The sequence below is a fragment of the Symphalangus syndactylus genome, chromosome 12, assembly GCF_028878055.3.
Source record: "Symphalangus syndactylus isolate Jambi chromosome 12, NHGRI_mSymSyn1-v2.1_pri, whole genome shotgun sequence".
In the NCBI taxonomy this organism is placed as follows: domain Eukaryota; kingdom Metazoa; phylum Chordata; class Mammalia; order Primates; family Hylobatidae; genus Symphalangus; species Symphalangus syndactylus.
The window spans coordinates 49109524-49181612 of record NC_072441.2 but is presented as its reverse complement, the minus strand read 5'-3'; the positions used below and the strand labels follow the sequence as shown (position 1 = coordinate 49181612).

Below are 72089 nucleotides of genomic sequence, written 5' to 3'. Positions count from 1 at the left end.
AAAAAAAATTGCCCTTCAAGAGATACCATTAAGAAAGTGAAAATTTATGCCATACACTGGGGGAATATATTTTCAAAATATATATCAGATAAAGGACTTTTTGAACTGCTACAACAAGAAGACACACAACCTGACTTTTTTTATTAAGCAAAAGAATTGAAAGGACATTTCCACAAAGTAGATGTTCAATGGTAAATAAGCACATTAAAAAATGGTCAACCCCATCAGTCAGCAGGACAGTGAAGATTACAGCAACAGTGAGATACCAAGGCACATCCACTGAATGTGACACTATCGGGTGATGGCAGTAGTAGGGAGCAACTGGAATTCTCATACATTGTTGGTGAAAAGACAAAGTAGTATTGCCACTTTAGAAAACAGTTGGGAAGTTTCTTATAAAGTTAAACACTTATTCTAATTTCCAGAAATCATTACATCTAGGTATTTACCCACGAGAAATAAAACATAGGTTCACACAAAACCCATATGTGAATGTTTATAGTAGCTTTATTCGTAATAGCCAAAAACTGGAAACAACCCTAATGTCCATCAACTGATGAATAGATCAACAAACGTTAGCACAACCAATTTAAGTAATACTTCTCTTCAATAAATGAAAAAAATTATTCACACTTGCAATAAAACTGATGCATCTCAAAAACAAGCTAAGTGCAAAAAACCAAACACAGAGACTATACACTACATGATTCCATTTATATGAAATCCCAGAAAAAAAAAAAAAAAAAAAACTCTTGTGACAACAAGTTGAACAGTGATTCCCATGGTCATAGAGTGGATGGGAGAGGATCAACTGAAAAAAGGAACTGGGGATCTTCTGGGGCTACAGAAATGTAGCTGTATCATGATTGTAGTAACAGTTACTGATGTAGTTTGGATATGTGCACCCACCCAAATCTCAGGTTGTATTGTAATCCCCAGTGCTGGAGGTGAGGCCTGGTGGGAGATGGTTGGATCATGGAGGAGATTTCTCATGAATGGTTTAGCACCGCCCACTTGGTGCTGTTCTCATGATAATGAGTGAGTTTTTGCAAGATCCTATGTTTAAAGGCGTGTGGCACCTCCCCCGACCTCTCTTGCTCTTGCTCCAGCCATGTGACATGCCTCCTCCCCCTTTACCTTCTACTTAATTATAAGTTTCCTGAGGCCTCCTCAGAAGCCAAGCAGATGCCAGCAACGTGTTTCTTGTACAGCCTGCAGAACCATGAGCCAATTAAACCTCTTTTCATTATAAATTACCCGGTCTCAGGTATTTCTTTATGGCAATGTGAGAACAGACTAATACATAGTATACAGTTACCAACTTATACTGTACACTTAAAATTGATGAACATTATTTTATGTAATTTATACCTCAAAAATACACAAAAAAATATAGTTCATGTGTCTTTTGTTCAATGCTCTGAACCTCTTGATTGCCAGGACTATGTATCACTAATGCCTGTCATAGTCCTAGAAACATAATAGATATTTCATCAAAAAAGAAATAAGTGAATGAATGAATGAGCAGTTGGCACAGAACTCAATGTCCTATGGAACTCAATCAGAAACCACAAAAAGAATGCTCTAAAAAACCCTATGTTTGCCTTAAATCCTGAAAACACTTCTACACTAGGATCACTGAGGTTCCTGGAGGACATTTGGAACTTCAAACAGTGTCTTGCTTTCTTGCCAGTCAGTTCTTTATGACACATTGTGCTGCCTGATAACAGGTTTTTTCCTTAGCTTTGGCTTCTGTCCAGTAAAAACTCCTGGCAAGACTTTACACAACTTAAAGTATACAGATATCCTTGTTACTACTCTAAACTCCTAAAATTTCATTTCATTTATTGGTCAGTTTTCTAAATGACAGTCTCAAGGAACTTGTATCATCATGTTTCTTTGGCAATTTTAGATACTTGTTTGGATGACCTGGGAATAAAGTTTGATTCCAAGGTGAATCACTTCATATATAATTCAATTTTTAATAACCCCAAATAAAGTATTTTAGCTACTTTCTCCTCAAAAAACTAATTTTGGTTGTCAACAAAGCCTGAGCCAGCAACATAGAATTTAAACTTTACTTTGTTTTTTATTTTAAAAAACTTTTAAGCCTTTTTCCCTCACAACAGCGATATATATGTTGCACAAATATAAGTCAAAGTTCCAAGAGAACAGCTTCTTTAGACCTATGATATTCTGCCTTTTGAGAGTGATGCACATCACGTGTGCTACTTGGGCTCCTTCAGCCATTTACACCACAGCAATTATGAATGAAGAACTAAGCTGCCAGTAGCAGATCAAGCATTAGCGGTCATCAGATCTATAACCAGACTTACTCACCCCTGGGCCTGTGGCTGAGCACGACCCAACTCAATCCTGCGGGGAACCAAGAGGATGTGTTTTCTGTGGTCACACCCTGATGTATGAACCACAACCATGCAGAAGTGTCCATTAAATGGCAAGTTACAGTCACAGAAAGATTTGTTATTAGAAAATGTCCTCTTTTACATCAAAAGAGTAGAAAGCCTGTCACAGATGTGGGAGACCTACTCTGGCATAAACTCATATGGTTGTTCACAAAGAAATGCCTTGAGGTCGCCCAAAGACAGGTAGAGTTTGGTCATTTGGGCTGATACTCTCTCAAAGGAGTCAAAGTATTGTCCTGTTATCTACCACAAGATACACATGGAGAACCGTGGGAACTGATTTCCAAGAGAATAAGTCCAGATTTAGTAACAGGTCTATAAACTTTAGAGGTATGTAATTGAATTGGGGCAGAAATTTGGATCTGTTGAATTGTTCAATAAACATCTAACAAAACCTTTAATTGAAATAAATATGAGGTCCATATAAAATATCCTCTGCCTGTAGCTGCTCAGGAGCTTACAATTTGCATATTTCTCTTCCAGGGACACGGGCACTGCACCGTCTCATTACACATGACCTTCTTCATGGGCCTCAATATTCTTGTATGCTACCCAAAGAAACTAGCTTGGAATGTAATGAAAACCTGGATGCCCAGAAACTGAAGGAGAAAGCAGTAGCCCTTTTATTATTTCAAACTTTCTTAGAAAACTTGGAGCTTTTTACTTATTGGCTGATGTGAAAACAGACTGGACAGCCAAGTACAGCATAACCTCAGCCCTTGAAAGAGCTAAGCTGAACACCTGTTAAACCTCCAAATTAAAGAATGTGAAAATGTTTGCACAGTTTCCTGGAATTTTTCCAGATCATATTGCCAATAGAAAATTCTAGGTTTCCTGTGTGTCTCCTCAAAATACCTTTTCAACTTTTACTACATTTTTGAGCAATGTTTGCATCAGCTTAAATACTTGCCAAAATCGCATCGTGAATCACTGTTTCCATGTGGAGCCTGTGAATAAGATAATTCTCACACTATAGATTCAATCTCCACCAACTTCAACATTCCACATACTAATTCCTTTATATCTTACATTTCCTGGCTAATTGCTAATGCTTTCCTATATCTTTGTAGTTTTTATTTGATTCCAGAATAAGTCCTTATTATTTCATGAGAATTACTCTTTATGTAATAATGCTAAGTAAATAAGGAATAGAAGGCCACTCTTTTAAGAAAAAAAACAATTTGTGTCACATTCCACACTGTGAGAAGACATAGAACAAAAGGTCACTAGAATCTGAATAGCTGATCATATTTACTTACACATTTAGTGTCCACTTAATCATTTTCTTAATGTAGAACTACAGATAGGGACATTGGTTATTTTCCTACAGCAATCACATTAACTTACTGTATAAACAAATATGTCCTCTCAAATGTGTCTTTCAGTTAATGCAGTTATTTCTTCTATTACATAATTAGTTCAAATGTAAAAGTGTGCTGAAAATGAAATCATTAAATTGCATTTAAATGTGTTACATAAAATCTCTTGTTACCTCTCATAGAATTATTTTTAACTTCTAAAGGAAAAAGGGAGTAATAATTTTTAAAATAGCTGAGATTTTCATGAATAAAAAAATTGTTGGGCCACAGCAAATCCACTGGTGGCTGAATTCTGTAGAATTTGCTCAGGATATTCCTCAGCTTAGGAAAGTACAAGCTCACCATTTCAGAACTATTTATGATAAGAGAAAAGCAGTAGATTAAAACAACTTAGATCAACGAGCTCCTACAGAAACAGTGGTAATATTACTATAGCTCTGAAGCAAGACACCAAGCAAATTTGACAAACTGATGCTCTTATTAATGTGTGTTTCCATTATATTAAGGTGGAGCAAGGAAGAGAGGCTCTTTAGAAATTAGTCTCCATTTGTCTTTATTTTATAAAAGATTAATTTACTGCGGTACAATTTATATGTTAAACCTCTGCTCTCATAAAAGTTCTGCTAACATCTATTCCTAAACTAGTCTACTCCATGCTTCAACCCAGTAATTGATGAGGCTTAGAATCTCTCCATTTCTACCAGATGCCTGAGATCTTGGGTTAACACTGGAAATAATTGCACTGGAAAACACGCATGTGGATACAAAGTAGTGAAATACAGCAGGTGGGATTATGCTATGACTGAAGTACTCTACAGCCCAGGGCTCCATGTTAGGACTAAAAATTCTTTCCCCCAGCTGTTGTGAAGGTTGTGAATTAAAAACTTTCAGCTGTACAGATCAGCCTCCCAGGAGGTCTCATATCCAATGACTAGCATAAGACAGCCTATACAAACACAACCACTTCCCCCAACTAGGTACAATTCTAAAAGGCCAGCCAGCTATGAGCTACCCATGGAATTGACTGAAGCCTTATTGTGACTATTCCATAGCTCAACTTATGCCTCCACTCAGGGCTTTGTCCTTCCTTTCAGCCACAACTGTTCATCTTGATGACCCTCACTAAGGATCTTCTAGCATGGAATCTCATCTTAGAGTCAATCAACTTCCTAGGGACCTATGGTAGTCAGAATTCTCAAATGGTCCCCAAGATTTCTGACACCTAATAACCACATCTTGTGTCATCCCTTCTCCTTGAGTGCTAAGGGAATCTGTGAGTGTGATGGACTGTTATTCTCATAATTAGGTTATGTTATGTGGCAAAGGTAAAGAAATTTGCAGAGGCATTTAAGATCCATAGTCAGTTGACTTTGGGTTAACAAGAAGGCGTATTGCCCTGTGTGGGCCTGGCCTAATCAAGTGAGCCCTTATTAAAGGGACATTCTCATGTCATAATGCTGTGAGAGAGGCATGTGGCTAGGGCATGAAAGCACCTCTAGGAGCTAACAGAGACTCCCAGTCAATAGCCAGGAAGATAACGGGGCCTCAGTCCAGGGCAGTCAGCCACAGGGTCCTGCCAATAACCTAAATGAGCTCAGAAATGGGTTCTTCTTAGTCAAGCTTCCAGATGAGAACACCTAACTTTCCAGATGATCAACACCTAAATTTCATCCTTAACTTTAGCCCAGCACCCAGATTTATGACCTACAAAAACTGTGATCATAAGTAGGCATTGTTTCAAGACACTAAAACTTTTGTAACTTGCTATGCAGCAAAAGAAAACTAACATGGGAACACAGTCTGCGAGATTATATTGATAGGAAAAACAGAATAAAGATAACCAAATACTAGAAAGAGAGCTGAAGATGGCTACAGTAATATATAAAACTTTTTTCCCATAAAACCCCCAGAAAGGATTCAAATTTGAAATCAATCAGTATATAGAAGAGGAGGGAGCTGTGAGGCTGAAATCAGGAGGGGCCATAGGGAAAGGGCTTTGAAACAGCTGGGGCAGGTAGCCCCACTCCTTTCCTGTGTATATAAGACAGCTGGTAGCAGCAGTTTGCCCCAGCTGAATCCTCAGAAGTAGTCTCTAAAAGAGTGTGTTTCATCTAGAAAGGACACAAGATGAGCTAAAAATAGAGAGAGAGAGATTATCAGAGACTGCAGTAAACCTGGGCCTCTACCATGGACTTGGACCAAGGAAAAGAGAAGACCCCTCCACTCATGGAGAGAGTGACTCACATAAGTTATGATCCAAATCAGTCTCCTTTAGAGAGTAAAGGGGGACACTATTAGTAATTATGATATAACAACAGGAACAAGCTGAGAAGTGTGGTCCCCCTACCAGAGAGTGGAATGGGCTAAAATATTTGAGCCCACAGCGAAGTTTTCCTCTGGCAGTTGCGAAGGCTTCTGTCCTGGTAATCCATTCCTCATACTCTACTACCTTTTGACACAATCTGCCCACATATCCAGAGTCTACAGGCAAAGTCATAGCACTCATGGAAGACTTTGAGTAAAAAGACCTAAAATGAGCAAAGGAAGTACATGTCAGCTACCTTTGGTAAAGTCAACACAGTTCTTTATTCATTTATAAAGGAACCAAAAATATTTGTTTTTATGGAAGACCAAGGGCATGAAAAAAAATTCAAGATGAACAAACGTAAGCACTGGTCTTATATGAAACAGAAATGACATAATAACAGAAGAAAATGTTGAAGACATTCTAATCTCAAAAAGATTTAAGAAGCTCTGCCATGAATGAAACAAGAATAAGCGATTTACAAAAAAGGAGCAAGCCATGAACAAGAAAGAGTGCTTAGAAATTAAATACATTTGCGGCCAGGTGCGGTGGCTCATGCCTGTAATCCCAGCACTTTGGGATGCCAAGGCGGGCGGATCACCTGAGGTTGGGAGTTTGAGATCAGCCTCACCAACATGGAGAAACCCTGTCTCTACTATAATACAAAATTAGCTGGGCGTGGTGGTGCATGCCTGTAATCCCAGCTACTCAGGAGGCTGAGGCAGGAGAATCGCTTGAACCCAGGAGGCAGAGGTTGCAGTGGGTAGAGATCGTGCCATTGCACTCAAGTCTGGGCAACAAGAGTGAAACTCTGTCTCAAAAAAAAAAAAGGAAATTAAATGCATTTGCTAAAATTAACAGCTAAATAGAAATGCTTACTAAATTGAATGGTTATGAATGACATAGAAAATATAAACAAGGAAATCTATTGGGGCAACCCGCCCCCAATATTTCAACATAGGTCTTTCTATTTTCCTTAAGTGTCGGCCAGCTGAGAAATAAAGAGAGACAATACAAAGAGAGGAATTTTACAGGGGGGCTGCCAGGGGTGACATCACATATTGGTAGGACTGTGATGTCTACCTGAGCCTCAAATCAGCAAGTTTTTTATTAAGAGTTTCAAAAGGGGAGAGGGTGTAATAACAGAGAGTAGGTACAAAGATCACATGCTTCAAAGGGCAAAAAGCAGAACAAAGATCACATGCTTCTGAGGGAACAGGACAAAAGGCAAAAGCAGAACTACTGATAAGGGTCCAACAAAGGTCACAAGGCAAAGGGCAAAAGCACAACTACTGATAAGGGTCTATGTTCAGCAGTGCATGTATTGTCTTGATAAACATCTTAAACAACAGAAAACAGGGTTTGAGAGCAGAGAACAGGTCTGACCACAAATTTACTGGGGTGGAGTTTTTTTTTCCCCACCCTAGTAAGTCTGAGGGTACTGCAGGAGACCACGGCGTATCTCAGTCCTTATCTCAACCTCATAAGACAGACACTCCCAGAGCGGCCGTTTATAGACCTCCCCCCAGGAATGCATTCCTTTCCCAGGGTATTAATATTAATATTCTTTGGTAGGAAAAGAATTTAGTGATGTCTCTCCTACTTGCACACCCATTTATAGGCTCTCTGCAAGAAGAAAAATATGGCTCTTTTTGCCCAACCCCACAGGCAGTCAGACCTTATGGTTGTCTTCCCTTGTTCCCTAAAAATCACTGTTATTCTGTTCTTTTTCAAGGTGCATTGATTTCATATTGTTCAAACACACATGTTTTACAATCAATTTGTACACTTAACACAATTATCACAGTGGTCCTGAGGTGATGTACATCCTCAGCTTACGAAGATAACAGGATTAAGAGATTAAAGTAAAGACAGGCATAAGAAATTATAAAGATATTATTTGGAAACTGATAAATGTTCATGAACTCTTCACAATTTATGTTCCTCTGCCATGGCTCCAGCCGGTCCCTCTGTTCAGGGTCCCTGACTTCCGCAACAGAAATCTCCCAGAATATTAAGCAAAAAGGTAAAGTGGGAAATTATGAATAAAAAAATAAGATTTAGGGGCTGGGTGTGGTGGCTCATACCTGTAATGCCAGCACTTTGGCAGGTCAAGGTGGGCAGATCACTTGAGCCCAGGAGTTTGAGACCAGCCTAGGCAACATAGACCTCTATCCCTACAAAAAATGTAAAAATTAGCAGAGGGTGGTGGTGCACACCTGTAAGTCCCAGCTACTTAGGAGGCTGAGGTGGGAGGATCGATTTAGCCCAGGAGGTCAAGGCTGCAGTGAGCCCTGATGGTGCCACTGCACTTCAGCTTGGGCAACAGAGTTAGACCCTGTCTCAAAAGCAGAATTGTAGGGGGATAATTCAGAAGTTCCAAAAGCTATCTGATAGCAGTTGCAAAAAGAGAAAGCCAAGGTAATAAATAAATAAGGAGGAAAATGTCATTGAAATAAGACAGTGTCCCTGAGCTTAAATACATACTCTTTTCATATTGAAAATGCAATCTGAGTGCCAAGCACAAAGAGTAAATATTCATCCTCAGAAATCTTCTGACAAAGTTTGAAAACTTCAAATGCACAAAAAAAATCTAAAGTTTGGTGATTTGAGGGTGGAGTAGGTTTCTTTACACATGAACTCCAAATACTTGAAACAATGTTGCAATTCTTTAGAGGTTCTTAAGAAAAATGATTTTGAGCCTACATTTCTAAAACCAGTTAATTATTAATCAAGTATGAGAGCAAAACTTAGACATTTTCTGACATGCAAAAAATTTAAAAACTTACCTCCCACATATACTCTTTCTTAAAAAACAATTACTTGCATATGTATTTCTGTAAAAAAGAATGCCACGATGAAAACATATGTCTCTTCTGTCAGTAACAAAAAAAAAGGAGAAATTCAGAAAAGGAAACAAACTGATTTATCAACAAGTCATTTAAGTATGAACACAATTATGAGTTTATGAGTTATTGACTGAGTTTAAGAGACACCACTTTTTCTTGATGCTTGGAGCATTCACCACTAAATGTCACATATTTAATGACACAGGATTATATTTTTTTTCTTTTGGGGTAAAACTACTCAGCTCTTCAGTAGATGATATGTACATAATAAGGGCATTTAGCTTTTCAAATCGGCATATATAGCACATAGAAAAATTATAGATGAGAACGTAAATATTTTAAAATCTTAACAATATAAAAGTAATAGAGAAGTCCAGATACCAGAACTGGAAAATAGGATTAGCTGGGGCCTTCCTACAAAGATATTTAATTAAGCATTCTTTGAGTTATTGATTTAAACCTTATTAATTTCACCCTTCCTTGCAACAAATAAGGACAGCCAAAAGTAAATCCAAGTCACTAGGGAGCCCCAGCTATGGGTACTTGAACACATGGAGAACCAGAAATGTTATTGCAGAAATGATTTACTGCACCTCGAATGCTCCCATCCACTCCCAAGACTCTTCCATGACCTCATTTCCTTTCCCTTTTTCTCATACTATTTTTTAAGTCATAGCTTCTTTAGTAAACAGCAATGAATAATTTTTGATTCCTAGATTTCATGGCAGTCTTCATTTGTACAACCAAGTCCATACTTAGCTTTCATAATGATGTATTTCAAGTAGGAGCTTTATTTTCTCATATAATAAAAGCACAGGGATCAACTCCCTAAGTTCTTTAGTGTATTAATTACCACAATCCTAGAATTTGTAACAGATAAACCCTGAAATCTTGCTGGCCTAACATACATAGACTTATTTCCTGTTCAACAGAGGGTGATAGGGCAGCCATTTCGCCTTCACTCAGTCATTCAGGGACCTAAGCTAACTGAGCCTCTGCCATCTTCAATATTTGACTCTCAGATAGCCTCAGGCATAGACATCTAGTCAGCAGATGGTTTAAGAGAGAGAGAATAGAGGATTGTGGGAAGTTTTATGGAACAGATCTAAAAGTGAAATACATCAGTCTGTCCACATTCCATTGGCCGAGACTTAGTCATATGTCCACACCTAATTGCAAAGGAATCTGGAAAATATGAAATATAATCTAGCTTACTGCAAAAGGGGATGGGGAAAACTGGTTTGGTGAACAACAAACCAGTTTGTCACAAAGAATGCTATTTAAAATGTTAACCAAAATCTGAAATACTTGCAGTGTGGTTACCACTGACAGCCCAATCTCATCAATTAGTATGTAAGTAGCTGCAAGACAGGATACATGGTTTAAACATCTTTGCTTTCTTAGCACCTTCATTTGCACAACTAGGTGTTAGAGAAAGTCTTGGAGGAATTAATTTACTTAATTATATTCTAGTAGCAAAGACAAATTAATGCAGCTACCAGAGTGAAAAATAATCTCCTTTCTCAATGAAAAAATCAAGCTGAGTATTTTGAACTGATTATATTTTTATTAAAATAACTATAAGACAACGAACCCATAATTGGTTATTCCAAATAATAGCTGAGTTAGTGATTTTCAATATTTGTTTTATTACTGAATGCAAAAGCAATGGTAAAGACTGCAAAATATAAACATTCTCTCATTTTTCTTAAAGGAACAAAAACATGCAGGAAAAATTTAATGATACAATGAATTGGTAACTTCCTAATTTGCTACAAAAGAAGCATTTATCAGGTGATGTTTACATGTGTATGCTGCAACAAGCCATTAAAGTAATAAACCCAAGTCTCGTAAATCGACCAAGCAAATAAGTCCTCAAATATAGCAAATGTTATAGGGGTGCCTTAACCTCTGATTTGCAGATCCCGATGAAAGGATAAAAGACAGTAACGGGTGGGGATAGAATTTCAGATATAGGGATTTTAGAAATGTGTAAATTGTTGGGCGTAGTTTGTGAATCTGCAAACCAAATGAGGGTGGAGTAGCAGCGGAGACAGCGATGCAAAACCGATTCCAAAAAACATTCACTGTCTTTGGTAGTTTAATTATGAGCCATTACGGTATCAATTAAACAGAACCAAAGAGCATCAGAAGAAGTAGTTTGATTATATGAAGAAGTATGTGGGTACAAAAAAATTACCTTTGATAGATACATAAAACAAACACCCATTATCAAACAGTGATTATTTAAACATGAATATCATAAAGAAGATATCAAAAGTGAGGGCCAGGGAGTAGAGTTATTTAAAATTTCAGTGGAGAGTCACAGTTACTAGTAAAGACAAGGTCTATGATATGAGCCTGGGGTGAGTGGCTGAGATGGCATTGAGGACAAGACGGTGGAAGAGGAGAAGACCAGGAACTCAGAGGAAAGGATTATATATGAGAATAATCACATCATCGAGAAAGTTGACAAGACTGATGCTGAAGGACTGACATTGAGCCAGGTACTAAAAATCTCCAGACACAAGGGACTCAGGGCTCCACAGATAACCACAACTCGAAGAGATAATAGGTGGGTGGTGGAGCATCAGATCCAAAGTTTGATTTTCCTTTCTCGGGGACGGGGTGAGAATGGTTTGCAAACACCAATAAAAACACAAGGGGATAGAAAAGGAATGTGAGACAAAATAGGCACCAAATGACAAGGCTGGGAGGGAAAGCAGCGTCCCCAGGGAAAGCTAGCAAAATGTAGCAGATTTTGCTAATGATGGACTGTTGTGTTCTCTTCACGCGAATAGACTTGAATTGATGGAATGCACTCAGTAAAAGGTGTTTCATGATCCTTCCATGACTGAGCAGTACGTTCGAAAGTGCTAACAGAGCGAAACACATGTGGGTCTGCTTTCCTCAAGCTCTTTTGTCCTTAGAGGAAGAAGAGCCCTATAAAATTTGAAGCCTGGACACCCAGGTTTGTAAGTCTAAAGAAAGAAAACGGCATTTCAGAGGCCAATTGTGACATATCACGTTTTAAATTTTACTTGCTTTTGTTTTATATTTGGGAAGTGCTTAGCTTTTTGAATGGAAGTGTGGGGCTCCAGTAGTGATTAGGCCATCAAATGATGACAGCTAAACAGATCAGCACACTAGCTGGACTGCTGGATTAAATCAGGCAGATTTCATTAGGATTTCAGAATGATGCTCACATTTTTGTATTTGAAATGTGTTATAGTTTGCACTGTTATAAAAAGAACCTTGCCAGATTTGAGAATATGAAAGGGGACGGGGAAAAATTCCATAACACATTACTTTTTTACCCCAGAAACCCTATAATACAATTTGTCATCATTTTTAGTATTTTGTATCCCTACAAGTTAAATGTGGTTTAGAACATTTCTAGAAAATGATCTTCAAGAAAAACTCAACTCAGGTATACCTTGGTGTATAGGGTCTTTCACAAGTTGAGGCCCATATGCATTTATGCATAATTTAAAATTATGACTTTCAGACTTTACGACCACAATTCAGAGTAAGAAATGCATTTTATGTTTTAACCCACTATACATATATATTAATAAGTGTATACATTAATAAAGACACATACTACACACATGAAATAAGATTTTAATTGAAAATATTTATTCTTTGAAATCAAATGCACTATCATATTTTTATTTTATCTCTTATTTTATATGCTGGTCTAGTAAACTGACTTCATGACCTACTAATTGGTCACAAATAACAGATTGAAAAACACGTTTTTAAATGGCAATATGGAATTGTTCTATGCTTTTGTTTTTCTCTTTATTTCTTCAGTCTCTGAAATAGAACAAATGGCACTCTCTTTAAAAAAAAAAACAATAACCACAATAAGTTAAAATTGTACAGTAAACAAAACAGCTGTTATTTAATAAGGGCTGAGCAGAGAGCTAAATTTTTGCATTCATTATCTTATTTAATCATCACAGCAACCCTATAAGGTAGGTGCTTTTTTCAAGGTACACTCCCCATTGTACAAATGATGGAATTGAAGGTGTTAACACAACAGTACACTGTGCTGCCCGTACCACCCCATATTTCCTCACCACAGTTTACTGGGTACTAGTGAGCATAGCAAGGGATAAAACACGATCTACACCTTTAGGAATTTCTGTCACACTGTGTTTATCCTCTCACATGAAGCACAGTGAAAAGACTATACAGTATATGTCATATATTCCAGTTGATCGGACATTTCCATGTTCATTATCTTTGCAACTCAACTTCTTAAGGTAGTACAGCTCGAACTTCAGAAAACTCACACAATAGCTTTCAGAATTCTCATGCTTTTATCTATTTCTATTTTCTATTCTCTGGTATCAGATGGTTTCCATCTCCTCAAAATGCTGCTGCTAGTTATCTAATTTAACACTGTTAGTGGCAGCCAGGGAACCTTTGAGATATAGCCATTTCATCAATTATCTCCAGCTGGGAGGATTTAGTGCTTTTTAAATAGGGCCACAATATCAAGTTCATCTACACTATTAGTGAGGTCTTTATCACTGCCAAGTTCAGAAAGTGCTAAAGCATTTAAAGTGTTTTGTGCCTTTGTATTTTGGGTACAGTTCATTTTCTTGCTCTTGCAGAACTTGGGTTTCATCTCCAAGAGAACCACCACTCAAAATCAAGTCAAGGCAGAATTATGGAATGAATATACCTCAGGTCAAGCAAAGAGTTAGCATTTACTGATTTCCCCCATGTTCAAAGCTCTATACTAGAACCGATAGGAAACTTCAAAGGGAATAGAAGTCTTATGTGATCATTAGTGCTGTTGATGAAAGACTTCTACACTTTCCAGGTATACAGTAACATCACACTTCTCTACCCTTGGAAGTCAGGTGTGGCACAATGACTTGCTTCACAGATGAGCAGAGTCACTTCCAGGTAAAGTTTTAAGAGCCAGTGTATGATTTACTATGCTCTCCCTTTCACTCTTTTCTTTCTGTTTCTCAGAGATGATCCAAACAGTAGCTGCTCGGGCCCCAAAGTAAGGCAAAGTGGAAAACAGCCCTGACTGACCCATGCTACATGGATGCTGTTAAGTAATTTAAAAAAAAAAAAAAAAGTTTTTGCTGTAAGCCACTGAGTCTTGAGAGTTGTATTAGTCAATGTACAACTGACCCTTGGCAAACTTAAATCTCTAAAGATATTTTAAAACACCTTTAAAAATACAATAAAAATGTAAATAAATGGAAAGTACAAATGAACAACACAAATTATGTAAATAAAAGATAAAGGAGGAAAAAATGACTAAATAAATGCATAGGCATATAGAGGCTGAATATGGGTAGGAATTTCCACTTGAATTGCACAAGAGGCATGGGGAATAGGAGGTGTGCATGAAACGCTGTGTGTAAAGGTGCAGAGGGAAAAATAAAGTCACATGAGCAAAGCTGCAGGTGATTTGTTTGGTGGAGCAAAGAACTAAGAACTGAAATACCTGAGAGAAGGAAGAAAAGGCAGTTGGGAGGGGGCTGCAAGGACCAGACAAAGGTGTTCAGGCACTGCTACTAGCTCATTTATTCTTCACTCCTTCATTCATTCATGGATTCAATAATAATTACAAGCTAGTAACTCTGCTAGCCAGATGCTTGGAAACTGAAGATGAGTGAGTTTGTGATCTCATCGTTTTGTAAGGTTCATATAAACAAACAATCTCAACATATTATAGAATTTCATACCAGACATTTGTGCTACCAGAAACACAAAGCGAGAAAGGAGTTAATTTACATGTAGGTTGTTGTAGGGTATAAATAAGAAGATGAAAGAATCTGGCAAGATTTTAAAAGAAAACATGGCATTTGAACAGATTCTTCAGAAAGGACTGTTGATCATAAAGATAAGGGAAAAAAAGACATTTCAGTCAGGGAAGAGTATTTATTCAGTATTCATTGGGGCAACATGTTTTATATAGGTGTTTTCTTAAAGTACTCTGTGTTTCTGTCTCACAGGAAGACTAATCAGTGTATATTTATCAAACACGCACTGTCTGCCAGGCACTGTGCTAGCCTTAGGATATGACAGTAAGGGAGATAGTCTCCCTTTCCTCACACTCTGGCTGGGGAAATGTGAGATGCTTAACTGAACAAGTAATTAAAATAAATTATGATCAGGGCTCTAACAGGGGAAAGCACGTTGCTATACCAGCACATAGCAAGGGCACCTAATATGGTCAAGACTACCTGGAGGAAGTTACCTTTGGTTGAGATTTAAAAGATAAATAGGAGTTAGACAGATGAAGAGGGAGGGGAGTAGAGTTTCAGTGAGAGGAACCAAGCTGTGGAGGACTTGGACGTAGAGAGGGTACGTACTACAGAAACTAGAAGGAGTTCAGTACGGCTGAGGCTTAGAGGAGGGAGGACAGGGCAAAGGAGAGACTTGCAGCTGAGAAGGGCAGGAGCAAACTTCAGAAGTTTACATCCTATCCTGAAATCTTAGGAGAGCCTTTGAGACATTCTAAAGAGGAGGGCATGGTAAACCGTGCATTCTAGAACATAGCTAGTGTAACAGACAGCAGAATGGAAAAGAATCAGGGCCAAACACAAGGAGACCAGAAAACAGGCTCTTATAGGAGCCCAGGAGAAAGATAATGACAGTTTACCAGGTTAGCAACTGTACAGACAGAAAGTCTTGAGTGTATTTGTGACAAATATTTAGGGTAATGATGTAATCTGGCTTTGGGTTATGTATGAAGGGAAAGAAAATTGAGGAGCCCTGCAAAGATTTTGGTTCCTAGTCCTGGCAAGTAGACATACAGTAGTGTCATTCAGTGACAAGGAAAACAAGAATTTGCAAAATCACTAAAAATTTTTTCAAAAAAATCTATATGTAGGGAACCAGGTTTACTCAACATCACAAGAAACGTAGTTCTACCTGGAGGGAGGTAAAAGTAAAATGAGACTTAAGTTGATATTATAAAGGCATTTCTATGTCAATGCTAAAGCAGCTAATTGAATGACAGAGCCTGCCAGATTCTGAGCAGAAGACAGAAGTGATCTGATTTCATGTAGAAAGATTATTCTGGAGAAAGTGTGAATGGGGGATTGAAAGAGAAAGTGGCTAAAGATGAAGCAGGAGATTATTTCAATTGTCCAGGCAAGTGATAATAAGGTCCTAAACTTAAGTAGCCATGATGGGATTCAAGAGGAGGAAACAATAAAGATTTAGAGGAGAGAACCAATAGGTTTCTATGATAATTACATGTGATAGGGTGAGGAAAAGAGGGATGCTAAAGATGAGCCAGATATTCTACTTCCGGAGACTGGAGGAGGGGCAATTCCATCAATGGAAAGATATTCTTTAGAGGAGGAGAAGTTACAGGAAAAACAACAAATTTGGTTTGGACACATTGAGTGTGACATATCTGTGAGACATAGAAGATACTTAACATGTTTGTTGTAATTATGTATCTGGAGTTTAGGGAGGAGGTTGGGTCGTGGAAGTTGCAACATTTATTAGAGTCAAGGGAAGGGATGACAATTGCCCACAGAGGAAGAAAAGAAGAGAAAGAGGAAACCCTGGGGGAAGTCTTACATCTAAGATGTTGAGGGGTGGAGGTAGAAATGATTGAGAGGCAAATCAACCTAAGCTCTGAAGTTGGAGATCCACTCAAAGACAAAGAGATTTCAGGATGCTTGACATGTATACATGCTAGAATTGGCAAGTAAGAAGCTGGGGAATGGGAGAGCAGCTTGAAAATTATAGCAGCAGACCAGGCCCCCAAAATGGTAGATTTCAGCCCCAGTATATTGTAGTATTTCATGCCAGACATTTGTGCTACCAGAAACGCAATGCCACAAAGGATTTCATTTACATGTAGGGTTGTAGGGCATAGGGTATAAATGAGAAGATGAGAGAATCTGGCAACAATTTTAACACTTACAAAGATATGAATGAGGATAAGCCTTTGACTATAATGAATAACAAAAAAATACATGTCAAATTAATTCTTCACATAATCTTTTTTCCCATAAATCTGACAATTTTGATTGAAAAAACCCACTAGATTAAAAAGTGATAGTTCAGTCACTAGTGGAGTCAAGAACTAACAGTAACTATTATTAGTTGGGTGAATGGGCCAGAAAGAATGGAAAAATAACTAATAGTAATTTGGCTGTCTGAGTATTCAACTGAGAACCTGTCATAAGGCATCAATTTAAGGGTTCCTGCAGCAGTGTTCAGCTCCAAACAAGGTCACTAAAAAACGGCAAGTGCACAAGCAAAGAGGCTCCACCTATTCAGGCATAATACTCCCTCCATATCTATTTGGAGACTCTTGAGATGGCTCTGGTGTTTTTGTTTTACAAGTCCTGACCAGCATGTGTATGACATAATGACATGTCAGTGCCTACCAAGTGTCAGTGTAAAGTATTAGTTTTGAATTTACCCAGGCATCTCATTAAAATGAAAAACACAGTGTAAAATTTCTAATGAACCTAAGCCTCTGTCTGGTTTGCTCATAATTCAGGAAAAGCCATAAACAGAAAGATACTTGTCTCTATCCATAGCCAGAGCCCCAACTAAGTACTGCATTGTGAAATGAGTCATTTCCCTGTAAGCAATGATTTGAAATGTGCTGTAATTGCTATGCTGCCCATGTCACCCAAGGAGAAAACAAAACATCTAAGTAACATCACTATGCCTTACAAACTGTCAAACATTCATCGATGACTTCATCTCATACTGGTGATGACCCTTCAGTGGTTTCTTTTACAATAACAGACCTGCCAGCTTGGTCTAAGAGAAGAGGAAACTCACAGAAAGCAGAGCATTGGGCTCATAATTAATTTCATCACTACCATCCGGGCAAAACCCAGAAGCCTATATTTTAATTCGCTTGCCAACATATTTGAAAACAACATTTCTAATGAGATTATTTTTTTCCACATTCAGAAATAATGAGAGCAAAAAGCAACAGTTCTCTGTTAAAATATCTTAATACCTGGTATTGGGAATTTAGAAAGCTATTATCTATTTAGCATAAGTCAACTTGACATTCCGCTGAAACTAAGATTTCGCTCCAGTTAAAAAGCACTTGGAGGCCCTGGCATGAACAGCTGGATTAACAAAATGGAATAGAGGAAATGTTTGCATTACTTTGCTAGGGCTGCCGTAACGAAAACCCACTAACTTGATAGCTCAAAGAAAAGAAATGTATTGTCTTATAGTTACGGAAGCTAGAAGCTCAAAATCAAGGTGCCATCAGAGTTGACTTTTTCTGAGGACTGGGAGGGGAGAATCTATCCCAGACCGCTGCTCTTTGTTTGTAAATGGTCATCTTCTCTCTGTGTCTTTTCATATCATCTTCCCTCTATGTGTGTCTAGCTCTGTGTCAAATTTCCCCTTTAAATCTTTATAAAGACACAAGTCATATTAGATTAGGGCCCACCCTAATGGCTCATTTTAACTTGATTACTTCTGTAAAGACCATTATCTACAAATAAGGTCACATTCTTAGATACTGGAGGTTGGGACTCCAACGTATCTTTTTTGGGGAGAAACAATTCAACCCATACCAATAGTTAAAATAATCCTTCTGCGAGTGCAAATGAATTGCTTTAATTCCATCCATTTATGTGTTTGCTATCAACTGTCTCAGCTAACAAGATAAAACAAAGACAAATCAGAGCTACACTGTCACAAAGTTTCATTGCTGAGAGGTTGGGTTGGTAATGCCTGTCCAGTTCATTAGACACAGATATATCAAGAGTAATGTTCTTGCAGAGTCCCACCATTATTGTCTCAGTAAAACTGACTAGAGAATGTCTACATGCCTATTCATCCTATACCATTTATGACCATTACCACTCACCAAATTTTTAAATTCCAGTAGCATGAAACCCTAGAATTCTACATTTAAATTTATCTATCACTGACATTCTTAGGGATTCTAAGTATTATCTCTAGCAAAATATCTTCCTCTCTAAAGCTGAACAAAAGAATACTGCAATGTGACAAATTAAGATGAATTTGGGCTTTTCATCTGGGAAAGTCTATAGAGACTTAGACTCACTCACACTGACCTGGACTCACAGAGAGTTTTATTCTGTGAAGAAGCAAGAACGTTACCACGATATTACCATCATAGAGGACCAAATAGGCCATTTCCAGCCCCACTGCATCATCCTGATCAAACTCAGAAAATGAACTATCTTCTAAAAAAAAAAAATTCAGTATATATAAAAGGATATTCATCCAAGAATTATTTCTAGTAGCAGAACTTTAAATGTGTACTCAATCATCAATCAGTAAAGATAGCATTAACTATGTTATGTTTACTCTATGAATGATTAAAGTGGTAAACACAAAGATTATATAGCATCATGATCATGTGATTCTACAGCAAAATACACAGCAGACAGCTCTGTTCATGCCCACGAAGTTTTCAATCAACTTTTGAGGGCCTTCCTCTAAAATTTAAGGAGAAAACCAAGGATAATCAGATAACTGAGGAAAGGTCCTAACGTAAAAGGCAGAGCACAAAAGAAGGGCATGTGGGGGAAGCTACTTGGAGGCGAGAGACTGTATAAGAAGAAAACTTCCAAGGAAAACTATCATCTATATCAGTGAGATATGTAAAGTATCATACATGAAATAAGAACAAATATTATTTAAAATTTTTAAAGAAAAAACTCAGAGTTCAAAAATTTTTGAAATTAAATATAAGGGAGAAGAAATAACAAACTCAATGGGATAATTGGAATACTGAGAAAATCTCCAAAAATTAAAGTAAAAAAATATGGAAAATAAGTGGGAAACATTAAGAAAACTGGAGGATAGTTCAGGCAGTCCAACCGAAAAACCCAGAAAATGGAGGGGAGAATATTATTTTAAAAATCAAAAAATATCTCAGACTTGAAGGGTGATAGTTTTAAGACTCAGAAAAGCGTTTCGGGTATCAACCATAATTTTTAATGGACTTACTAGGGCATATAATTATGAAATTTTGGAATGAAGGCAAAGATATAAAAATTCAAGAGAGAAAAAACATTAAGTTACATACAAAGGATCAGGAATCAGAAGGATGCTCAATTTTCAAAAAACAAAAGAAGATGGAATATAATAGAGCAATGACTTCAAATTTCAAGTGATTAATTCCAACTCAGAATTCTATATCCAGCTAAATGAGCAGTTAAGTATGAGGGTCAACTCTAAAGACCTTCAGACATGCAAGATGTCTCCAATGTGGATTTCCCCAGAAACAACTCCAAAAACAAGGACTTTAATGCAAATAGTTGATTTGGGAACTGCCACGGAGGACTGGCAGGGGAATGGAGAATTGAGAACAGGAAGAAAAGGAGCCCAAGAAAGGATGCTTTATTGGATATGTCACCTCAATGGACAACTGGGATTCAATCCTCCTGAAGAACTGCAGGAGACAGATAGAACACGCATCATAACTATCTTTGCCAAGGGGTGAAAAAACTGTTCCATCACTGGCTGAGAGCTTCTCCTGTGTATGAACCCTGAGAAATTGTCATGTGGAGTCAGAGGTGCATGCAGTCATGTCCATTAATACAGACAGAATTTTAAGCATCGAAGGAATCTGAGAGGACACCAACAACACCTGCTACAGGTCTCAAAACATTTACTTTCTCCTTAAGTTATGCAAGGAGATGTTTCATGGAAATGATGTAGCAAACCAGAAAAGAATATGATACAATAAGGCCAGGAAACAGAGGATGCAATTCAAAAGACAGATGAGGAGCACCCTTGGGTTAATGGTAAATGGAGATCCAAGGTAACGACCAGATAGCAACCAGGTGAGATTTAAGGAGGTCAGTAAGCCCCAGGAAAGACGTCCCCAAGAACATGAAATGTATAGAGTATCTGATGTGTTTCAATGTATGAGAACAGATTGAGACAACTGAGGGAAACATCAATGTTGAATAAGTGATAAGTACAAAGAGAATTAAGAAAACAAATAAGCAAGACAATTAGTAACTCAAAGGAAAAACAAAAAGTTGTGTAAAAAAGGAAAAAACTCATAGAATACTATATGAATAATGTAGTGTTCTGAATTTTGTATCTTGACAATATATCGTATCTGTACATACAGATCTACCATATTTTAAAAGCCAAATAATAGCTCCTTAATAAGAACACATTGTAATTCATGTAACAGTCTCCTAATGATAGACATTTCAGTCATTTCCAGTTTTGTTTTATTACAAATGATGCTGAAATAAACATCCTTGAAATTTTCTGGAGTACATAGTCTTAGTAATGAAATTTCTAGGTCAAATGGTAAACACAAATAAAGTTTTGATGACTTTTTTCTAAATTCTTCTCCAAAAAAGTTTCATCCATATAAACTCTCACCAATAGTGCACAGTCATTTTTTCTCCCACAATAGATATTATCAATTTGCTTTTTGTGAGTTTTTTTTCTTTTTGACAATTAAAACTACAAGAGTAAAGAAGGAGAATTTCATATTTAAAATAATTATATCTATGTATTATTTTAATTTTCTTCCAATGTATTATTTTTAAATTAGACTTAAATAATTGATTAATTGCTTTAATCTAACTAATTAAATCTTCATACTGCACTGGCAAATTTTTCAAAACAAATAATGTCCTAAAGACGTGAAACATTATAGTTGTCCTTAATGCTAAATTATTTTCCTCTATAAAAATCCAGTCTATTCTGCCATCTATAAAATAGCTGCCAAAAAACCAATGTAGTTATTAAGAAATTATCTTTAATATTTTTACAGGATTCATATATCTTGCACTGTTCATTAATCTCAAAACACCTGATGTAAATTCCAGATTTTTTAACCAAGAAGGATGTGGCTGTAAGGAAAAGAAAAATACATAATTCCCATTTCTTAAATGAAGTATAGGATAATTAATAAAAATTACTGACAACAAATGGGAAATCATATTAAATTATGTGGATGGATGCCTACTCCTTAATTTGCACAGCCTCTTAGCTCTCTACTAAGACATTCTGCCACCCACAGATACAGATCTAACTGTGGCATAAGTATTTTACATACCCTCTCCTAAATTTCTAAGCATTTCTACTTTTAACTTTCTCTGGTGTTAAAAATCTCCTTCATTAAGACAAGCATTGATTTATTTGGACTGAGAATATTTCTGACAGGATTTGAAACTAATTATTTTGTCCTAGATACACAAAAATAGATTCTTATGTTTTACCAACTTCACAAAACCATGGACCATCCTACACTAAAAAAAAAAAACCCAAAAACTTAACTGAGTAACTTAACAGCAAAATCTTATAATCACGAAACGAGTTTAAACCTTAGTCCTTTAAACAGCTATTGGCTATCAAACTAAATAATTTATGCAAAATCACATGAATTTGGCCATTTTTTTCAAATTGACTATTTCAAAACTTTAAATGTCAAAAATCCTAACGGAGACTCTGAATTCACCAACGTCCCAGTTGTGACTTTAGAATAGTTACGGTTCCAATAATTGTTCTGAATTGTGTTCTGCTGAAAACCTCCTCAACAGAATTGAAAGTATAATCTGGGCACTGTTTGTATTTGGTATGTGCTGGGAATAGAGGAGCAGAGCAACCTCTCTGCCCATGCAGCGCATTTTGCATAATTTCATTATTAAAGGGTTGCTGATGAATAAAATGTCATACATACAGAGGACTGAGGCAGGGAAAGAACGTAAACTGGAAACCTGGATACTGCAAAGAATCACATAGTCCATGAGGGCCAGAAGTCCTTTCCCATTTTCTATATGGTCAGACCCTTATTTGAATATTCATTCATCCTAAGCTCCACAGGAATATAGAGATGTTGGAAGGAGTTGGGAGGTGAACGCTGAAGATGATTAAGGGTTGGACTAAGAAAGAAATGAACAGATTGCTAAACTTGGAAAAGGAGGGAGCTCTGTTTAAAAAAGGCTTCTGAGTAATGGGACCAATTAATAAACAAAAATAGAATCTCAGCTGCTTTTCATTCCCACTGTGAACAGAATAAGAGAAAACAGGTGGAACTAAACATGAGGGTGAAGGCTGCCAACAGTTTAGCAAGTCAGGAGCAGCAGTGTCTACAGCAACCAGTTGTGATATTCCAATCCACACGATCTGTGAAGTAGGGCAATGGTAGAGGTAAATGTGGTCACTGCCACAAGAGACTAAAACAAATGAGTGCTTGAAGGAGGGAGGAAATATTTCTAAAAGCACCAATTGCAAGACCCCACTTCCAGACTAGCTGTCAATAACTTGTATGGCAGTCAGACATGTAAATTAGAACAGCCCTGGAGCTGGGCAGCCTGGGTTTGAATCCTGCTCTTCCGTTTGCTAGCTTGCTGTCCTTAGACAAGGCACTTAACCTATCTGTTCTTCCATTTCCTTATCTATCAAAGGGGAAAATCAGTGTTAACCCAGTGGAGTAGTTGAGAGGATTGATGAATTAAGTTACGTGTGTGTGTCTGTGTGTTCTCATATATTTGTTATTATTATTCCTCAATCACAAAGTTGTGAGTTGGAGGAATGTATTTTGGCAGAGGATTAAACTTGTTTCAACATTCTAATGTCCAGAATCCTCTATGAACCATCATTTGCAGCAAGTACACTAAATGTGGACACTCATGCTTACAATGACTGAGGCAGCAGACACCATGAGACCCTGAGGTATGAATCATGCAAAATGGATTCACCTTTATCCAATATTGAGCATTTAAAATTTAGTCATCTACATGCACGCAGCTGGAGGCCATTACCCTAAGGGAATTACGCAGGAACAGAAAACCAAATACCGCACGTTCTCACCGGTAGACCCTGGGGACTACTAGTGAGGAGAGAGTGGGAGGGGGACAACGATTTAAAAAAAACTATTGGGTACTATGCTCACTACCTGGGTGATGGGATCGTTTGTATCCCAAACCTCAACATCAGCCAATATACCCATGAAACAAACCTGCACATGTACCCCCTGAATCTAAAATAAAATTTGAAATTTTTAAAAAACAAAACTCCTAAACAAGAATGTCAAAAAAAAAAAATAAAACTTCATTATCTAATTATTTAAGACTAGGCGACCTATGTTTATCTTACACAATAATTCTTTCTTTATAAAATACTGTATTAGCCAGAACATATTAATTTCTAATCACCTTACGTGACAGAAACCACTTAATACATAATACATATCACTGAATCAATGAAGCCACTAATGAATTAATTAACCAAAAACTGACTGCAGATCCAGAGACCTTTGGCTAGCTAGCCTGCGTGTTCCCCTTTGCTGGCTTGTGATTTGGGAAAGGTCATTGCAAAACTTAATTATTGATGTATTTATTTTTAAAACTACAGATAGGCACTGCTTTAAAAAAAACAATACGTTGCCTCACCTCTAAGCAATCATAATTTAAAATAAAAGATTATAATCAAAATTACTATATTGGGTAATCAAAATGTCTTTAAGATTTTTGATATTTAGAACTTTAAAAAGAGAAAAAAAAAATCCCTTTTTTCTGTCAGTTTGCTGTGCAATTATGTCAGTTGTTCAATCCAGACTTAAATAAATCATGTTTTACTATGAACTACTCTGTACATAGAAATGCTTTATTCTTCCCTTTCATATTATTATTTAAAGCCATTCCACTCATACGCATGAACACATATAAGATTCTCTATTACAATTTTTTATACTTATATGAAAATATGTTTAATAAAAGTGTCATACTATGATAAAGCGAAAGTGTTGCATAATTAGAAGTAATTTCTGTAGACAGATTATCTGAATAAGAGCTGTTGTATCCAGGTTTTTATTTTTAGGCAAAACAACCCTTTATGTTTTTTTCAGCTTTATTGAGGTATAATTGATGCACCGAAAAAAATCTGTACATAATTTATAAAGTTTGATGAGCTTGGACATACATGTATCCTCTTGATATCATCACCACAATCAGGGTAATAAATATACTCATTATTTCCAAAAGGTTCCTTGTGTCCCTTGGCTATTTTATGGTTTTGTTTTATATTTGTTTGCTTGCTTGTTTGTAAGAAAACATAAGCTCTAACCTCTTAACAAAATTTTAAGTACATAGCACTGTATTATTAACTACAGGCACTGTGTTGTACAGCATATATCTAGAACTTACTCATCTTGTACAAATATAACTTTACACCCATTGAGCCCCTGGCAACCATTACTCTAGTTTCTGCTTTTGTGAGCTTGACTATTTTAGATACCTCATATAAATGGGACCATGCAGTATTTGTCCTTTTGTGACAGGATTATTTCACTTACCACAATGTCGTCCAGTCCCATCTACATTGTCATAAATGTATTTCTTTCTTTTTAAGACTGGGTAATATTCCACTGTATGTATTCACTGCATTTTCTGTATTCATATGTCAATGAGTATTTGGGTAGTGTCCATATCTTGGCTATTATGAATAGTGCTACAATGAACATGGGAGTGTTGATATCTCTGCAAGATCCTAGTTTCAGTTTGCTTGGATCTATAGCCAGGAGTAGGATTGCTGGATATTGGTTTCTGTGCTTGACCAAAGTGGTGGAGCTGAGCTGCTTCAGTGACAGATGATGCCTTGTGGATGAAGGGGACTGGGTTTTTGTGTGTTCGAGCTCCCATCTCTCCTTGAACAACATATAGCAATAGAGAAGCCAGGAGGTGTTCTATTTACACACCCTGAATCATGTAATTTCTGAATATGAGCATTTTAAACATAGAGATGAACATAACTTTCAATAATGCTTTCACTCAGTGCTCTCAGATCAGTGAGATTGTGATTTATTTCTACATTTGGAATGGACTTCTTCACAGAGCTTAACACATACTTTTAAAAAATATAGCATGATATAATAAGTAAGGCCAACTAAGCAACTGATGCAAAAAGATTTGCAACATATAAACTAGACAAAAGATTAGTATGCTTAATGTACTCAGAGCTCCTACAAATGTAAGAAGATAAGCAACACAATAGAAAAATGTATAAATGGTATTGTGATATTTCATATAAGAATAAATGCACAGCCGGGTGTGGTGGCTCACGCCTGCAGTCGCAGCACTTTGGGAGGCCAAGGCGGGCGGATCATGAGGTCGGGAGATTGAGACCATCCTGGCCAACATGGTGAAACCCCATCTCTACCAAAAATACAAAAAAATTAGTTGGGTGTGGTGGCCGCGCACCTGTAATCCCAGCTACTCAGAAGGCTGAGGCAGGAGAATCGCTTGAAACCGGGAGGTGGAGATTGCAGTAAGCCAAGATCATGCCACTGCACTCCAGCCTGATGACAGAACAAGACTCTGTCTCAAAAAAAAAAAAGAGGCCGGGCGCGGTGGCTCAAGCCTGTAATCCCAGCACTTTGGGAGGCCGAGGCGGGCGGATCACGAGGTCAGGAGATCGAGACCATCCTGGCTAACACAGTGAAACCCCATCTCTACTAAAAATACAAAAAATTAGCTGGACGTGTTGGCGGGCGCCTGTAGTCCCAGCTACTCGGGAGGCTGAGGCAGGAGAATGGCATGAACCCGGGAGGCGGAGCTTGCAGTGAGCCGAGATCGCGCCATTGCACTCCCACCTGGGAGACAGAGCAAGACTCCATCTCAAAAAAAAAAAAAAAAAAAAAAAAGAATAAATGCATATAATAAAAGATAAAGTTATGAAAAGATACTCAGTCTCACTAGTGGTCATTAGAATGCAAATTTGAACAGTAAGATATTTTTCAAATACCAGATCAATTTTTTTTAATTTGCTTTAATAACCAATACTTAAGAATTGCTGATGAGATGAACTGTGATCAACTACAAGAAACTTTTTGAGAAGTATAACAACCATACTTACAGAAGTTCTAAGAAGACAAATATCTATCCCAGCAAACTACTTAAGGAAAATATGAGTTTATGGTAGACATTAGTTGTCTCAAGCTCTTAGTATTTGTCTCCCCTTTTAATAACTGCTCAGCAATTATCCTTGGGTAATCACACTTTCATACTTTCAATCCAAATGTTTTGGTAAGGGTGGCTTCATGCTCCAGAGTCCAGAGGGGACCATGTGGCCTAAACTTGGCAGATAGAGTACTGATACCCTGGTACAGTGACTGGTTCAGGGATGGGCAACCAGGCCAGCGAAAATCATATCCAGTACCTCAGAAAAAACAACGGGGAAAGAACAGCTTTCTTAACACTGTAAAATGAGATTTAAGACTGGAACTGATGATGACTATTTTGTCAAAGAGGAAAGACTGCTTGAGAATTAAGCTTACAGAGACAAATGCTGAACGAAGAATCAAATGTAGACAGGCTCCTGAGAACATCATTTCTGTTTCTGAATCTGACAGTATCTGAAGCTTACATTCCTCCTGGCTTTTCAACTACCTGAGCCAATAGAGTTGAATCAACGGTGCATATACATTCTATGGAATATTATGCAACTTTTTAAAAACAAAGAGACAGAACTACACATGTTGAAAGCATGGCAAAGTTTTTCTCTAAAGGACCAGATATTAAATATTTTTGACTTTATAACTAAAATGACTCTGTTGCAATTACTTAACTCTGCCTTTGTAGTGTGAAAACAGCCATAGACAATACGTTCAGCATGGCCAGAGTCAGCCCATGAACCATGGTTTGCCTATCCATGGTACATCATTAAATGAAAAATGATGCCATTTTTATGAAGGAACTTGCTTAAAGAATGATTTATATACAACCATATATTAAAAGTATAATGAAAACAATGTAATAACATATAGCATTGCTGATTACCTCAGGTGGAGTGGTTTTGAGAGGTGAAGCCAGCTGGACTTTCTGGGTCAAGTGGGGACTTGGAGAACTTTTCTGTCTAGCTAAAGGATTGTAAATGCACCAATCAGCACTCTGTGTCTAGCTAAAGAATTGTGAACGCACCAATCAGCACTCTGTAAAAATGCAAAAATCCGCGCTCTGTGTCTAGCTAAAGGATTGTAAATGCACCAATCAGCACTCTGTAAAAATACACCAATAAACACTCTGTAAAAACGCACCAATCAGCGCTCTGTATCTAGCTAAAGGTTTGTAAACGCATCAATCAGCATTCTGTAAAAACAGACCAATCAGCACTCTGTAAAATGGACCAATCAGCAGGATGTGGGCGGGGACAAACAAGGGAATAAAAGCTGGCTGCCCAAGCAAGCAGCGGCAACCGGCTTGGGTCCCCTCTCACGGTGGCTTTGTTCTCTCGCTCTTCACAATAAATCTTGCTGCTGCTCACTCTTTGGGGTCTGCACTACCTTTATGAGCTGTAACACTCACTGCGAAGGTCTGCAGCTTCACTCCTGAAGTCAGAGAGACCACGAACCCACCGAAAGGAAGAAACTCCAGACACATTTGAACATCTGAAGGAACAGTCTCCGGACACACGATCTTTAAGAGCTGTAACACTCACCACGAGGGACCGTGGCTTCATTCTTGACGTCAGCGAGACCAAGAACCCATCAGAAGAAACCAATTCCAGACACAGTTTTAGAAGAAGATTGAAGAGAGATTTTTAATTTTGAATATTTTTCTTTCAATTTCTGTGTTATTTGACTTGTTATAATGAACATGCATTACTTTTTTATTTAAAAATATCTAATAACCTTAAAAAAAGGGAGGTGCATTTTTTAATGTAGTCCCTAAAATTTAAAAAAATTTGCATTATAACTAGGCTAGAATTTGGGGAAATCATGAATATTCAACCTGCCCTGATCTTTTAGCACCTGGAGGCCACATTCAGTTTAGCAGACCTATTTTACAGAGAAGGCCTAACGAGGTATTGCGCCTTACTAAAGGTTACAGAGCTAATTAGTGGTAAATCCTCATCTAGAAATAAGGCCTCCAGATTCCTAGTCCAGTCTTTTTTCAGCACGTATTACAGGTCCATAGATGTTCTTTCCCTTCCTCATTTGAGAATTAATGCATAGAAAATAGATGCCTCTCCAAACATATCATCATGAATATGTTTATAGCATCCAGCTCCAAGCAGCTCTGCCTTCAAAGATTTTTACACCACAGTCAGATTTTCTCTTCTGTAAATTGTTAGCACTATTTTTAGGAGTCCTTTTCTCTGGCAGATCCAGGCATTCTCGCATTTGAGCCCTGTCATCTCTTCAGTGTGTATTTAGTAGTTTCAGCACTCTGCTCACTGTTTGCATATCATGACGGCAGGCAGAGTTCAGCAATACAGAACGTCTTATCCATTTCCTCTTAATCCATTTTATATTCATCCTGAGCCCATCAGAGCAGGAGATGGAATGAGAGTTTTATAATTACCTTTTGCAAACAGAACGTTAAATTATTATACAGTAGAATCCTCTAGTTTCTTGGACATAAGACGGCCTTTACTTGCCAGTGAACAGATCTGCCTGTCTCTATAAGTACACATATGTACTTTGGAAAACAGCCCTGTTAGCTTGAAGTTATTGATCAATTTCGGTAGATTACTGCAATAGATTCTTAAAGTGCTTTAAGATTAAGAGATGTGCTTGGCTTTCTTCTGTCATGTATCTCAAAGGAAAACCATGAGATGAGACACACAATGAAAAACAGCAGGTAATACCATATGAGACTCCTTATTAAAAACATAAAGTGCCTTTCACTCCTGCTTTTATTAAGTCTACTTTTCAAGCTAAATGGGGGGTTAGGTGAGGCGATTATAATACAAGTCACATATAAATATTTCATTATCCATGTCCTACAGCAAGATAGCCCCCAGAATGCCTTTGAAAGCTCCAGAGTGATGGCAGCAGGTTGAATATAATGAACAATGTTGCAAATGGGAACATGAGACGGCAGGTCTGGTGGGGACGGAGTCTTCTAGAAACTGTAAGGCTGTAATTACTGAACACTGCTTCGGTTTCAGTTGACTTTGAACACTGGTAACCATCTTTGGCGGATTATATTTTTCTCAGCTAGTTAAAATGAAGCCAGTCAGAGAACCTGAAATTTATAAGGCATAATACATAGGCAAAGGCATTGTCTGCTTTTATTACTCTAATTTTTGTCTGGTTTCCAAGCTCATTCCACTATGCACTGTGCAACTGAATTAAAATTGGGTTAAGAAATAGATTTATATTATTATGTCTGAAGGCTGAATGGCTAGAAGTTATATTTTTAAAAAGAATTGAACAGCCTAATTTTTTTGGTGGGGGAAAAGAGGCAGACATGGGATTCCAGCTTTATGTGTTAGCACTTTTTCTTAGTATGTTATTTGAAATAATCACTAAATTAAGAACGGAATGAAGGAAAGTGAATGATGAGAGACAGAATGAGCGGGAAAAGGGAAAAAGTATAAATGCTAGTTACGATGAAACGTTGTAACTGAAACCAGCAAAACCAGTTCCAGTGATTTGATTTGCCTTAAACATTTAACCCAAAACAACGATAAAATGAAAATTGCTGACAATGCCCACTTTAATTTAGTTTGATTTCTAGTTCAAATTTTAGGGGGCAAGAGAGTTAGTATAAATTTATTAAAGAGCTTGAGTAAACTCTGGTAGCTGACTTGCTGCATGGATAAGCCAGAATCCAGCTGAGCATAGGCCTGCTTTCTTGTCTGGAACTACCTGAATAAAATTCAATTCAGTCCAATTCAGAGAACACAGCACAGGCAGGGCTAAGCCCAGCAGGGCAGACACAGGCCCAGTGGTAAATCACAAAACAGCCTCTATCCTTACTACCCATTCTTTGTTCTCTCTTTCCCTGGTAACACAGGGAATCTGGTTAAAGGCAACATCGTAGACACATCGACAGAAAAAGGAAAGAGAGCCATGTCACAAAAGCACAACCTGAGGGGGATGTATGGGAGAGGTCAGGATGCCATTGCCCGGCAGTCAGCCTCTGGCCACTAGCCCTGTGCTGGACCCGTGAGCAGTATGGTAGCTGTGAGCTGAAAGAAAAATCACTGCCTCCATTTACCATCTTGGTTTTGGCATCCCCTGAGGGTGTCACCCTACCTGCCACAAATCCTGAGATCCAAGGCAAGACACAATGTGCCATGCCCCTGGGATGCATTCTGCCTCTGTTAGCTGCAGTGACAGCCCTCCTGCCTCACATCCATGCAGAAGCAGAAGGCAAGTGAGCATGTAAGAGTGCCAGCTTGGTTTCACAGAGGATGTTGGCACCCAGATGACCTCAGCCCACCCCAGAGATCCCCTGTAAACAGTCTCCATGCAGGCCTACAGCTTCCTGCATTCCTAGCTGAGAGTGTTCTCAGGCTGCGGCAGCAAGCTCAGTCTGGACTCAGGGCAGGCTGGGCCACCCAAGAGTGACTTCCAGCAAATGAGGGACAGGAGTCAGTGGATAACCATGCCAGCTTCCTCAGCCCTCAGGGGAGCTCTGAAGTTTGCGGTACACAGTCTCTCAGGAGGTCCACGTGCAATTGAGCCCTAGTTTCCCACAACCCTTTGTTGACTTTTCTCTTGCCTCATGGTGTGTCCTGGGATCATCTCCTAAATAAACGACCTCACTCAAACCATTGTTTCCAGATCAGCTTTTAGAGGAATGCCCTCTAAGAGCCTTAGCGTTACAGCTATGACCAACCAGACCAGAGCTGCTCCTGGGTTCTGTCTCTCTAGACACTCATACTAAAAACAAGACACTCAGAATAAAAACAAATCCAGTTTGTCTTCCACATGGTATCTAAAGGTGGTTATCATGGGTGCCCCTCCCCAGCACAAAGCCTTCTTGTCTCTAAATGTTCTCAGCTTTTTCATGTTTATTCTGTTCTATAATTTCTAGACCCACTGCCATCCTACTTGTGATCCTCTAGCTGGATTCCATTTTATTAACCCTCCTTATAAATGCCCTGTCTCTTCACTCTCAACTTGACTCTCTAGCACATCTGCCCCTTAAGGCTCCATGTGACAGTCATCCCCACACTACTCTAAGGAAGACGACTGTCCACAGAGGTCCTGACATTACCTTTTTTCAGATTAGTCACAAATATCCACCTGACATTTGTTACAATCATCTGTAAGAAATCCTAGGGACACCGTCTGTTAAATTTTTCAAACAACCATTAGAATGTAATTTCTGAGTACTCTGAATTAGAGGTTCTGATTCTTGTAGGAGCCTTGAATTCCCTTAAGAATGTAACGAAAGCTGTGTACTCTGCCAAAAAAAAAAAAAATACATATATGTGCATCCACAATTGTGTATGAGATTTGGGTGGATTTAGAGATCTTCCGAAGTCCATCTCTGGACCGAGGCTTAGAGGCCACATTTTCATCTAAACTCTTCCCAAAGCATCCCTCTGCTCAAACCAGAAGCATATTGATTCCATCACTCTCAAGTTCCATTACTCTCCAGGCACAGAACTAAATTCATGACTGTCATAAAATTGGGACATGGAGAGACAATTTTATTTGCTCTAAGAGAAGATTCTGCTTGTTGACCACTGTGTGACGAAAGCCTAGATCTTTTTGGTAGAAAATGCTGAACAAAGTCACTCCCTCCTGCTTTTCTGTCTCATGCTACGCAACAATAACCCCCATACCTAAAATGTCCTGCTACATAAAGTGACCTTCCCACAGCACCTCAAGGTGTTTGAATTTTCCTGAAAATTTTCCAAAGTTCCAATTGGAGTATAGGAGGTTTTCATTATGGACAGTTGGGTGAACCTGCCTTCAGAAAAAGCTGTCTCTCTAGACAAGATCATTCATCTGGAATGAAAGCTTATCAAGTCTGTGGCTATTGTGCCATTTCTTTTACAGAACCAAGAAACGAACTGATTTCAATCTCCAGTACCTAGACGGGATATTAAAATAAGTTGAATGACAAAGGAGATTGAAAAGTATCTTGGACATTGGTGAAGCATGTGTGCTATGCACAATTGTATAATGTTTTAGCCACCTACATTCATAGTTGCTCACACACTTAGACTGGAGGAGACAGAGAAGCTATGATTATTGTTAATGGCGTGACTTGGCTTTTTTTTAATTTGCAGAACATTTTAAAAGCACATGTGTAATGCACATTCTTTCTTTTTTAATATTTATTAAATGCCTTTTTCACTGTGAGGTATGCAAAGATAAATTAATCTGTGATTAGTGATAATTTTTATATTATCATAGGGGAGATGAGACTCTAAAGTAGTACAATTGCTTCAGATCAAATGCTATAGGTATTTCGAGAGCTCTTTCCCATGAGATTTACCTAATAAATTTGAAAAGCAGATATTATTCTATGTGTGATCTGCAAATACATTGTTTCGAATTCCTTTTCTGATCAATCAAAAGCTAAGGTTTTTTTCTAACAGTTAATTTGGAGTACAAAACAATAAATAAAAATAAAATGTACCTCTTCTCTAATTTTAGTAAAATACCCCACCTACATGTCCTCATGATGAAGTTAAGATTCCTCAGCTAAATAAACCAAAATTTGAAAATAAAATCTACATATTTAATAATCATCTGTAGGCATGAGCCGAAACTATATGGGAACTAAGATCTATAACTAGTCATGTTCATGGAGGGTACAGTTTTTGCCACATTCATTTCTAATGATACTTGGTTGAATACAAGAAAATTGCAGCAAAACCCCATGCAAACAGACCCCACAGAAACAAAATTTGTATACAACGTGATTGACTCCTTCCTTCTATCTAATCATGTTTTCAGATCTGGTGGGGTTAAAGTTTTTATATGGGAGGTAAGGCATGAAGTGAAATGTAAAGGGAAAGACAAGGCTTGGTGGAAGTGGCAAAAAATACAAAACAAAACTCTTCTTGGGAGGTACAGGGGAAAAGAGTGGGTCCCTGGTCTCCAGAGTTTTACTGGCTCAGTTCCCCCCAAGTAAGGCCAATGAAGTGGGCACAAATTAACCAGGAGATTCATGGAATTGCTGCTGCTGTCCTAGAATTCCCAGCCTTCCCTGGGAAGCTGGATCAATGTCAACAGCACTTAAATCAGAAAGGACAACCAACACCAGGTGGCATTACACTGCAACTGGGATGGAGGCTGACTGGGATCCTCAGACAAACCCCAGAACTGTGGCAGCTAGCTGGACAGGCTCGCCGCCACCCCATTCCATTAACCTCATAAAATTGTGAGCTTGCATTTTATAGGATTGGATATTTTGGACCCCACTTATCAGGTTTTGGCAGGGGTTCACTTGGTGAAATATCTTCTAGGTCATCATTTTTATCCAAAAACAAATTTAAGAAAGGTCAGCTATAGTTCGAAGGAATGATGAACAACTCAAACAGAAATTGAAATCTGCAATATTTTATGGAAGCAATTTTGAGGCAAGAAACAATATTGAATGAGAAGTGTACACATGTGAAAGTTTTCTCAGTATATTTTTGTTCAGGTTTTTAAACCATATCTAAGCACTTCGTAAGTTTACCATTTTAAGCTCAAAATAATGAAGAAGCAACCACTGTCTAAAAACACATTAGAATCATGGGGCAATTTTAATTCAACAAAACCAAAATCCCAGATCTCCAAAAGAGATTGTGCTCAGGGGATATACACACAATCAAGCCAGAATTCATAAGATCATGAAATGTGACTTCCTGACCTTTGAAATTTCAAAGCATATATTTTGCCTCAGTGATATAACTAGTTAATTCAAAAAATATTTAGGTAGCAGCAATCAAGCTATTAAACATTTTCAGGAATTTTCACATGAAGATTTTTTAAAAGTGAATGAAAATAAAAGATTATCACTCATGTCAATCCCACTTTGCCTATTGACTGCATGGCATTTCAAGTAGATTGCTTCTCTGTCTGCCTCCTCTTTCTCTCTCTCTCTCTCTCACACACACACACACACACACACACGCACACAACAATAATGATGGCTTGCTGCAATAGGCAAAGAAACAAAACAATATCCCAGAATAGATACGGAAGGTGACTAGAGTTCTTTATAAAGTATTACCTCTGGTTTATTTTTTAAAAACTCTTCTGTTATCAAACAATGGCGCCTCAGAAGTATAAAGAAGGACTCTGCTAATGCACAATGAAGGATTCTGCCAAAGTACTAATGAGCACTTTTGACATCGTTTATAATAAAGACATCAAAATTTTAAAGAATAGAAACATTTCTTATTAGGGTTTAAAATGAGTGTTTTGGGCAACCGAAACATTTGTACCTCCTCACTAGTTTCCATGGTTCTTGTGACTATGTCACTCAGTCAAAAGCACTGCAAGAAGTATGTGACCACTGTTTTTGCACCATATGGTATACTGCAGTTCTGGGGAAGGGGAGTTAATTGGCTATATCTGAGCAGTCACAAGATTTATAGGTTTGATTATCAAAAATAGATGCTTTTACCCTGATATATATGGAGCTTTTGCTGTTGTATTAATAATAATAAAAGCATGCCAAATGAATGAAAAAGCATCATTATAAAAGGGATTTGTGTGTGCAATGAAACAGCATGGGTGCCTCGTGGCTTCCACAATGAAGATGTAACTATTTTCATATACAAGTTATTAGCTCAAGTTGTTCTTTATTACACCATAACTTTGCTCCTATAGCAACATGGTTGTAGCAGAAAAATAATTACGCCTGGGTGTTACATGCCAGATGTTTTTAAAGCAAAGGTGGCAGTTTAATTCTAAGCTAGTTTAAATGGTAGATATAAGAAGTACCAGCAAAAATACAAATAAAAGTGTTACAGAAAAGTAAGGTGAACTTAATTAGATGCCTATATTCCTAGATACCTTTTTTTCTAAACCAGCACTACCCAATAAAAATATATGCTAGCATGTATATAATTTTTAATTTTCTGATAGCCACATTTTTTTAAAGTAAAAAGAAATGAGCTTAATTTTACCAATACATTTTAACCCAATGTATCCAAAATATTATTTCAACATGAAACTACTATAAAAATGTATGATGAGTTATTTTACATTTTTTTCTCTTGGGTTTTTTTAATCTGCTGTATAATTTACACTTACAGCACATCTCAATTCAGAGAGCTAGATTTCAAGTCTTGATAGCCACATATGGCTGGTTCGTGGCTCCCATAATGAACAGCCCTGTTCTAGACTTTTCTCTTGTCTGCATTTAGTACTACAGCTAATCTCTCCCATCTAGTTTATAATAATACTCAGAGAAGATGACCCTGGGAAGGCTCTCCAGAATCATTAACCACTCTGAAACATCTGCCATGTGTACTTTTCACAGAGGGCAGCTGAATCCTTTCATTCAATCAAGACGATCACAGTTCTAAGTTCAACCCAGAAAATATTTTTTAAAACAGCTTCTTTAAAAATCCTGAAGTCCAAAAATTGTGGCTCAATTTTGCTGTCTCCTTGTGGAAATGAAAAATATCCAGAGATAGGAAGTGGCAAGCCTGTAAGTGGTGCAATCCACATTCTTGCCTAGCTGTGGGAGTTGAAGGGATGGAGGTTGCATGCACTTATAGTGAAATTAAAGGAAATAGTATACGGAAAGCATCAGGGCCTGCAATGTTTTCCTAGCAAAGAATTACCAAAGAAGAAAGACTCTGTCTCTGCCCTCAAGCTCTAGGTCTACCTGGGATCCAGGGTAACAGGACAGAAGCCATGACATGAGAACATAGGCAGAACCCAAGAAGTGGAGGAAATGGGTTAAATCACAGGATGGTTCTGAGTGTGGATTTGTGTGGTATAGTCAGCCACCCCTCCCAATCCTAATCTTCACTTATCCTACTGTCCCTCCTTGAAACATCTGTATATGGATGAAATTTAAATGTTTTTTTGTTTGTGTGTTTTTAAGTGAACATCAGCCTTAAAAAAGCAAATCACAAAAGAGCAACAGTGTAAGATGGAAAGAAAGGAAAGCCACAAGAGAGAAAGAACAGTCCTTTTTGGGGGCCAGGGAGGAGACATGGTACTAAGTTCGCCAATTGTATGTGTATTTTCTTTTTCTTTTTACTTTACCTGACAGTCATCTCTTAGTCTCTGTCTCTTCAACTGTCACCTATGAGGGCCGCACACAAAACACAGTATTGGGGGAAAGGCCCCAGCTTGCCTGCCTGGAAGACTTCTCTGACGGTGATGCAATGCAGAACAAAGGGAGTGTTTGCCGGAGTAAATGGTGCAAATTCAGCTGAGTTAATAAGATAACGCAGTGAAGGAGGTGAGTCAGGTAGGGTTGGAAAGAAGTATTGGGACCAGGCTCTTGCTGGATTCTATTATAATTGCATTTCTCCCAGCTACCTGTCTTCTAGGTTAGCTCACAGCCAGGTACTATTGGGTTCTCCCTGGTGGGACAGAACTGACGAGAATTCAGTCAATTCCAGTTAGAACATGGCCAGTGGGGTCCCATCAGTAATCTCCCAGAAAATAAACTTCATGAGGACAGAGCCTCTGTTTTGTTACATAGAGCCTAGACTAGTACCTTAAGAAATATTTAAAAGATACTTATTAGTAAATTTAACAAATATTTGTTGAATGAAGGAAAAGAAGGGAGACCAGCAGCTGCCAGTTTGGAGAATCAAGATTGGCCAGCATTGTGATATCCCCAGAGACAAGACAAGAGGGCCAGTGAAAACCTACCAAGGCCAATTATGAGAACACATGGGAGAGAGGTCCTGGGGTGCTGCAGAAAGAAAATAGAGAATAAAAGAAATTTGGGGGCAATCATTCCTCAGGTGTGAAGTATAAGTGAAGTCAACTCATTTGTGGATCAATTTTTTTTCTACCTTCATCTGTATTGATTTATCACTTCTGTTAAGAGTCTACCCTGAAACCTAATCACTGTACTTTCAGTAGGCTAATCCTAGATTCACCCTAGAGGTCATTTTTAGTTACTCTTAATCATACTGTCTTCTAACAAGCCAAATAATTTCTCTCCATCTTTGATGTTTATGCCGTTCAAATATTTGTGAAGCATTATCACATCTCCCATTAGTTGTTGCTGAGCTAGGCTTTAAGGATTAAGCACATTTAGATCCTTTAAACCTAGTAAATGCCTCAGATCAATCCTTCCATTACTCTAACCATTTCTGAGGCTCTTCTTGATAGCATCTTCAGAGTCTTTGTACATCTCAACACTACTGAGACATCTGTAGCTCAACTTGATATCCCCAAAAGAGCCTAACCAACATCACATCATGACATATTTTTCTTAAATCACCTGCATCAAAAAATCCCAAAAGTGGATTATTTAAAATTAGATTCTTGGGTCATACAATTAAACCTAGTGAATCACTGAGAGATGGGTTCAGAATTTCAAAATGGTAAATTAACAAGATACCCCAGATTATTCGTAGGCACCTAAAACTTGAGGACCAGCTGCAGCAAGTCATTACCGAGAAATCCTCAATATAAACTTTGAATACCTTTTCTATATAGGCACATAAGCCTGAAACTTTCAAAACATTATACACTATTATTTATGACTGTCCCACAAGTGAAGTCAGCACTGAGAAAGCAGCAAGGATCTCAGACATGCAAGAGGAGACAAATGTACCAGGCGCATTACTCGTTCTTTTCTCCATTGTACTGCAATGCCCAGACATTATTTACTTCAAGTTCATAGAATTGGATTAACCATACCCTTGATTTTTGGTACACGTTCATCGTTAGTCCATACATGGCTCTTATTTATTTATTTGCTTTCTTGCTTGTTTGAAATATAATAAACACCACTGATCTCACTACCTAACACAGAAATTCAAATACTCACAATAACTTACACTCCCCTGTGGGATTTTTTTTTTTCTGTTGTTCCTGTCTCAGCTCTTCTTACTACACAATCTACAAGTACAAATTCTGGGGCTGGCAGGGAACCTGCTGGGATATTTTATGGGATATTTTACAGTAGGAAGGTTCTTCCTTCCTACTGAAAAGAAACATTTTGAAAAACACAGCAGTATGTAGACACGGGATGAAATGAGGAGAAATAATAAATAATACTGACTAAGCAGTTGTTTGTTCAACAAATGTCCATTAAAGTCCCTACTATGTGCCAGGTGCAATGCCAGGCCTTGGGGCTACAAAGATAGATGGCTCTTGTCCTCAAAGAACTCACAATCAGTTAGAGAGACAAACAAATAAATTCAGTCAAGTGCTACAGGGGTAATGAGAGAAATCTGTATGAGGGAGAAGTGAGACCCAAAGGATAGAGCGTCAGTTCTACTGGGGAAAAAAGAAATATCAGGAAAAGATTTTACAGAGAAGACAATCATGAAGCTGAGTCTTGACAGATGACTTTGAGAGAACTTTAACTACAACAAAAATTTTAGGCTCAGAAACAAGACTGGAAAAAGACTGGTGTCAGTACCTTTAAATCCAAATTTTACTCAATGTTCACTTGGTTTCCAGAATTTCACTATCATCTGTGTAAGCCTACTGACACCAGGACACATGTGATTCAGCCTCAGCAGTGCACAGTCGGCCAAATGCTGTTCAGCAACCTGAGTAATATCAAAATTGCTCAGCTATTTTGGATTGTGTTTGAAGAGAATACATAGCCCACAGTTAAAGTTTTTTAAAACTTTCATTTTTTTTCTCCCGTTTATTTTCTTCAGATGTTGGAACTTGCCTGGTACCATTCTCCTCAAAACTTTCTTAAAAACAAAATAAACAAAAACCTCATCGACATCAGGACTGAGCATTCCAGTTATTCTACACTTTCCACCTATCTTTCTTATTCTGTATCAAACCCCCCCAAATCTGGCCTGACAATAGCAGAACACTCCTCAGGGGCCAAGAAAGGCAAAGAAACTATGCAAGGAAAACTAACACCATGCTTTTTAAGATCAAGGGATGCAAAAATCTGAGTCCATTCTTTGGTTATTTTTGTCTTCAAATAATTATTACATCCAAATATCTACTCTTCTAAAACAGTAGATTTATCAAAAAAAATGTATAACTGTGACTTCTAACCAACTTGCTTCCTGAGAAGTTGAAGACTTAAAAAAAAGAGAGAGAGAAAATTGTGGGAAGGCAGATAAGAACCAGATTGTGGAAGGCTTTGAATCCAAGCGAAGAAACTTGTCTTCGTCCCTTTGAGCTGCTATAACAAAATATCTTAGACTGTATCATTTATAAAAAATTTATTGCTTACAGTTTTGGAGGATGGGAAGTACAAGATCAGGATACCAACAGATTCAGTGTCTGGTGAAGGCTGTCTCCCCACCTCATAGATGGTGCCTTCTCACTGTGTCCTCACATGGCAAGAAGGGCAAACAAGCTTCCTCAGGCCTCTTTTATAAGAGCACTAATCCTATGATGAGGATGGCACCCTCATAACCTAATCATCTCCCAAAGACCCCATCTCTTAATTCTACGACAATCGGGATTAAGTTTCAACACATGAATTTTGGAAGGGACACAAACATTCAGTCCATAGTATTCTGATCCTGATGCCCCCAAATGGATGTCCTTCTCACATGCAAAATACACTCATTCCATCCCAGTATCCCCAAAAGTCTTAATTTATTTCAGCATCAACTCAAAAGTCAAAAGCTCAGAGTCTCATCTAAATATCATCTAAATCAGACATGGGTAAAACTCAAGGTACAGTTCATCCTAAGGCAAATCACTCTCCAGGTGAACCTGTGAAATCAAACAACTATGTGTCTCCAAAATACCATAGGCATAGGATTGATATTCCCATTACAAAGGAAAAAAATAGGAAAGAAGAAAGAGGTAACAAGTCCCAAGTAAATCCAAAATCCAACAAGGAAAACAACATTAAATCTTAAGGCTGAAGAATAATCTTCTTTGATTCTATGTCCTGCCTTCTGGGAGGGGGTGGTTGGGCCCCCAAAGCTCCAGGCAGCCCCATCTCCATGGCTTTGCTGAGCACAGCCCACACTGCAGCTTTCGTGGGTTGATGTCACCTGCCTATAGCTCTCCCAGGCTGGAGTTGCACTCTGGTATCTTTACCATTCTCATTCTGGTGTCTTGGGGATGACCCTGCTTCTATGGCTCCACTAGACAATATGCTAGTGAGGGCTTTCTGTGGTTGCCCTACTCCTATGGCAGTTGTCTGCCTGAACCAGGAGGCTCTATGGGACACCCTATAAAATCTAGGTGGAGGCAGCCATTATCCCACAGCTCATGCACTCTGAGCACCAGTGGATATGGCACCATGTAGATGCCACTAAAATTTACTGTCTATGCCCTCTGGAGGAGCAGCCATAACCACACCAGGCCTGCTGGAGCTGAACCTGGTGGGGGCCAAGGAGCACTGCACTGGAATGCATGCAGCAGAGCCTTGAAGTGGTGCTGGGCAGTAAGACCCAATGTCTCATAGACCCCTTCCTTGAAGTCATTCTGCCCTCAACCAACTGGCACTCCAACCTGTGATGGGAGTGGCAGCCCCAATTATCTCCAAAATGCCTTCAGGGTCACACTTGTGTTGTCTTGATGAATAGCACAGGGCCAATCTATACTGATCTTCTTATCCACACTCTTGGTGTTCTTGGTCCCTATTATGGTTTGAATGTGTGACCTCTCCAAATTTAAATTGAAAAGTAATCCCTATTATAGTAACATGGAAATTGGCTCAACTTCCCCAAAGAACTGATGGTTACAGTTTTTGAATAAACATAGAGTTGACTGTCCTAGTCTTAAAGCTGGAAACTTAACATTTGTCTTATCTGAGTTCCTTTCTCAAGAAACCTCAGGCCTCCCAGATAGTATCAAGGAACTGAAACTCACCAGAAAACTGCATCTAGACAATGAGACACAAGGCCCCTCATTCATCATGGCTGTGTCCTTATCCCTCAATAATTCCTATTTTCCTGCACATAACTACTCTCCTTCCCCACTATACAAACCCCCAATTTTAGTCAGTTGAGAGGGAGATGGGTTTGAGGTTTGGCTCCCATCCCTCCAGCTGACATCACTCATAATATAATAAAGCCTTCTTCTCTGGCAATACTTATTGTCTCAGTGAATGGCTTTCTGTGCGGTGAGCAACCAGACCTAGACCAAATGCCCAGCATTTTGGTAATAGTGTTAAAGAGGTGGGACCTTTGGGGAAATGGATTAGTGCCTTATAAAAAGGACAGAGGAAACCAGCTTCAGTCCTTTTTTAGCTCCTCTGATCTTCTGCCATGTGAGAACACCTAGATGGTGAGGAACAAGCTTTCACCAGATGCTGAACCTGTTAGTGCCTCAATCCTGGGCATCCTAGTCTTCAGAGCTATGAGAAAATAAATTTTTTTTCTTTTTAAGTTACAAAGACTCAGGTATTTTCTTATAGCCATACAAAAAGATGAAGATGAAGACAGTCATAAACATGTATTCCTATTTGTTACAATATAGTCAGGATGAGAATTTTCCAAGTATTTAAGTTCCTAGGCCTCTTTTATAAGGGCATTCATCCCATTCATGAGGGCTCCCAAAGGCTCCACTTCTTAATACTACCACATTAGGGATTCAGTTTCAACATATTAATTTTGGGGAGACACAAAATCGACACATTTAGACCATAGCAGAGCTTAAATTTTATACTTTTATCAATGAATTAATCAAAGTGTTTATACAGAGAAATGTCTTGGGAAGACGATGCATCAAAAAAAATTAGAGGAGAGGGTTTGTATTAGTCTGTTTTCACACTGATGAAAAAGACATATCTGAGACTGGGCAATTTACAAAAGAAAGAGGTTTAATTGTACTTACAGTTCCATGTGGCTGGGAAGCCTCATAATCAAGGTTGAAGCCAAGGAAGAGCAAGTCACATCTTACATGGATGACAGCAGGCAAAAAGAGAGATTGGGGAGGGAACCTGCCCCCCCCCTTATGATACTGTCAAATCTTGAGAGACTTATTCACTATCATGAGAACAGCACGAGAAAGACCTGCCCCATGATTCAATTATCTCCCACCAGATCCCCCCCACAACACATGGGAATTCCAGATGAGATTTGGGTGGGGACACAGCCAAACCATATCAGTTATTAAGCTACTAACAGTTTATTATTTGTCTTCCTTAGTGTTAGGTATAAATCCAAATATCTCAGGGTAAGATTATTGCTTCTTTTCTCAAAGCACTTGAGTTTGTCAATCATTGCAAGGAAGGATGGACTCCATAGCTTGTTTTGTTTCTTAACTTCCAAAGCTATCTTCTACTCAACACCCATTTTACCTCCTTCCTACACTAGGAATACGCTTTTTTCCATACAAGTCAACAAACGAGCCTCCCTTTCTTTGAAGACTATCTCAAAACCCATTCTTTCTACATTCAGAATAAATAATGGGCATGTACAGACTCTGCATCTTTCTTTTGTTCTTCATGTTTCCATTCATTTCATGATGTCAACTCTTCCTTTTTACATCTCCTCCACTGTTTCTTAAATGTAAATTTGCCTGACATGTTGATGCCATGTTTTAAAAATACTACTTGGCTGGTTGATAGTAAAAAGAAAAAAACCTTTTCTCTTTTGGGAATATTCATTCCAAACTCAATACCATATTGTTGCTGCTATGATCCAAATGTATCCCCTCTACAATTCTTATATTGAAAACTGAATCCTCAATGCAACAGTGTTGGATGGTGGAAACTTTGGGGAGTTATATGGGTCATGATGGCTTAATGCTGCCATAAAAGGGGCTTGTGAAAATGAGTCCTCTCTCTTCTGCTCCTCTGCCTTGTAAGGACACTGAAAGAAAGCCCCACCAGATGCCAGAGCCTTGATCTTGGACTTCCCAGCATCCAGAAATGTCAGAGAACAAATTTATGTTTTTTATAAATTATCTAGTCTCAGGTATTATGTTACAGCAGCACAATATGAACTAAGATAGTAGCTTAGCCCCAAATATACGAGATTGGCTTTTATCAAAATATAAAGATAGAATTATTAAAACTTTTAAGTTTGAAGCAAAAGTGGAACTGATAACTTGGGATGGATTAGAATTCAGTCATCAATACAATAATAAGCTCTCCCTTCTGAGTAAGCTGGAGATGCTTACTTTACTTCTTCATGTGCTCTAAATGTATACCTCACTACAAGCTTCTTTTAAATCTATTGTGACAGTCTCTGCCTTTTAATTGGTAAGTTTAATTCATTTGCATTAAATGATTACTGATAAGGAATGAGTACTTCTGCCATTTTGCTATTTGTTTTCTATATGTTTTATATATTTTTTGTTCCTCAATTCTTCCAATACTATCTTCTTTTGTGTTTGATTCACTTTTTTCTAGGGTACTATTTTTATTTTCTCCTCATTTCTTTTTTTGGATATTTTCAAAGTTCTTTTCTTAGTAGTTACCATGGAAATTATAACTAACATACTATATCTATAACAATCTAGTTTGAACTGAAACCAATTAAGCTTTAATAGAATATAAAAACTCTGTTTCTATACCTTTCTGTCTCCAAGTTATTGTCACAAAATTTATACTTCTATATTTCATGTCCATTAACATAGAACTTATAATTACTGTTTTATGTATTTGTCTTCTAAATTATATAGAAAAACCAAAAATAAGTTACAAACCAAAAACACGGTAATCCTGGTGTTTATGTTTACCTTTATGGTTACCTTTGCCAGAGTTATGTATTTCTTCATATGGCTTCTAGTTATTGTCTAGTTTCATTTTATTTTAGCCTGAAGGACTCCTGTTAGCATTTCTTGTAGGGAAAGTCCATTAGTAATGAATTTCTTCAGGTTTTGTTTATCTGGGAATATGTTAAGTTCACTTTCATTTTTGAAGAATAGTTTTGCCAGAAATAGAATTCATGGTTGACTTTTTTTCCTACTAGCACTTTAAATATGTCATCTCACTGCCTTCTCTCCTCCAAGCTTTCTGCTGCAAAATCAGCTGTTAATCTTATTAAGGACCCTTGTATGTGATAAATTACTTTCCTTTTGCTGCTTTCAATATTCTTTGTCTTTGTTTTTGATTGTTTACTTTCATGTGCTTAGTTAGATTTAGGTTTGTCTCTAACAAGGTGACCCTATAAAAGGCTAGAAGTAAGTGGACTGATGTTTTTAGTTTGTTCATCCTTCATTCTGTAGCAAACAGCAGTTCCTTTGACATATTCCTGTGTTTCTTCCTTTCTACACTTTTATCAGAATGGGCCTAAATACTTGATCTTTACCAATTTTCCCCTAGACCTATAGGACAGCATTTGTAAAGTATGCCAAAATTAATGTTGACAAAAAAAAAAGTAGTATGATTCCTTTTTATTTCAGTATTCCAGTGGTTCCTTTTGAGGATTAATGAGTTAAATCTTGCAAACCTCTCTAAAGTATTAGGATGTTAGATATTACTGAGAAGAGGCAAGAGCCGTATGTTAAAAATTAATTGCAGGAAACCACTTGCAGATTGTAATAACGAAACATCCCAAGTTCCAAGGGCACTGGGGACTTCAAGTAAACAAGCCCTCATTAATTTGGCTAATTAGTCACTTGCTGTATTTGCTGGTTTGTAAGCAGCACCCTTTTAAGCAGAAAATTGAGCTGTAAAGTGCTAAGAGCCGTATGTGTGGTAAAGATGGTACCGGTATACTATACTTTGGATTTCAAAGCATATCTCATATATTCAAAAATATATTTAGGATATTTGGACATTTCAGACTCATTCACACAACCTAAATGGACAGAGAGAAGCCTGAGGAAAACAGGCCCTGCTCTGTTGGTGGCAAGAAAGAGCAAAGGTTAAGAAAAAACTGAAAGAAGTAACTGTTACATTTTTTTCTCCAAGGAAGGCCAACAAGCTTTTTCAGACAGGACCTCACACGCACAGGCAGCACCTTGTGATTGATTATTGTGGAATCAAGAGAAAGAGAAGAGACATCCCTGTGACTGGCAAATATACAGCTCCATATATGTCAGCACCTGGGAACCTTGTCCCATAATGATAGTGGAGGAAATTACATATCTCATGCACACTGTGGTAAAGCCTACTGAACTATTCTGCCACCAAGCAGAGCCTCAGTCTAGTGAACTGAATGCTTATGTCCACCAGCTACGAGGTCTTCCTTCCTTAAACTGGGCTAAAAAATACAGAGAGTCCTCAATTTACAATAGTTCAGTTTACTATATTTCTATTTTAAGATGGCTTTCCTGGAGTATTAAATTCATTTTCAACCTATGATATTTTTGACCTATGACTGGTTTATCAGTACATACCCCCATTATAAATTGAGCATTATCTGTACTGGGTAAGTCTTACTTTCCATTTCTTTCCATATCAACTTACAGTAGCATCATCAATTCCATAGCTTCCTGATTGGCAGCTGGAGACTCTGGTTCAGATAGCATCACATTTATAAGCCAGCTCCCAGGGTGGGTCAGACCTACAGGTGGCTAATAGCATCCATCATGTGTTCAATTTTATTAATTTCAATCATTGAAAATTTTTCTTGAACTGGTTCTCAAGGTAATCCATTAATTAAAATTCAATTTAAACATCACTGAACACATGTTATATACAAAACCACTAAATTATAGATTAAAGAGTACAACGATGAATAAGATATTTTGTATTTTAAAGGGCTTAAAATTTGCCTCTGCTATGACCAGTTCATCTGCAAGACGAAGAGCATGTTACAGGTAGTCAAATACAATGGCTAACTTCTTGTCATCTAGGAAGCTGAAAGGTTCTTAATTCTAGAGTTACTCTGAAATTCATTGATTCCAAATGCATTAATTTAAATGATTTCTCATACAACTCTCACACCTTCCACCACCGTGTTTGTCCCAGACAGCTCTCTATCTGCTTTCCAAACACAGTTCAGGTGGACTAGAGCTGCAGAGAAACTGTGGGCATAAACAGGGCTTATTTAGTTGATACAAGGAGCAAATGTAAATATCCCTTTCAGCAGGCAAAGAGCTAGAATATATTTTTGAGTGTTGCTAATGAGTGGAAGAAGCAAGCTGCTTTTATCATGCAGTGGTGCAAATTAGATATTTATGGGTTTCCTGTGGTGTTCAAGGTGTTGCTCCTTTCCAGTATTTTAGGAAGGAAAGCTTTGTGTTCTAAGAATAGCCTCATTGATGATTCTCCCTTGGGCACAAAAGTATTCTAATCTGGAAGTAGTAAATTTTATCTAAAGAGCCTGAATCTCTTGGGTAGTATAAAGTGTACCTTAGGCTTTGGGAGCTTTTTTAGGGTTTTTTTAAAATAGCTTTATTAAGATACATTTCACACACCACACAGTTCACCCATTTCAAGTGTACAATTTAATGACTTTTAATATGTTTACAGATTTAGGCAACCATCTCCACAGCAAATTTTAGAACATGTTCATCACCTCAAAAAGAAATTCTGTACCCTTTAACTACTACCCCTGTCTTCCCATCCCCCACCACCAAGCAACTACTAATTTACTTTATGACTCTATAGAATTCTCTGTTCTGGAAACTTCATGTGAATGGAATGATATATGTGGCCTTTTGTGACTGGCTTCTTTCACTTACCATCATGTTTTCAAGGTCCATCCATGTTGTAGCATGTATTAGCATTTCATTCCTTTTTATGGCCAATTCCATTGTATGGATTGTTAGGTAACAAGAGCGCCCTAATGGTGCTGGTTCCGGGTTCTTCTTCCTCCCCAACACAGGCCCGCCAAAAGGAGCCAATCAGAGGTCACGCCTTCCCACCTCAGCCTAGACCCAGCCCCTCAGCCAACCAGCGACCCCCACGTAACGTCCCTAGGCATAAAAGACGGAGGCTGCAGAGCCCTCGCTCTCTTTCTTCTTCCGCTTCAGCTCTCCCTCGGACTCCTCCAGTAAAGATCTCTTGACTGCAACCAGTGTGGCGTGGTCTGAGTCTGAGCCTGAGCCTACAGAGTCACCCTTTCATGGATATGCCACATTTTGTTTGTTCATTTATCAGTCGATGGTCATTTGAGTTATTCCCACCTTTGGCTATTATGAATAATGCCATTTGTGTACAAGTTTTTGTTGAGGCATATGCTTTCATTTCTCTTGGGTATATATATATATGTAGAAATAGAATTGCTGGACCATTTGACATTTAAAGCAGCTGCACCATTTAACATTCCCATTTACATTCCCAGAAGGGTATGAGGATTGTTTTGATATATCCTTGCCAACAACTTGTTACTGACTTTTTAAATTCTAGCCATCTAGTGGGTATGAGAGAGTATTTCATGATTTGATTTGCATTTCTCTGATAACTAAAGATGAAGAGGATCTTTCCATTTCTTAATTGGCCATTTATATCTCTTCCTTAAAGAAACATTTATTCAAGTCTTTTGCTCATTTTTTTAAATTGGTTTATTTATCCATTGAGTTGTAAGAGTTCTTTATATTTCTGGATACAAGCCTCTTATCAGATACATGATTTGCCAATATTTTCTCCCATTTGGTGGGTTATTTTTTTACTTTCTTGATGGTATCCTTTGGAGCACAAATATTTTTAAATTTAATTAAGTTTTGGAGAATCTCTGTAGCCTGGTACTTTTGACAGCCTAGCAACATGGGTCAGCTTTTGACATTACCTGGCTCCCTCACCCTCCTCTGTGAAAAGACCATCTTGGAATCTTTCTACTCACCTCCACACCACTTCCTTTGCCCCTTTAGCCTCAAGCCATAATATCCATCTTTCCATTTTTCAGGCATGCAAAGCTTTTTCCTACATTTAAAACTTGACATTTGAGTCTCAGTTCCAATGTCACTTCCTCAAAGAAACCTTCCTGGGCACCCAAGCAAATTATCCTGTTTCGTCATTATCACATCTCTTTAATTTTCTTTGTAACACATATCTTTATTTATTTATAGAAATACTAAACTATTCCATCAAAATATAAGCTGCATTAGAGAAAGAATCATATCTACTTTCTTCACTGCTATGTCCTAAGTACCTAAAATAGTGACTGCCACATAGTAGGTTTTCAGTGAATATTTCCTGAGTGATCAAATGAATCCTCTAGCCCAGACATTGTGCTAGGGACTAGAGGAAAAAGAGTAAATAATACTGATTCCCCAAACAGGGCTGGAATCACTTTAGAAATATACTTTGTGATTAGTGTTGTGGGAGAGGTGTATGGTTGTTAGCAGAAAACTCATTTGGCAGGATGAGTTAACTATTTATCTTATTAAAATAAAAATATCTTTAAAGCAGTTGAGACAGATGAACAAACTTGCTCTGCAAATACTCAGAACTCCTTTAATTGAGTTTATTATGCCCCCACACACATTTCATTGCATTTCACATCTGCTAACTCACCTTGCAAGGATTTTTCATGTATTCACTACTAGTAGAGAGAAATGAAGGAATCTGGCTGTACTGTCTTCCTTCACCCCTCACTATCTGATAATAGTAATAATCATCATAATAAAATAACAACAATAATGCTTTTTTTTTTTTTTTTTTTTTTTTTTTTTAGTTTACTGCTCTGGGGAAGAAGCAGGAAAAAGGAAAAAGCTCACCCCTCTCTGATCTGGTTGAAAACACCATGGTACTTGCCAGGCAGCTGGGTTCCAGTCCCAGCATTCCTAGACTTAAGTCTTGTGTACTTTTTTAAAGTACTTTTTTTAAGGTTCCCTCTTCAGTGACTTTTAGTTATTAAGATGTTTATCTAATTTAGATATTTATCTAATTTATAAAATTAGATAAATAAAATTAGATATTTATCTAATTTATAAAATTTGTATGAGGATCAAATAGGGTAGATGTAAAAATGCTTTCAGCTTCTTCAGGACAGAGAATGTGCTGTAATCAGCTCAGCATTTTCAGAAACACCCACATTTGATCAGGTGTTAAGACAGTTTCTAAAAGAACCCATGCTCGTATACACCATTTTCTTGCTTCAGTGATTTTCTCAGCCTAGAATATTCTTTCCTTTTCCACCCCCACCCCACTGACTCTCTTCCATGCTTTAATGTTTATGTAAACATCCTTTCTTTCTGATAAATGCTGGTTTTGATACTCTGCACTCTAACATCCTCAAGGCTAACAGCGATGTAGGAACCAAGAGCATCATGATTAATTGAGATGACTCAAGATACACCCTGTAATAAAAACCACACACAACAATCTATCAAACAATGAGAAAGCAATAAACAAAATGTCAGTAGTAAGTCCTTATCTACTAATAATTACCTTGGTTGTAAAAGGATAAAGTTCTCTGACCAAAATACACAAAGTGGCTAGAATGGATTTAAAAAAAAAAAAAAAAGGGCCAACCCAACTATCTGTTGCCTACGGGAGACTCACTTTACCTATGAAGACACACAGACTGAAAATGAAGGAACCGGAAAATATATTCTATGCAAGTAGAAACTAAAAGAGAGCAGGAAGAAGTATATTTGTATTAATATCAGGCAAAATAGAGATTAATTAAAAAAACTCTAAGGACAGACAAAGAAGGCCATTCTCATAGAAAAAGGAGTACAATGGTGGTTACAAGAGGCTTTATTATGGGGTGTTTGTGGGGTGGGGTTAGAAAGATGTTGGTCAAAGGGTACATAATCACACTTAGATAGGAGAAATTAGTTCCAGAGATCTACCATTCAGCATGGTGACTATAGTTAATATACTCTATTCTTAAAAAATGCTGAGAGTGAATATTGTGTTCTCATCTCAAAAATAATAACTATGTGATGTAACACATTTGTTAGTTAGCTAGATTTAACCATTCCACAATGCATATATACAGTCATGCACCATATAACAATGTTTTAATCAATGATGGACCGCATATACTATAGTGGTCTCATAAGATTGTAATATCATATTTTTACTGCATCTTTTCTATATTTAGATATGTTTTGATACACAAATACTCACCAGTATGTGACAATTGTCTATAGTATTTAGTACAGTAGCATGTTACACAGGTTTATAGCCTAGGAGCAATAGGCTACATTATGTAGCCTAGGTGTGTAGTAGTTTATACCACCTAGGTTTGTGTAAATACACTCTATCATGTTTATACAATGACAAAATTGATGGATTTCTCAGAACATATCCTTATGACACAGGACTGTACTTCAAAATACTGTGTTATACATGATAAATATATATAATCTTATAAGTCAATTATTTAAAAATAAATATTTTTAAGAGAAAGAAGTACATACACATACTCTATAACAAACCAGGAAGAACATACAATGTGTTTCCAAGTTTCCAAATCCTAAAGAGTTGATGATAATTCTTAATCAGTGTGGCCACTATGAGCTGGTCTGGCACATTCTTCTTGCAGTCTCTGTGATGCTTCTATCTGCCCATGCTGCTCACCTCCTCTGCCATCTGCATCAATATGCTCCCTCTTTGATTCAGAGTTTGTTTCAGAAGCTGTTAGTCTTTGCTTATGCATGTTTGCAAACCACACACAGTTGTGTAGGTTGTGCACATAAAGAAGCACTGGGCAAGGGAAGGGAAGGATGGGATTGAAACCTAACCTTCCCTCTGTCAGCCATGCCAGGAGGAAAAAAAAATGTCTTTTTAAAACCTGTCCACCCAGAGGCAGTAACATTTTGCAATGCACAGTGTATAAGCTTATGGTGGCTCTCTTCTCAAAATACCCATTGAAGAATTCAGTCTTTATTTAATTTCTACAGAAGACTGTATCCCTCTAAGACCCTGGATAAAGGGACTGGCTCCACGATGCTAGCTTTGCTTCTCTCTACTCTCAATGTTTCTGGTATAGGGACCATGGTCTCCATGTAATGTGAGTTCTCTCCTCTTAGTCAGTATTCAGCATCCTGAAAAGGAAGCAGTTTTGAAACCTTTTGGTGAAAAGCTCATTTCTTCATAGGAATCTGAACTGAGAAGTAGGCTTTCTCCAGGATAACACTTCTTCTGTTACACAAGTCACTCCTCTCATTGGTAGCAACTGGGGTTTATATAGTTAAATTATGTAATGCTCAACATTATATAGGCTACATATGCATTACAGCTAAAATCCAGCATCTAACGAGGAAGGCTGTGATGAATTTTGCCCCTATTTGTTTTTCTCTATTTCCTTTTCTCTGAGATGCATCTCACAATGTTGGGGCGAGTAGTAAAATAACTATTTAATGTCTGACTGAATACCAAAGAGGAATAAAACCATTTGCAATGTTTTTTCAATATTTCTCTAACATCTTAATGAAATTTTAAGTTTAAAGGAGTTCAAAACAATTTAAGTAATACAATATTACACAAGGAGGTTTTCATTGAAGCCAAAAAGTTCATCATTATTAAAATTAAGTATGTTGTTATTAAAAGAAGTTTTCATAGAAGCCCCAAATTTTATTATTATTAAAATTAAGTATGTTGGTATTAAAATAAGTGGGCTTCTTTCAAATGAACTGAAATGTAAAAAAATTACTTCAAATTTAAGTCCAAGACAGCATGAAAGAAGAAGAAAATAAATGCTGAAAGGATTAATAATAAGAAATGACAGAACTGTTTTATATCTATCACTCTTTGTGTTTTCCCCCTTCTTCTTGAAAGCAAAGATACTATAACAAATAAAAGTTTAATAAGTAAAAAATACATGTTAAATGAAAAACCATGATTAACTTATTAAGGACCATTAAGTATATAATTACAAGGATTCTATTACATTAAGATACCAATTTCTTTAAAGCCAGAAATAATACCTACTGAAACTTTAATTATTTAAATGAGAAGAGAAAGAGGCATGTTATCTTCTCTGACAAAGATTAAAATCAATTTAATTGCTTCTCTGCTGCCTTGACATGATTCTTGCTGCGAGTCAAGCAACCAAAAAGGGAAATTAATACCGCAGCTGTTAATCAAGTGATATCCGTGCACTCCATTTGATTACATCAGGGAGAAAACCATTGCTACTTGGCTGACTTGTGTGTCTATACCCCTTTTTTGCTGTAGTTGGGTTAGCTGTGAGAAATGCTGAGGCTGGACTTAATTTTTAGAGCCTGTGATAGTGCTAGGTGAGGCACAGCCTCAGGAAATTGCAGGTTGCTGTGTTTGAGCCCGGGCAAAGGCAGTTCTATCAAGACAGAGGTTTGTTCCAAATTAAATTCACCCTTTGGTGCCTGATTCTACTGTCCATGGTGTGAAGTACAAAGAAACACAAGGGCACTGGCGGAGCTAGAGAATGAGAAAGAATATGAGAGTGTAGCTAAGATTGATGCTTTTTTGCCCATAGAACATAACAATATATTTTTCAAGGTAGACAGCAGCAGTTTCTAGAGGTCAAATACCAACTCCCTCACTCAAATTAGGACATGCATTTGAAAGCCAGGTACAATAACAAGTGATGCTTACCTCAAGGCCCCCCAACTCATATCCTATGATTTTAAAACCAGGCTTTTGTTAAACACTAGTGCTGAATGAACATCCAGCAGCACACTTGGCAAACTAATGTATCTGATTGTAAAAAAAAAAAAAAAAAAAAAAAAAAAAAATGGTATGGTGAAATATTTATGAGTCTGGAAATACAAACCAGTACCCTGTCTCATCATCTCTTATCAGCCCTTGTTAACTTTACAGATGATGAGAGACACTGGAATAACTAGGGTTGCCAAAACTAATAGATCTCAGGCACTTTGCACCCACAGAGTTCAATTTCATCAAGGGCCCTTTTTTCAGGAACTTTTAACTCTCCTCCTTCCTGTTTGCCTTCTCTTATGAGAGATAGAGATAGATAAGAACAATTCTCAATCTCAAACATATATACTCAGGAAGAGAAAACTCTTCTGAGAACCTTGTCCTTTTCCTAATGATGAGTTCATGTCCTTTGTAGGGACGTGGATGAAACTGGAAAACATCATTCTCAGTAAACTATCGCAAGGACAAAAAACCAAACACCACATGTTCTCACTCATAGGTGGGAATTGAACAATGAGAACACATGGACACAGGAAGGGGAACATCACACTCCGGGGACTGTTGTGGGGTTGGGGGAGGGGGGAGGGACAGCATTAGGAGATATACCTAATGCTAAATGACGAGTTAATGGGTGCAGCAAACCAACATGGCACATGGATACATATGTAACAAACCTGCACATTGTGCACATGCACCCTAAAACCTAAAGTATAATAATAAAATAAAATAAAATAAAAAATAAAAATAAAAAAACTCAAAGTGGGCATTGAGAAATTTGGTTCCTAGGGAAATGTTTTGCATTTGAGCTTTTTAATATCCCTACCAGTATTGTGGAAGGATCATAAGAAAAAATGCCCATCCAGACCAGTTGCAGGAAATGCTTCTATATAACAGGACACACAGAAAGGCAGAAAAAAAAATTCTGTCTTCCAAAGATAGCCCAATGTTTTTTTACATTTCAAAAATATAATCACTGGCTCAGGTCAGCCCAAGGGATAGGTTAAGATGCCCATCAGCTTTTATTTTATCTGAGCCCAGTTCACCTATCCCCAGGACCTGTAGATGACTTTGCCTGGCTCTTTTTCATCAAATACAACTCATCCTACTATATTGGATCACCTTGCTGTTAACCTGGCACTGTCCCTCCCCATTTCAATTTGACCAAATTGAAACAGATGCCCAGAGGCCATGAAGATCAAGACTAGTATAACAAAATTTGGAGCCAGTTTCCAAGCTTAAATCAATATTTAACGGTAAGTCTGCTTTTATTTATTTATTTTTTGGCAGGCGTTTACTGGCAAATATCACTTTAAACTGAAAGCCAGAAGCCTTAATTATAAAGGATGCCATTCAGGCTACATTTTGAAAAACAATAATTCATTTGACAAGACAACCCGGTAGTTTACCGGATTGCACTCCCCAGAAGAAGGCAAGGAGGGGGGTGGTGTTGTTTTCTATATCTTTCAAAGATATATTTAATTACCTCATCTTCAAGCATGCAGAGACAATTCAAATAGGGTAGAGAGAGAGGGAAATGGGGGAGTGAAATCTATTCACTGTCTCAGTCAAATCAAGCAAAAGCCCCGTGCCTACCTGCAACGTGAGAGGCAAACATTTACAGAGGTGGGGAAGGATCACCCAAAGAGCTTACACAGATGGACCCTGGCTAGAATGAGGACCAGAGAGGATGGTGAGGATGCTATTCCTGGGTGACCTTTATTTCACCTCACTGCTCTCCAACAGGTGTGCTAAATCTCCTCTAGATGAGTCAAACAACAGGACGATTGGGAAAGAAGTGACATGACATCAAAATATAAGCCCCCCCGCCCCCGGGCTTGCCAAACTCAGCAAGACCTACCTAGAGATCTCACTTCTTCAGTATAATTTTTGGAATGAGTTTCAGGGGCCAAAAGTCTCTTTTTGCCTTACCTACTTTGAACAGTCATAGCAAAACAAAAACAGGTGATCCATGTAAGTAGTTGCTAAACATAAGAAACAAATGCACACACAAGGTTTACGAAATGAATCCACATCCAACTTAGCAAGCACCACGTCAGAGCTAATAATTGGTCATTAATCTCAAAGAACCTATTTCGAAATGTGCAGTCAGAAATTAGCAAGCAGGAGCATATGTTCCACAACTACAGACTCTATGAGTGTTAACGCTGCCATTTACCTTCAAGAGAAATTTGCGATTTTCTAAAGAAGAAAGTTGTCAATCACTTACGTACATAGAATTTAGGGTGGAGGATTGAGAGAGAGACCACAATATAGCTCACCAAGAAACAGAAGGGACTCAGAACAATCATGTAAAGGAGAAAAGAAACCAGTTCCAGTCCTCACACGGGCACCGAGACTGTTTCTGCCCTGCCAGAACACATAATCAGGAGGGGTAGTCTTTCTAAACATTGCCTCTTTCTGTTGTTACGTGGTTTCACAAATTCAGACAAGCCTCTACGTATCACTCTCTTTTTTCTGCGAAGTAAAAATCCCTAAAGACTTCTTCTCCTTAAACCTTTACCATCCCCCTACCCCCCGCCCAGGCCTTCTAAGAGACAACACTTGCCTTCTGCTTTTCCTCCAGCTTCTGGGCAAAATAAAGTGCCTTCCATGGGATGTCTTGCAGACCGTCCTGTAGGATCTCACACCCACCTCTGTGAGCAAACTGAGGGGGGCACCCCATCTACACTGACACGAACACGATTGTAGGGCTTTAATTTTATTTCGTCGACTTCCCTTTGCAGCTTGCCTGTCTCTTCCATGTCTGCCACCCGCAGCAGGAGATTAAAAGAACAGAGGAGCTAGGAGCTCTTGTGAGAACCACGGGAATTTTGGCAGAACTTTTATGGGAACCATATGGCAGCAACTCTGAAGTACATGAAACATTTCTAAGGGAGAAGACTCTATTATTCCCAAAGAATGTTTCTCATCTGTCTCAAGTGCACTGGGCGCCCCTGCCAAAGGATGGGAATAATATTTTCTGGAAAGACTGCATGGATGGAGATTGTATCTGACCTCAATGTATCTAATAGTAGCAGATCAGCATTATACCCCATAATCTATTAATAAAGGGAAACAACAATATGTGTGTTTCTGATATTCCCTAGCTATTCATAACCTTCCTATAACACATTTTACTCATCTTTTGTAATGAAGGGACAGGATAAGTTAAGTGCCCTTCAGTTTTTTATCTTTGTAGCACTCTCCTTTGGTCAATGGAGACCTCACTCAGAACTCCAGTACACAGAAAAGATCATGATGGATTAGATATGGTTGAAGCAAGGGGAGAAGGTCTGGCTGCTCTTTTTTGGCCTCTCCCTCACTTTTTTCTTCTTTTCCTTTTTTTTTTTCTCTTTTTTTTTTTTTCCAGGTTTCTTTCCCAGACTATCACTCTTTGTTAACTTTAAACAGAACAAGGAGAGACATCTGTCCCCTCCAGTTCTACCAGAGCCAGATGTGCCTTGCTCTTTTGTTCAGAAACACAAGACAGTGAGTTCACACTGCCTTCAATGGGTCCATGACTTTCCAGCCAGCCCTGCAGTGTAAAAAGACTCTTCACATAGCCATCCAGTGAGCAGCAGTCAGCTAATGACCAAAAGCAGTACTCCTGGAAAAGAACCCAGAACACTGCCTCGAGACTGGGCAGTGGCGGAGTCCCAGGTAATGGATGAGATGCAGACAAGGAGAAGGGATGTGAAAGTGGCTGAAGAAGGATCTTCCAGGCAGTAAAGAGTCCCGGAGATAATTTATTTTCTACCTCAAGCCCTAGAGCTCTATAAACAAATCTAACTTCCTCGCATAGAGGGGTCACAAAGAGAAGTCCCGGAAAAATCATGTGTGGTAGTACTTAGAAACAGAAATAGCAAGAAAAATAGCTGTATAGTGGTTAAATTATGGGTGGTTGAGGCAGAAAATATGCCTGCCTTGAATTCTAACCTTTTATCAACCACATAGAAAACAGATGTTAAGATTTGGAAAAAACAAAGAAACCAGCTTGGACTGGAGAAGTGAATAATTCTGTTCAGAAACACTAAGTCAGGATGAAGGAAGATCTCTAGAATACAACTGGATATCACCACTCCCAAACCATTTTTGATTTAGGATTTCAAGAATCTCCTAGTGAAAAGAGATTGGAGCCCTCACACCACACTCATGCCTTTAGATGGTGTAAATTTTTAAAAATATACTTAAGCTTCAGTTCACTTTGGATGTGTATGGTTTCTTTCCTAGGTGGTCTTGACTTCCTCTCCCATGAACTTTGAAGGAGCTTATAAAGTCCTAAGCAAAAGAACAATTCAGGCACTTTCATGGAAGTGCACCTGGACCAAGAGGACTCAGCTCTTGGTCCGCTGGAGGCATGATAGTGTTCCCTAATGTGAAAGAACATAAAAGCACCCTTGAAATGTGGTCACTAACATGGAAGGATCTGGAGGCCATGATCCTAAGCAAACCAATGCAGGAACAGAAAACCAAATACCACATGTTCTCACTTACAAATGGGAGCTAAACACTGAGTACATATGGACACAAAGTAGGGAACAACAGACACTAGGGTCGATTTGAGGGTGGAGGGTAGGAGGAGGGAGAGGATTGAAAAACTACCTATTGGGTACTATACTCATTACATGAGTGATTAAATAATCTGTACACCAACCCCTGTGGCACTGAATTTACCTATCTAGCAAACCTGCACGTATACCACTGAACCTAACATAAAAGTTTAAAAAATGTGATCACTAAAGACATATATGTGTTAACATTTTCTGAGAATACATTCTAGAACAAGAGGCAAATACTGGTAGTATTTGCTTTCTCTGGACATAAGTCAGGATACTTTTAAGAAATATGTATTCCTAGCATACTAAGAAAAGTTGCAGAGGAACTCTTTGACAGGAAACACAGAAGACCAGCTCCAGACTTCTATGACCACTGTTAGATTTTTTAAAATAGTATTAGTTTACCTTAGTGTGCGCTATGTAGGGATCATGTTGTAGTTTTAGAAGCCATTGCTTCTTCCTAGTAAATGGCCTTGGGTATTTCACTTTCAGAGATCCTCATCTGAAAATGTGATGACGATGATGATGATGACAACAACGACACCTACATCTATACAAACCCACTTTACAGGAGTAGGAAGGGACTGGGCTTGAGTACTAGCCACGGAGCTTTCTTCTAGCATCTAGATTCTGAGGCTGGTGGGGTCAGGATCAGAATGAGACATATTGGTGACATAGCAGGATAACAATTTGGTAGTCCTGCAGCAGGTGCGTCTTTGCTTTGTTTAAATATCTGTTCAACATTATCTACAGGAGATATTGAAGACTAAGAGGTGAAAGAGCACCTTGGGCTGCAGGCTACCAATTTCTATCTTCCCTCTTTTTCTCAGCAACTTAGCTCTTGCCAGCTATTGCTACTCAATAATTGACCTTGGGTGTCTTGTCACTCTCTCCTCCAAAGTAGCTTATTTGTGGTTTTCTTACATAATACACAGTACTCTCCCTGAGAGGAGTTATGGAAATATCATCTTTCTCCATGTTTTTATATTTCCAGGTATAGTTTAGACCACAAGTGTATTTTGATGCTTTGAATTATTGGCACTCCAGGAAATGGCCCTACTGATCTCCCAATTTAAGTGGCATCTGGGTAGGATTTCCTCCCTGGCAACCTTCCAGCTGAACTGACCTTCCAATTTAATTTGGTTCTGGGTGGGTTATCCTGCCAGATCAGCCACATAACTGCAGAGTGAAGAGCAGCCAAAGTCTTGGCATTGTGGGTCCAGCTGGGATGAACAATAGCAATTAACAAATTGAAAAGACAAAAGTAGAGTTGAAAGTGAAAGACAATAGTCTTTGATGCTGGGACTGAGGGACTATAATCAAGCAGAAGCAGGTCAGGAAAGAAAGATGTGTGTCGTGGTGCCTGGGTTTTGGGCAATTGTGATTGATGGTTCAGCAGCGTCCTGGGCTTGTCTGAACTTACTAGTGACTCCAAGGTGAATCATTGCATTAGGGTGACTTAAAGGTTGAAGAAGACATGTTCCAGGGGTGTTGTGGGAACGAAGTAAGATAGAAAGCAAGCAAGCAAAGAAAGGCTCTTGTAATGCCTACACCACTGAGCAAATGCTATGATTACTACCTCAACTGTCCTAATTACCAATGTCTCTCAACTCCAATTTGCTCAACACCTGGTCCTCTTACAGAATACAATTAATGAGAGAGAGAGAAAGAGAGAGAGATGAACAAGCATCATGGGATTGGGATTCAGACAGAGCTGGATTCCAATCCCATCCTCAAAATCCAAAACTATGAAAACCATGGAAGACAACCTAGGCAATACCATCCTGGACATAGGAACAAACACAGAGTTCATGACAAAGGCCAAAAGCAATGGTGACAAAAGCAAAAATGGCCAAGATAGTATCTTTTGCATAGCAAAAGAAACTATCAACAGAGTAAACAGACAACCTAGAGAATGGGAGAAAATTTTTGGAAACTATGCATCCAACAAAGGTCTAACATTCACCATCTATAAGAAACTTAAACAAATTCACAAGGGAAAAACAACCCCATTAAAAAGTGGGCAAAGGACATGAACAGACACATCTCAAAAGAAGACATACATGCTGCCAATAAGCATATGAAAAAAAGCTTAATATCACTGATCATTAGAGAAATGCACATCCAAACCATAATAAGGTACAATCTCACACCAGTCAGAATGGCTATTATTAAAAAGTAAAAAAACAGATGCTGGCGAGGTTGCAGAGAAAAGAGAACCCTTATACACTATTGTTGGGAGCGTAAATTAGTTCAACCATTGTGGAAAGCAGTATGGCGATTCCTCAAAGAGCTAAAAGCAGAATTACCATTAGACCCAGCAATCTCATTACTGAGTATATACCCAGAGGAATACAAATCATTCTACCATAAAGACACATGCATGCAAATGATTGTTGCAGCACTATTCAGAATAGCAAAGACATGCAATCAATCTAAATGCCCATCAGTGACAGAATGGATAAAGAAAATGTGGCATATATACACCATGGAATACTATGCAGCCATCAAAAAAGAGATCACATCTTTTGCAGGAACATGGGTGGAGCTGGAAAACTATTATCCTTAGCAAACTAATGCAGGAACAGAAAACGAAATACAGCACATTCTCACTTATAAGTAGGAGCTAAATGATCAGAACTTACAAACACAAAGAAGACAACAACAGGCATTGGGGTTTACTTGAGGAGGGAGGGTAGGAGGAGGGAGGAGAGAAAAAAAGATAACTATTGGGTACTGGGCTTAATACCTGGGTGATGAAATAATATGTACAAATCCCCATGACACATCTTTACCTGGGTAACTCACCTTCACATGTACCCCCAAACCTAAAATAAAAGTTAATTTAAAAAAAATCCCAACCTCATCATGTATTAAGCTTTGTAAAGTTAATCAATTCACTTAACTCTGAGACTCAATTTTCTATGCTTTAAAGTGGGGATAAATAACAGTAGTTTGAAGAGAGGTTGTGAGGTTGAATAGAGCATTCATAAAGGGCCAGGTCCATAGTAGATAGCCGATGAATGGCATTTTATATTGTTATTATTTTTATTATTGAGCTGTTAGCTCGGGGCTCTTTAAAGGAGACTCCCTCCTAAGAATTACCTTTCCTTCGCATAAAGGATAATTCTTCAGGGCACTCCAGCCAGAGGAGGGGGGTCCTCAATTTAAATTCACTGTTTGTAAAACAATGGATGTAAAACAATCCAAAATAAAGGTATTTTAAAAGTGTTTGGATGACAGCAAGAAAACTCCAGGGCCACCACCATAAAGTATTAGGTTGGTGAAAAAGTAATTGTGGTTTTTGCCATTGAAAGTAATGGCCGAAACCTCAATTACTTTTGCACCAACCTAATAGCTTCTGCTTACTCTTGCTGTGTCCTTAGAGGGGGAAAAGAAGTGAGAAAAAGGAAGGGAAAAGACTAAAATGTTCAGATAATTTAAGGAATTGTTTTTGGTTTTGTTTTTCTCAGTACAACAAGACTTTTCTATTGAATTAAGATTTTTGGATCTTAAAGTTCTGAATTGCATATCAATGTCTTCAAAGATTAGGAAAGAATATTTGAACTTCCCAGATTGTGTGAACAATTCTGAGAATTTCTGTGGTATGAGGAGAAAAAGAAAATCTTAGCAAAGATTCATTCCTTAGAGACTGACTGAAACATACTGAAAAGTCTGGTTGAAGTCAACAGACCCCATGCAGTCCAGACACGTAGCAGGCTTCCCAGAGAACCTTAAGAGAGCAGGTTTTGAGTCACTTTCCTCTTGGCTGCAACCAGGAGGCTAAAGTACGTATGAGCCAAAGTCTTGGGAAATTTACATCAGGCGAGCAATTCAACAGGTCTTGGCCACACACAAATCCAGCTTCTGTGAAGAGTTAAGCACCAAGGATTCATAGAGACCGCAGCACAGATGTTTTCAGGCTCGGTTTCCTATTGTGTCCACCCAACCCAACTTCCCCCACCCTCTGCCCAGACCCACAGCCCCTGCCTTTCTACCCTCTCACGATTCACTTGTTCGACGTGTCTCCATTCAGTGTCCCTATGAGCCCCACAGCTACATCCCTACTCTCATACTCCTCTCTCAGAAAGAACAAATATTTGGATAAATTATGTATAATTTCCCTGCCCCATGCAGCCCTATAGGCTTCATTTACAATAAGTTGAAAAATATGCTTCTCAGAGATTGTACTTCTCTGGGAAAAGAGAGCAGATTGTGCTAAAGACGGTAACCGTGGTCTCCTAAGAACTCCCCATCATGTTCCATAGCGCATGGGAAACCAAGGTTACTATTCCATCCTCTGCTTGCAGCAGCAAAACAGATGCCTCCCCAGCCCCCAGTGCTAAAAACCTAGAGCACCATATCCCAGGAACAGATTAAAGTGGTAGCTGGAAGCATACCCAAGCCGAGGATTTACAGATGTTCAATAAAACCTGCAGACAGCCCACCAAAATCCCTGCACAGAGCTGTGAGGGCACACATCCAGCTCAGTTGGAAATGGGTCCATAGTGAGGGAAAGAACCAAGAATCATAGCTGCTCCAGATGCATGTCAGTTACAAAAGATGCTGAGGAGCTCAAGCGCATCTTTCAAGAATAGCAACTTTACAATCCATCTCAGGCTTCTTTGAACTTCAGAATTCTCACTTCACCATTAAAAGTGTTCAGTTTAGTCAGAGCGTATAACAGATACCTTGCTGCCAAGAAACGGTAAGATGCACAAGCTGAGACAAGCTTGGTGTGAGGCAGAAAACACAAATACCCCAAAAGCCACTGAGTGGCCAACCAGAGGGCTTGGCACCAAACAGGCCTTCACGTCTTATTAATATTATCCTTCTCTTGATTGCCCTATTTGGATACATTTGTAAAAAGCATTACTCACTCCACCCTTTATTCCCCAAATACAGCAGATGGTTTTAGCTCAGTGTTTCAAATCAGATGTTAGGCAGGGAGACCAAGCTGGAGCCCAGAGCATCTGGATTTTCAAGAAACAGCACGCAGAGCATGTGAGAAAGCTAGGAGGGAACAGAGGGGAGAGATTGTTCAGGGTACTTACCAGGCCATTTTTAGCCAGAGGGAAAATAACCCCCAAGTTGTGTAATTATTCTTTCTTTAAAGAAAGGTACAGGCTCACAGAGCAAAGTAAATCTATTTACTAGCTCATTTCAGGAGCTAGACATTTTAGGTAAATTCTTAAAGACACAGACAAAATGCTATCACAATTTTTCTCTCCAATTTTTTTTAAATCAAGTGTTGAAAAGAGATTATAAATGAGGATAAAAATAGAAAAATGAGTAATTCAGCTCAATGCAGTATCCATGTGTTTCCACAACCTAAGTGGGTTGCATTCACAAAACACAAAAGGACATGTTTCTAAAAATTAGACTTTGTCTTGTTTAAAGATTGTCAGGTACGGAATTGGTTAAATTGTGAGGCAAAGACACAATTACTTGCTTGTATCAATAACTGAAAAAGATTGAGGGGCCCGAGTGATTTCATAGTGTCCAGTTGCATATTTGTCAGCCTCATTGTGTTGCCAGCTTGTTAGTAACAATAACTCAAGATGAGATCTTGGGCAAGCTATTTAATCTTTTCCATGGCTCCAGTTTGCTCATTTGCAAAATGAGAAGGTTGGACCATATTAGCTCTGAGGCCTTTTCTTGCTCTAATATTCTACAGATAGATTAAATCCCACCTAATTAAGTAATTCATGTAAAATATATAATGCAATGTCTTACACATAAGTGGTGAATAAGTGTTTATTAATAATAATATAAACTTCTGATATCTGGCACTATTGTTCTAGCAATTATTCTTGAACATTGACTGTTTTAATGTAGAGAGAAAAAGCAACACTGAACAGCTCCCACCTAGAACTTGACCCAGGTTTGATCCACAGAGGAACAGGGAAAAGCAAGTGCTCACATCCATCCCATGCTGCTAGGAGGCAGACTACATGACCGATTACCAGCTCTTCTGGCAGCATTTTCTGATTTCATCAAGTTTCTCCTAGGCATTGTTTGGAATAGGAATATGGACCCATAAACATTTCCTTTTTTGCCACTCCTGAAGTATTTTTCTAATCTACCTAGTTATCTGCTGTTCTTGGCCCTTAAAGTTATTTAAAAGTAATACACATTTGTGGATTTCACATTTTGAGAGATAATGGCTACTTGAAAAGGTCTGAAAAGAAACCGATAGAAATTATGACATAAAACCTGAACATGTAAGTTCCTAGTCCCTGCTTCTCTTACTGTATTTCCTTTAGTGAATGGCACTCATTTCATGGTGTGTCCAAGTGAGAAAAGTGAGTTATCCCAGACTTCGATTTTCTAACTTTTTCTTTCTCCTTCCTTCTTCCTTCCCTCATACTTTACCCAATAGCTGTGCAGTGCCTTGCCCAATTATATGCATTTGATGAATATTTGTTGAATCAACACCAGGAACAGCTAACAATTGTATAGTACTATATGTGCCAGGCACTCTTCTAAACATTTCATATGTATTCACTCATGTAATACTGACAACTTCATCATTCCCGTTTAACAGATTAGGAAACTGAGGCATAAGAGATTAAGTGACTTGCTCAGAGTCACATGGCTAGTAAAAATGCTTTTTAAAACCAGGCAGTTTGGTTTCAGAGTCCGTGCACTCAACCACTATTCTTTACTGTTTCTATCTTGGGACATTTAGGTTTAATCTCACCATCAGAGTAAGGTATATTTATTCCAAGCTAAATAAAACAGGCAGTATATTGCTTGTGCTCAGCAATTATTTTCCTTTCTTTGTCCTATACATATTATTGTTGTTTTTAAATTTGTCTTACCTTCCCAATTTAACAGTGTGTCTTGGAGCTCTAGAGTGACCAGGACAACCCTCCAAAGTAGTATGAAGCAATTCTTTCATTCCTCTCTAGTTGCCTAATGGCACCCCTATTCCCTGCCTGCACACAAGTCAACAAGATGGGAAGCAACAGGAGGGAATAATTGAAGGGTAAATTGAGGGCAACATAGAAAGGGAAAAGAATAGAGTTGATTGAGTAACCACTGTGAAGATTCAGAAATCCGTAAGCAGGGTGTTAGGTGATCCATGCTGCGTTTTAGGAAGGAAAATTTGTCAACACTGCATGGGACAGACTGGCATGGGGACGGACTGGGATATCACCTTGTCAATTCTGCCCCTAAGTGCGGCCTAGACATCAGGAGGGCCTCATGCTGAGCAGTGGGGACGGAGATGTTGAGACGAAGTCCAGAGATACTTTGGAGGTAAAATTGGCCTCTGTGCCTGATTAGATGGAGAGGGTGAAGGAGAAAGGAGACAAAGGCACCCTCAGAGCATGTGGACAGAGATACAGGGAGAATGGTAACATTTATAGTTATAAATGTGTACCGGTTATAGTGGTAAACAAGACAGAAACAGACCTTGCCTTCCTGAAGCTTATAGTCTGGTGGAGACACATAATAAAAAAGCAAAGCTAATAATATCTGTCAAGTTCTACAAAAGAAACCCAGACATAGAGCATGAAGGGGAGAAGAAGAAAGCATGTCTCCTTGGAGGCAGGAAAATAAGCAGTAGAGTCTTGTGTCATGGGAATCAAGAAAGCAGTGAATTTCAACGAGAAGGGGATGTTCAAGATCAGACATTAAGAGGTCATGTGAGTTAGCATGAGACGGCTATTAATGGCTCGGGAAAGCAGAATCTGTAAAGCAGTTGAGGTAGAAATTGTGGGCCGCTGGTTGAAAAGGAAGTGAGGCACGAGGAAGCTGTGAAAATCAAACCATATCAACCCTTTTGAAAGTTTGGAAGGTAAGAAAGTTGTCAGATTCAAAATGGAGTCACTTGTGTCAAACCCTGGCAAAATGGAGCTGGGAAAGGCCATGAAGAGGGAGCTCTCACACATGATTTGCCTGATAACAGGAACTATGACAACAAACTTTTCCAATACTGCAGCTTACTACATGAGTCACCCAAGGACAGCTAGCAGTACAAGGACAGCTAGTGGCTGATACAAGAACAATTGCCTGACACACTGTCTCACAGGCCTAATCCAAAACCACAAGGGCCTAACTAGAACTCCAATATTCTAAGTCCTACCTAGCAAACACCGATCCTTGCTGATCAAAACTCACCAGCCCTTAGAAGACACTGCCAGCATCAATGGACTTTCCTTCAAATCGACTTGTATAACCTCCTCTTTCCCCCTAAAAACTCTAACCATTTTCGTTTGTTCTTCCAGACATACTAGAGGCCACCCTGTTCTGTATGTATGTCCCAGATTATAATCCTACTTCTCACATATTATTCTTAAATAAAACCTTTTCATTTGGAGATTCATCTCTATCTATTTTTTATGTTGGCAAAGAGAAGGAGAGAAATAGGAGGTTAGCTTGAAAGGGATGCAGGTTTAAGAGGGCTTTTCTAAAGATAAGGCAAAGGGTAACTTCTTTGTGGACTAAGGGGGAGAAGTTCTTATAGGCAGAAGCTGAAGATTCAGGAGAGAAAATACACAGCTGAAAGAGAAAGCACGAGAGAAAGAGAAGAGAGGTTTAACAGCAGAGATGTATGAGTGAGCTATGGAAGACAGAAATAAGAAGGCTTCATCCAGAAGAGAGCATGTATCACTTGGGGCAAGAAAGGGAAAAGAATGAGGTGCCCTTTTCTAAATATTGAAGAAGGTCAGGAAGCTGCTCAGGAAATATTTTCACCTCCAAGTGTGAGGCTGTATCTGAGAGGTACCACCACTGTTTACAAAGAGAGACCTGTATACTAGGAGAGGATCCTGAAATAGTCTGTTATTACGAATTCAATACACAGACGGTATTTGCAAAGTCACACCAGCATTTATCTCGAGAAATCAATAAAAAGTATTAAGGGGCTCTGATTTTCCTTTTACTATCAGAAACAGGAAAAATCTAGTAAGCTGTTTGGATAGACATCACTTAAATCAATCACCTACAAATAATTGAATTTATTTTCAAGTACAACAAAATAGGAAAATCATTTTAATTGCTTCTTTTAAATGGATATACTTCTATAGTAAATAGTGCATAAGCAGGAGGGAAAGAAAAGCAAAAGGCAATTACATTTATTGCACACATACTATGTTCCAAGTATCTTGGACTAGCTGTAAGATACCTTTTCTCACTTAATTCTAATACCTGATAAAGTAGACATTATCACCTTTTTATAGATGGAACTGGGGCTCAAATATGTTAAAGAGCTCTTCTTCTGAATATTCTTGCTTTCATACAACTACCTAGAATGTTCATGTCTAGATGCTGGCTTGGCACCAAACTCTAGAGCACTGGATTTGGCACCCCTGCCACCATGGAAGCCCTGTGCACTAACAATCCTATCCCCCAGACTTATTGTCAGAGGACCTTGGCATTTCATCATTTTGTTCACAGCCATTGGCAGCAGATAGGATCTCAGATGCTTTCTTGCCCACCATCTTTCTAGCAGCTCCCCAGCCCTTAGTCCCTGCTGAAGGGGCAGGTCCAAGTGGTTTGATGGGACCCCTCTGCCCTGTAGTCACATCTCAGTGGATGTCCCAGGGTGAAACAACTGACCCAAGGCCAAGTGCCAGCCAACCATCCTCTAATAAGAAGCCAACTAAGACACATAGAATGCATCACTTTGCGATGGGCTCTAGAACTAAAACCCAGGCAGGTTTGGAGTTGGAGCTAATACCAAACCAAAGCTATGCATAAGCTCTCATGTGGGCCCTGAGAGAAGGAAGCAAGAATAGAGAGAAGCTGAACTGCAAAGAGAAGCATGGAACAGAAACACAGAAAATCAGAGGTAAGAAACCACATGGCCCTGGGGAAAGAGAGAACATCTCCATTCCTGACTCCTGTCCCTTTGGGGCCCACCTGTACTTAATATTGGACCCTCTTTGCACATGGTATTGTCTAATAAAGCCTTGTAACAAACCATATTTTTGAGGCAGTGTCTACTACTTGCAGTCAAAGTTGTTGACTAATCATTCATTGAACACAAATCAATGTATTAATAATATAATAACATTAACTAACATCTAGTGCTTTACATTTTAACTGTTGTGCACCCATTAATTCATTTGATCCAAACAACAGTGTTAATATTATTCTTGTTTTACAGGTAAAGAAATAGTGGTGTAAAAAGTTAACATTTAAATGTCTTCAAAATGCCACTACAAATTCATTCCCTAGAATCCTACTTCTACTTCCACCCCCAAATAAGCTCTACTTTGCCTGTGTTTCAACTAGAGTAAACTCAGGTCTTAAATCCAAGAGGGTTTTCTAACCAATTTAATTGATGGGATGGGAGTAATTCATCTCTTTTTCAACTGTAGAAATGAGTTAAAAATAGCTTCAGAAAACAAAATCTATTCCTGAACCAAAAATTAAAACTTAATAATGTGCAACCAAATTGCATTGAGCTTTTATCACATTTTGCCCTTGCTGAACATTTTTGGCTTCAGCAGCTGCTCCATGAAATGTAACTGTCACTACAGTGAATAAATAAGCAACTATTGCTGTGATACAGCTGCCCCTTGTAACAGCATTAGGGAAAAGCCTTTAGTGGAACCACAGGCCGGAAGAGAGCTGCATTCTTGCTGAATACGGATAGGATTTCATGCAGTCTACAGAAATTCCCCTTAGACTATAGTACATGTAGAAGGGCAAATGTGCTTCAGAGTGTCTGCTATTTAGCCTACCCAGAAGGCTTTCCTTCTTCTGGGAATTTTTCCAAATCTAACTCCGCTCTGGCTATGTGATTCCTGTGGAGGAATTGCCATTTTTCTATACAATGCTGCCACGCTGACCACAGCCAATTGGTCCAAGCCAGGCCAACCAGAGTCTTTTCTCAAGGTGTTGCCCACTGGAACAAAGAAAGAGAATCAGTGTCTAGGAATAAAAGATTTAAAATGTACAACTTGGGAGCTATCAGTAGGCCATGTTCTCTGCCGCACAGAAGAAAGCAGCCTTCAAAGAGAATGAAGCCAATACAGAGAAACGTAAGCACTTGAATCCCTTATTGCAGTTGTGTCTGGGCTCAGCTGTATCACTGTCCTCCCTGTATTTGATTGCTCAGTCCTTTCCTGGATTATCTAGGCCAATAAAATCCTTTTGTCTAAACTGTTTTGATTTAGGTTTCTGTCATTTTCATCTAAAAGTCCTATACAATCTTATCATTTATTCTCAACTTTTTGGGCCATTTGTAAGAGAGGCACACTTTCAGTTTTGCACAGAAACTTGGGTAGTCGAAATATATTTCTTCTCTTCCTATTGTCTTTCGTCTGACCAACATTTTCCTACTATCCAGATTAGCCTCCCAGCTCCATTTTTGCAAGTACCTTGGAATCAGAGCCACTACATTGTAGAACCTTAGGAATGCCATTTACATATGTGAATCCCATCCCCTGGAGTTGTACAACACATAGTCATATTCAGCAGCCCTGTTGATAATTATTCAGGATTGTTCCATGCTGAAGAGAGCTGGACTGGCTTGTTCACTTAGCAATGTTAGCTTATAGTTTATGGAGAGAAAAACGGTAGATGTGGTCCCCAAATGAACCAGTGTGATATATAAGAAAGGAAAGTTCTGTTCCATGACTCACTGACTCTGTAGCAAGGGACAGCCACCTCAAACATCGAGTATTAGCAGCAAAAAAGTGCCGGCAAGGCCTGTGGGAGAATTAAGTGCACTGAAGGCTGGAAAAAGCCAAAGCGAAGTTCAACGGGTCATTCAGGCCCTCATCCCCTGGTCAATAATGCTAATGGAAGGGAGTCTTTGTCTTTATTCTCTGATTCTGCTCATTAGCAGTAGTCTATACAACATTCCAGACATATCCCAGTGCCAGGGCCCTCCGCCCACACCACATTTACTGCAGTCTGTCCAAGTGCAAGGGTAACGTGGGCCCAGAGTTCCCACTACCAAGTCTCGGATCACACCTCAATAAAAGGTCATTGTTGAAGGTCTATCACACCAGGACTCATGCCAGGACCTTCCCAGGAAGGGCTTGGAAGAGCTGTTGCTATAGCCCTTGCCTGTATCAAACAGACCATGCTCAGGAATTAGGGTAAACTGAACCATAATATGGAAGTGATAGAAAAAGGGGTAGGGATCAGGGTTTTATATGGGGATACCCCACGCAGGGAAGCACGCATTCTCTTTCTACTGGACTCCTCTTAAGCAAAGTCTTCTTTCTATCCTTAATGCCCCATTCTAGCTCAATTCAGTGGTTCTCACATTCAGGGAGAAAAAAAATCTCTAAAGTCTTGTATTCAAAGTGTGGCCACTGACCAGTTGCATCATTGCACTTGAGAATTAGTTAGAAATATGGAATCTTGCTTCACCCAAACCTACTGAATCAGCACCTGCATTGTTAAAAGATGCCCACGTGATGCACATAGAGATTACGGTTGAAGAAGCACTGACTTGACACATTTACCGAAAATATAAAATCCCAGGCATTGCCTCTAAAGATTCTGGTTTTTCATATCTAAGGATGGGCTCAGGAATCTACACTTTCACCAAGCACATTTGGCAATTTTTAACTAGGAGGTTCCTGGACCATACTTTGCAAACTACTTGTTTATTTTATTCCAAAACCAAAATTCCCCACAATACTTGTTAAAACAATTTCTTTTTTAAATTATAGATTCAGCGGGTAAATGTGCAGGTTTGTTACATGGGTATATTACATAATTCTGGGGTTTGGGCTTCTAGTGAACCTATTACCGAAATAGTGAACACAGTACCCAATAGGTAGTTTTCAACCCTTGCTCCCCTCCCTCCCTTAATTAAAGCAATTTCTTATTTTTCTAGAGTCTTTGAGGGAGTAAGGGAAAGACACACAGAAAGGCATAGTTCCATTATTTCATAGGAAGCTAATGGTCAAAGCCAAACAATCATCAACTTCTAATTCTGCATTTCCACCATTGGATATGCTCTCCTTCGGCACTAGAGCCAACGTCAAAAGGAGCAGATGGAACGACCAAGAAACAGGGAGCCAGAAGTGGAGGAAAATGGTACAGAGTGGGGCAAACACGTGGAGCAAACATGGGAAGGCAAAAGTAAAACAAATCAGAGCATTGCCACAGCGTCTCTTTATGGTTGTTGCTGAGAAATCTAATTCAAGCAATATAAGAAGGACCTATCTAAAAGAACCTTAAAACTCTCCTGAAAGACTTAGAAGAAGATTTGAATGAGCAGAAAGCACATATTATTCTTGGATAGGAAGGCAGCATTATAACGATATCAGTTTCTCCTAAGTTATCCTGGAAATAAATATATTGCTTCAAGTTGGCATATGAAAGCATAATATAAATATGAAAGCATAATATAAAGCTATTGTAATTAAAAAGTTTGCTACTGATGCAAGTATAATCAGATCCGAATAAATACAGATATCTGGTATATTATAAGGAAAATCATAAATAATGTATTAAATAAGTACATTTTTGAAAAAACAAATAAATAAATATTGAGGAAGTATTTAATAGTGTTGGACCAGTTGAATAATCATTAGCAAAAATAAGTTGCTGCTAATACAGCAATTCATTGTAGATGGAACAAAAATTCAAAGAAAGCACCAAAACACTAAAATAATAGATAGGTGAATAGGTTTTCATTATTAGCCAAGAATGGGAAAAGCCTTCCTAAACATGAAAAAACATACATATTAGCCATAAAGAAAGAGGTTGCTAACTTTGAATACTTAAAATCAAAACATTCTTTTTAACAAAAGTCAAAGTAGAAATTTTTAAATTGGAAAAAAATTGCAACACATGAAACAGAGGAATATCAATATGAAAAAGAGAATAACTCAACAGAAAAATGGGGAAAGAACGTGAGCCAGAAATTTATATTAAAACAAATATAAATAGCCTGTAAATATGTGAAAAGATAGTCAATATTACTCATAATAAATGCAAATTAAAACAAAAAAGTATACCATTGTTTACAGATTAGCAATGACTTGGATAATTTCATAATACAGTACCTAATCTTGAATCTTGCACATTGTCAGTGAGGCTACAAATTTTAAAAACTCTGGGGCAAATTTGACAATATTAACTCAAGTGAGAAATGCTATGCCCTTTGATTAATGGAGTCAATGTATATGGATTTATCCCAACAAAAATATTTGATTATGGGTGTAAAGGTATCAGTAGAAGGATATTTTGTAATGGTAAAAATCTGAAGACAACCTTCAGCAGGAGTTAGGTAAATGCTTATGGCACATCCATACCATAAACTATTATGCCAGCCATGAGGAAGAACAAGGTGGATCTACATGTACTTTTATTATTATTATTATTATATTATTATTATTATACTTTAAGTTCTGGGGTACATTGCAGAACATGCAGTTTTGTTACACAGGTATACACATGCCATGGTGGTTTGCTGCACCCATCAACCCGTCATCTACATTAGGTATTTCTCCTAATGCTATC

General features: G+C 38.3%; 1 long non-coding RNA gene across 1 annotated transcript; it reads left to right on the top strand.

Moving 5' to 3' along the window:
* The first annotated feature begins 15050 nt into the window (after positions 1–15050).
* On the top strand, positions 15051–38471 carry LOC134733729 (uncharacterized). Its single transcript, XR_010117350.1, has 4 exons — positions 15051–15542; positions 23468–23560; positions 36799–36990; positions 37311–38471. It is a non-coding gene; the product is annotated as an uncharacterized lncRNA (long non-coding RNA).
* The last annotated feature ends 33618 nt before the right edge of the window (positions 38472–72089 follow it).